The sequence below is a fragment of the Salvelinus alpinus genome, chromosome 8 (genome assembly GCF_045679555.1).
Source record: "Salvelinus alpinus chromosome 8, SLU_Salpinus.1, whole genome shotgun sequence".
NCBI lineage: Eukaryota > Metazoa > Chordata > Actinopteri > Salmoniformes > Salmonidae > Salvelinus > Salvelinus alpinus.
In genome coordinates, this window is record NC_092093.1 from 6642892 (window position 1) to 6714980 (window position 72089).

Consider the following 72089-nt stretch of genomic DNA (forward strand, 5'->3'; position numbering starts at 1 on the left):
CTACTACTACTACTACTACTACTACTACTACAACTACCATCATTACTACTACTACTACTACAACCACCATCATTACTAGTACTACTATTACAACCACCATCATTACTACTACTACTACTACAACTACCATCATTACTACAACTACCATCATTACTACTACTACTACCACAACCACCATCATTACTACTACTACTACTACTACTACTACTACTACAACCACCATCATTACTACTACTACTACTACAACCACCATCATTACTACTACTACTACTACTACAACCACCATCATTAATACTACTACTACAACCACCATCATTACTAATACTACTACTACAACCACCATCATTACTACTACTACTACTACTACCACTAACATCATTACTACTACTACTACTACAACTACCATCATTACTACTACTACAACTACCATCATTACTACTACTACAACTACTACTACTACTACACCTACCATCATTACTACAACTACCATCATTACTACTACTACAACTACCATCATCACTACTAGTACTACTACTGCCATCATTACTACTACTACTACAACTACCATCATTACTACTACTACTACTACAACTACCATCATTACTACTACTACAACTACCATCATTACTACTACTACTACTACAACCACCACCATCATTACTACTACTACTACTACAACCACCGTCATTACTACTACTACTACTACAACTACCACCATTACTACTACTACAATTACCATCATTACTACTACTACTACTACTACTACTACTACTACAACTACCATCCTTACTACTACTACTACTACAACCACCATCATTACTAGTACTACTATTACAACCACCATCATTACTACTACTACAACTACCATCATTACTACTACTACTACAACTACCATCATTAATACTACTACTACTACAACCACCATCATTACTACTACTACTACTACTACTACAACCACCATCATTAATACTACTACTACAACCACCATCATTACTAATACTTCTACTACAACCACCATCATTACTACTACTACTACTACTACCACTACTACTACTACTACTACTACTACTACTACTACTACTACTACTACTACTACTACTACTACTACTACTACTACTACTACTACTACCACCATCATTACTACCACTGCTACTACAACTACCGTCATTACTACTACTACTACAACTACCGTCATTACTACTACTACAACTACCATCATTACTACTACTACAACTACCGTCATTACTACTACTACAACTACCATCATTACTACTACTACAACTACCATCATTACTACTACTACAACTACCATCATTACTACTACTACAACTACTACTACAACCACCATCATTACTACTACTACTACAACCACCATCATTACTACTACTACTACTACTACAACCACCATCATTACTACTACTACTACTACAACTACCGTCATTACTACTACTACTACTACAACTACCGTCATTACTAATACTACTACAACTACCATCACTACTACTACTGCTACTACAACTACCATCATTACTACTACTACAACTACCACCATTACTACTACTACTACAACCCCCATCATTACTACTACTACTACAACCCCCATCATTACTACTACTACTACTACAACTACCATCATTACTACTACAACTACCATCATCATTACTACTACTAATACTACTACTACTACTACTACTACTACTACTACTACTACAACTACCATCATTACTACTACTACAACTCCACAATTACTACTACTACTACAACCACCATCATTACTACTACTACTACTACAACTACCATCATTACTACTACTACAACTACCATCATTACTACTACTACTACTACTACTACAACTACCATCATTACTACTACTACTACTGCAACCACCATCATTACTAGTACTACTATTACAACCACCATCATTACTACTACTACTACTACAACTACCATCATTACTACTACTACTACAACTACCATCATTACTACTACTACTACTACAACCACCATCATTACTAATACTACTACTACTACTACAACCACCATCATTACTACTACTACTACTACTACAACCACCATCATTACTACTACTACTACTACTACAACCACCATCATTAATACTACTACTACAACCACCATCATTACTAATACTACTACTACAACCGCCATCATTACTACTACTACTACTACTACCACTAACATCATTACTACTACTACTACTACAACTACCATCATTACTACTACTACAACTACCATAATTACTACTACTACAACTACTACTACTACTACACCTACCATCATTACTACAACTACCATCATTACTACTACTACAACTACCATCATCACTACTAGTACTACTACTGCCATCATTACTACTACTACTACAACTACCATCATTACTACTACTACTACTACAACTACCATCATTACTACTACTACAACTACCATCATTACTACTACTACTACTACAACCACCACCATCATTACTACTACTACTACTACAACCACCGTCATTACTACTACTACTACTACAACTACCACCATTACTACTACTACAATTACCATCATTACTACTACTACTACTACTACTACTACAACTACCATCCTTACTACTACTACTACTACAACCACCATCATTACTAGTACTACTATTACAACCACCATCATTACTACTACTACTACTACAACTACCATCATTACTACTACTACTACAACTACCATCATTAATACTACTACTACTACAACCACCATCATTACTACTACTACTACTACTACTACTACTACAACCACCATCATTACTACTACTACTACAACCACCATCATTACTACTACTACTACTACTACTACAACCACCATCATTAATACTACTACTACAACCACCATCATTACTAATACTACTACTACAACCACCATCATTACTACTACTACTACTACTACCACTACTACTACTACTACTACTACTACTACTACTACTACTACTACTACTACTACTACTACTACTACTACTACCACCATCATTACTACCACTGCTACTACAACTACCGTCATTACTACTACTACTACAACTACCGTCATTACTACTACTACAACTACCATCATTACTACTACTACAACTACCGTCATTACTACTACTACAACTACCATCATTACTACTACTACAACTACCATCATTACTACTACTACAACTACCATCATTACTACTACTACAACTACTACTACAACCACCATCATTACTACTACTACTACAACCACCATCATTACTACTACTACTACAACCACCATCATTACTACTACTACTACTACAACTACCGTCATTACTACTACTACTACTACAACTACCGTCATTACTAATACTACTACAACTACCATCACTACTACTACTGCTACTACAACTACCATCATTACTACTACTACTACAACCCCCATCATTACTACTACTACTACTACAACCACCATCATTACTACTACAACTACCATCATCATTACTACTACTAATACTACTACTACTACTACTACTACTACTACTACTACAACTACCATCATTACTACTACTACAACTCCACAATTACTACGACTACTACAACCACCATCATTACTACTACTACTACTACTACAACTATCTGTATCTCTCTCTGTATCTCTCTCTGTCTCTGTCTCTCTCTCTGTCTCTCTCTCTGTATATATCTCTCTATGTATGTTTCTCTCTCTGTATCTCTCTCTGTATCGCTCTCTGTCTGTATTGCTCTCTCTCTGTATCGCTCTCTCTCTATCTCTTTCTCTCCATATCGCTCTCTCTGTGTATCTCTCTCTGTATCTCTCTCTCTGTTTCTCATTTCAATTCAATTCAATTCAAGGGGCTTTATTGGCTTGTGAAACATGTGTTAACATTGCCAAAGCATCTGAGTTAATAGATAATATACAAAAGTGAAATAAACAATAAAAATTTGCAGTAAACATTACACATACAGAAGTTTCAAAAGAATAAAGACATTACAAATGTCATTTTATGTATATATACAGTGTTGTAACGATGTACAAATGGTTAAAGTACAAAAGGGAATATAAATAAGCATAAATATGGGTTTTATTTACAATGTATCTCTCTCTCTGTATCTCTCCCTCTCTCTCTCTCTCTCTCTCTCTCTCTCTCTCTCTCTCTCTCTCTCTCTCTCTCTCTCTCTCTCTCTCTCTCTCTCTCTCTCTCTCTCTCTCTCTCTCTCTCTCTCTCTCTCTCTCTCTCTCTCTGTATCTCTCAGCTGAACAGCTGATCCTACAGGGTATTGATATGAACTCTCTAAACTATGAGAGTAAACCGTTTCAAATGTGTATCTAGACACACACACACACACACACAAAAAGCGACTTCATTCCACTCTCCTCAAAGTAAACATTTACCCATATAAATGCTGCCCAGCCCGCCCAAGGAACTAACTGCCTAACTCGTAAAAATGGACTTATGTGGAATTAAAATTCAACCTGACATTTTTCCACTAGCTTTTCTATTGGTCATTAGAAGTTACACGACAACAACAAGACCCTTTGTTGTTTTACAAGTGTGATTACAGCCTAATCCTACCCAGAAAAGGCAGGAGAGGGAGCACTTGTTATTAGGATCTATGGTCTGTTGCCGGGTAATCATACGGACCAATCCCTATCCAGCGCCACAGTCTTTACATTGACCTAGGCTTAGGGGAGGACAGTTTGACGGCTGCGGTGGTGGTTGTGTGTGTGTGTGTGTGTGTGTGTGTGTGTGTGTGTGTGTGTGTGTGTGTGTGTGTGTGTGTGTGTGTGTGTGTGTGTGTGTGTGTGTGTGTGTGTGTGTGTGTGTGTGTGTGTGTGTGTGTGTGAAATAGGGCAGGGTAGAGTAGAGCTGGGCTGGGGAGAGCAGGATTGGATAGGGCAAGGTAGGTTATAGCAGGGTAGAACAGGGTAGGTTAGAGCATGGTAGAACAGGGTAGGGCCGGGTAGTATAGATCAGGGTAGGTGAGGTAGGGTAGATTAGAGCAGGGTAGAACAGGGTAGGTTGGAACATGGTAGGACAGTGTAGGGCAGGGTAGTATAGAGTAGGGTAGGGTAGAACAGGGTAGTTTAGAGCAGGGTAGGGATGGGTAGTTTAGAGCACGGTAGGGTAGGGCAGGGTAGTTTAGAGCTCGGTAGGACAAGGTAGGGGAGGGTAGTTTAGAGCACGGTAGGACAGGGTAGGGCAGGGTAGTTTAGAGTACGGTAGGACAGGGTAGGGTAGGGCAGGGTAGTTTATAGCATGGTAGACAAGGGTAGGTTAGAGTAGGGTAGGACAGAGTAAGGTGGGACAGGGTAGGTTAGAGCAGGATAGGACAGGGCAGATTTGGGGTAGAGTAGTTTCGTGTAGGGTATGGTAGCGTGGAGTAGGTTAGAGTAGAGTAGAGTATGGTAGGGTAGAGTACAGTATATTACGGTAGGGCAGGTTCGAGTAGGGTAGGGTGGAGCAGGGTAGGGTAGGGTGGGTGGATTATAATAGGATAGGGTAGAGTAGATTACAGTAGATTAGAGTAGGGTAGGGTAGGTTAGAGTAGAGTAGCGTAGGGTAGGTTAGGGTAGATTAGAGTGGGGTAGGGTTGGGTAGATTAGAGTAGAACAGGGTAGGGTGATGTAGAGCAGGGCAGGGTATATTAGAGCAGGTTAGGGTAGAGTGAATTAGATTAGAGTAGATTATAGTAGGGTAGGTTAGGGTAGTTTGGGGTAGGGTGGGTTAGGGTAGATTAGAGTATGATAGGGTGGTTTAGAGTAAATTAGAGTAAGGTAGGGTGGGTTAGAGTAGATTAGAGTAAAGTAGGGTGGGTTAGAGTAGATTAGAGTAAGGTAGGGTGGGTTAGAGTAGATTAGAGTAAAGTAGGGTGGGTTAGAGTAGATTAGAGTAAAATAGGGTGGGTTAGAGCAGATTAGAGTAGGGTAGGGTTATTGGAGTAGAGTAGAGCAGGGTAGAGTAGGGTCGAGTAGAGTAGGGTAGGCTGGGTAGTGTAGATTATAGTACTGTAGGGTAGACTATAGTAGAGCAGGGTAGAGTAGGGTTGATTAGAGTAGGGTAGCCTAGGGTAGGGTAGAAAATAGTAAGGGGGGGTGTAGGAGTAGAGTAGAGCAGGGTAGGGTTGGGTCGATTAGAGTAGGGTAGGGTATTTAGGGAATGGTAGATTATAGTAGGGTAGGGTAGATTAGAGTAGAACAGGGTAGAGTAGGGTCGAGTAGGGGAAGCTAGGGTAGGGTAGAGTAGAGTATAGCAGGGTAGGGTAGGGTCGATTAGAGTAGGTAGGCTACGGTAGAGTAGGGTAAGGTAGGGTCGATTAGAGTAGGGTAGAGTAGAGTAGATTAGAGTAGGGTAGGGTCGATTAGAGTAGGGTAGGCTAGGGTAGGGTCATATTAGAGTAGGGTAGACTAGGGTAGATTAGACTAGGGTAGATTAGAGTAGGGTATATTAGGGTAGGGTAGATTATAGTAGGGTAGGCTAGGGTAGGGTAGATTATAGTAGGGTAGGGTTGATTAGAGTAGGGTAGGCTAGGGTAGGGTAGATTAGAGTAGGGTAGGGCTAGGGTAAATTAGGGTAGGCTAGGGTAGGGTAGGGTAGATTAGAGTATGGTAGGCTAGGGTAGATTAGAGTAGGGTAGGCTAGATTAGAGTATGTTAGGGTAGGGTAGGGTAGAGTAGAGCAGGGTAGAGTGGGCTAGGGTAGGGTTGATTAGAGTAGGGTAGGCTAGGGTAGGGTAGATTATAGTAGGGTAGGCTAGATTATAGTAGGTTAGGGTAGGGTAGAGTAGAGCAGGGTAGAGTAGATTAGAGTAGGATAGGCTAGATTAGAGTAGGGTAGGCTAGGGTAGAGTAGGGTAGAGAAGGGTAGAGTAGGGTAGGCTAGATTAGAGTAGGGTAGAGCAGGGTAGGCTAGATTAGAGTAGGGTAGAGTAGAGTAGGGTAGAGCAGGGTAGGCTGGATTAGAGTAGGGTAGAGTAGAGTAGGGTAGGGTGGAGTAGGGTAGAGTAGGGTAGAGCAGGGTAGAGTAGGGTAGGCTAGATTAGAGTAGGGTAGAGTAGAGTAGAGTAGGGTAGGGTAGCCAGTGCTGTCAGTTGCAAGACTCAGTGGAAGGAAACAGATAAATGTATGAATGACTGAAGAGACAAACAGAGAATGGACACAATTTGACGAGAGAGAACAACCAATCAGAGGTTTTTTCTCTCCTCCCCCACCCCACCTGACTCCTCCTCAGCCAATCAGAGCATCCTCCTCTCCTCCCCCTACCCCTCCCTGCCTCCCCCATGCTAGTTGTTACCAGGTCAGTGTGCTGCCTCTAGCCTAGCAGTAATCTGTTTCATTGGGTCAGTGTGTCTCTCGCTCAGCGCGCCTGACTGGCTGCCTGGGCCAACGTGGTTGCTAGGGAGCTCGGCCAATCAGAGCGAAAAGGAAGCTGGTTGGTGGTTTCTAGGCAGGATTCAAGTGCTGAGGATATTTTGGCGGGAGAGCGAGGGAGGGAGGGAGGGAGGGAGGGAGGGAGGGGGGAGGAGGGGGGAGGAGGGGGGAGGAGGGGTGGCTTCGGGGTGAAGTGGAGCATGTGATCGTGTGTGTGTGTGTGTGTGTGTGTGTGTGTGTGCGTGCGTGCGTGCGTGCGTGCGTGCGTGCGTGCGTGTGTGTGCCTGTGTGTGTTGCGGCCTGCCTCTTGGCTCTCTCATCTTTCTGATGCAACTTCTGAATTGTGGCTACTAGGGGACTTTGTTATGTTTTTTTTTTTTCTATCCTCGGCAGGAAACGAGAACCAATTGCTGCGCTGTTGCCATCGGAGACGGGGAGGTTTGTTTTGCTTCCACTCTCATCCTGGATACCTCCCCATCCTCAGTTACCGTAGAAACAGAGCAATTCAGACTCTATTTCCATCCCTCTCTCGTTCTCTCATTTTCTTTCTTCAATGATTTATCCACACTTTTTTTTTCTTCTTTTTTTAATCCAGCAGCACTTAACACCAACATATCACAGCAGCCAATAGCAGCAGGTTTTCAGGAACTATATGACAACACTCAAAGGTGATGAGGATAGCTATATATAAGAAGCCTATAGCTGATTTCTCTACTGGCTAGTGAGGGAGGGATTTGAGTGCAGATTCAGAGTGGAGATGTAGTGTTATGGGTCAGTCTGGAGATGTAGTGTTATGGGTTAGTGAAGGAGACGTAGTGTTATGGGTTAGTGAAGGAGATGTAGTGTTATGGGTCAGTCTGGAGATGTAGTGTTATGGGTTAGTGAAGGAGATGTAGTGTTATGGGTCAGTCTGGAGACGTAGTGTTATGGGTTAGTGAAGGAGATGTAGTGTTATGGGTCAGTCTGGAGATGTAGTGTTATGGGTTAGTGAAGGAGATGTAGTGTTATGGGTCAGTGAGGAGATGTAGTGTTATGGGTTAGTGAGGGAGGGATTTGAGTGCAGATTCAGAGTGGAGATGTAGTGTTGTGGGTTAGAGAGGGAGGGATTTGAGTGCAGACTCAGAGTAGAGATGTAGTGTTATGGGCTAGTGAGGGAGGGATTTGAGTGCAGATTCAGAGTAGAGATGTAGTGTTATGGGTTAGTGAAGGAGATTTATTTTTTATTTTTTTTTATTTTTTATTTTTTTTTACCGTTATTTTACCAGGTAAGTTGACTGAGAACACGTTCTCATTTGCAGCAACGACCTGGGGAATAGTTACAGGGGCGAGGAGGGGGATGAATGAGCCAATTATAAACTGGGGATTATTAGGTGACCATGATGGTTTGAGGGCCAGATTGGGAATTTAGCCAGGACACCGGGGTTAACACCCCTACTCTTACGATAAGTGCCATGGGATCTTTAATGACCTCAGAGAGTCAGGACACCCGTTTAACGTCCCATCCGAAAGACGGCACCCTACACAGGGCAGTGTCCCCAATCACTGCCCTGGGGCATTGGGATATTTTTTAGACCAGAGGAAAGAGTGCCTCCTACTGGCCCTCCAACACCACTTCCAGCAGCATCTGGTCTCCCATCCAGGGACTGACCAGGACCGACCCTGCTTAGCTTCAGAAGCAAGCCAACAGTGGTATGCAGGGAAGATGTAGTGTTATGGGTCAGTCTGGAGACGTAGTGTTATGGGTCAGTCTGGAGATGTAGTGTTATGGGTTAGTGAAGGAGATGTAGTGTTATGGGTTAGTGAAGGAGATGTAGTGTTATGGGTCAGTGAAGGAGATGTAGTGTTATGGGTCAGTGAAGGAGACGTAGTGTTATGGGTTAGTGAAGGAGATGTAGTGTTATGGGTCAGTCTGGAGACATAGTGTTATGGGTCAGTCTGGAGATGTAGTGTTATGGGTCAGTCTGGAGATGTAGTGTTATGGGTCAGTCTGGAGACGTAGTGTTATGGGTCAGTCTGGAGATGTAGTGTTATGGGTCAGTCTGGAGATGTAGTGTTATGGGTCAGTCTGGAGATGTAGTGTTATGGGTTAGTGAGGAGATGTAGTGTTATGGGTCAATTTGGAGATGTAGTGTTATGGGTCAGTCTGGAGATGTAGTGTTATGGGTCAGTCTGGAGACGTAGTGTTATGGGTTAGTGAAGGAGATGTAGTGTTATGGGTCAGTTTGGAGATGTAGTGTTATGGGTCAGTCTGGAGATGTAGTGTTATGGGTCAATTTGGAGATGTAGTGTTATGGGTCAGTTTGGAGATGTAGTGTTATGGGTCAGTCTGGAGATGTAGTGTTATGGGTCAATTTGGAGATGTAGTGTTATGGGTTAGTGAAGGAGATGTAGTGTTATGGGTTAGTGAAGGAGATGTAGTGTTATGGGTTAGTGAAGGAGATGTAGTGTTATGGGTCAGTCTGGAGATGTAGTGTTATGGGTCAGTCTGGAGATGTAGTGTTATGGGTTAGTCTGGAGACGTAGTGTTATGGGTTAGTGAGGAGATGTAGTGTTATGGGTCAATTTGGAGATGTAGTGTTATGGGTTAGTGAAGGAGATGTAGTGTTATGGGTTAGTGAGGAGATGTAGTGTTATGGGTCAATTTGGAGATGTAGTGTTATGGGTTAGTGAAGGAGATGTAGTGTTATGGGTTAGTGAAGGAGATGTAGTGTTATGGGTTAGTGAAGGAGACGTAGTGTTATGGGTTAGTGAAGGAGATGTAGTGTTATAGGTCAGTTTGGAGATGTAGTGTTATGGGTTAGTTTGGAGACGTAGTGTTATGGGTCAGTTTGGAGATGTAGTGTTATGGGTTAGTGAAGGAGATGTAGTGTTATGGGTTAGTCTGGAGACGTAGTGTTATGGGTCAATTTGGAGATGTAGTGTTATGGGTCAATTTGGAGATGTAGTGTTATGGGTCAATTTGGAGATGTAGTGTTATGGGTCAGTCTGGAGATGTAGTGTTATGGGTTAGTGAAGGAGATGTAGTGTTATGGGTTAGTGAAGGAGATGTAGTGTTATGGGTCAGTTTGGAGATGTAGTGTTATGGGTTAGTCTGGAGATGTAGTGTTATGGGTTAGTGAGGAGATGTAGTGTTATGGGTCAGTTTGGAGATGTAGTGTTATGGGTTAGTGAGGAGATGTAGTGTTATGGGTCAGTGAAGGAGATGTAGTGTTATGGGTCAGTCTGGAGATGTAGTGTTATGGGTCAGTCTGGAGACGTAGTGTTATGGGTTAGTGAAGGAGATGTAGTGTTATGGGTTAGTGAAGGAGATGTAGTGTTATGGGTTAGTGAAGGAGATGTAGTGTTATGGGTTAGTGAAGGAGATGTAGTGTTATGGGTTAGTGAAGGAGATGTAGTGTTATGGGTCAGTCTGGAGATGTAGTGTTATGGGTTAGTTTGGAGATGTAGTGTTATGGGTCAGTCTGGAGATGTAGTGTTATGGGTTAGTGAAGGAGATGTAGTGTTATAGGTCAGTTTGGAGATGTAGTGTTATGGGTTAGTTTGGAGACGTAGTGTTATGGGTCAGTTTGGAGATGTAGTGTTATGGGTTAGTGAAAGAGATGTAGTGTTATGGGTTAGTCTGGAGACGTAGTGTTATGGGTCAATTTGGAGATGTAGTGTTATGGGTCAATTTGGAGATGTAGTGTTATGGGTCAATTTGGAGATGTAGTGTTATGGGTCAGTCTGGAGATGTAGTGTTATGGGTTAGTGAAGGAGATGTAGTGTTATGGGTTAGTGAAGGAGATGTAGTGTTATGGGTCAGTTTGGAGATGTAGTGTTATGGGTTAGTCTGGAGATGTAGTGTTATGGGTTAGTGAGGAGATGTAGTGTTATGGGTCAGTTTGGAGATGTAGTGTTATGGGTTAGTGAGGAGATGTAGTGTTATGGGTCAGTGAAGGAGATGTAGTGTTATGGGTCAGTCTGGAGATGTAGTGTTATGGGTCAGTCTGGAGACGTAGTGTTATGGGTTAGTGAAGGAGATGTAGTGTTATGGGTTAGTGAAGGAGATGTAGTGTTATGGGTTAGTGAAGGAGATGTAGTGTTATGGGTTAGTGAAGGAGATGTAGTGTTATGGGTTAGTGAAGGAGATGTAGTGTTATGGGTCAGTCTGGAGATGTAGTGTTATGGGTTAGTTTGGAGATGTAGTGTTATGGGTCAGTCTGGAGATGTAGTGTTATGGGTCAGTGAGGAGATGTAGTGTTATGGGTTAGTGAAGGAGATGTAGTGTTATGGGTCAGAGTGGAGATGTAGTGTTATGGGTTAGTGAAGGAGATGTAGTGTTATGGGTCAGTCTGGAGATGTAGTGTTATGGGTTAGTTTGGAGATGTAGTGTTATGGGTCAGTCTGGAGATGTAGTGTTATGGGTCAGTGAGGAGATGTAGTGTTATGGGTTAGTGAAGGAGACGTAGTGTTATGGGTCAGTCTGGAGACGTAGTGTTATGGGTCAGTCTGGAGATGTAGTGTTATGGGTCAGTGAGGAGATGTAGTGTTATGGGTTAGTGAAGGAGATGTAGTGTTATGGGTCAGTCTGGAGACGTAGTGTTATGGGTCAGTCTGGAGATGTAGTGTTATGGGTCAGTCTGGAGATGTAGTGTTATGGGTCAGTGAAGGAGATGAAGTGTTATGGGTCAGTCTGAAGACGTAGTGTTATGGGTTAGTGAAGGAGACGTAGTGTTATGGGTTAGTAAAGGAGATGTAGTGTTATGGGTCAGTCTGGAGACGTAGTGTTATGGGTCAGTCTGGAGATGTAGTGTTATGGGTCAGTCTGGAGACGTAGTGTTATGGGTCAGTCTGGAGACGTAGTGTTATGGGTCAGTCTGGAGACGTAGTGTTATGGGTCAGTCTGGAGACGTAGTGTTATGGGTTAGTGAAGGAGATGTAGTGTTATGGGTTAGTGAAGGAGACGTAGTGTTATGGGTTAGTGAAGGAGACGTAGTGTTATGGGTCAGTCTGGAGACGTAGTGTTATGGGTTAGTGAAGGAGATGTAGTGTTATGGGTTAGTGAAGGAGATGTAGTGTTATGAGTTAGTGAAGGAGATGTAGTGTTATGGGTCAGTGAAGGAGATGTATGGCTGATTGAAATCTTTATATTATGGAGCTTCAGATGCTTTCCACCCAGTCAGATCAGAGTATTTGAAGATTACCAGATAACAAGATGAACTCCCCCCCCCCCCCCCCCCCCGTATTTAAACAAATTCCCCCACTAGCAGACCTCCAACCCCAACGACCTTATACTTACCCCCCCAAAAAAACTGTTCCTCGAAAGTACCCCTTCCCCCTCTATCACCCCCACTCTGACATCATCAATCCACCCAGACACACCACCGCCCCCCCCCCCCCAACATCCACTCCTCCCCCCTTCACACCACCGTCCTCCCAACATCCACCCCCTCCCCACCGCCCCCCCCCCAACATCCACCCCTCCCCCCTTCACACCACCGTCCTCCCAACATCCACCCCCCCCCCCCCCAACATCCACCCCTCCCCCCTTCACACCACCGTCCTCCCAACATCCCCCCCCCCTCCCAACATCCACCCCCATCGCTCCCAGCTACCTCATACTTAACCAAATACACCAACACCCTCCCCCCCATCTAAAAAAAAAAATCTAAAATCCCACACTACCCTCTCCTTTAACCCCGTCCCCAAATGGACTACTCTCCAAGCCCCTCCCTCGCCAGCATCGCCCAAACCTCCCCCCCCCCCCCCCGAGCCCTAATAACCCCTCCCCCCTTCCAGCCGACTAGTCTTCTACCAGCAGTAGCTTCAGTAGAGTATGTATCACCTCTTTAACAATCTTCTTTTGACACGTCAGAATACAATTACACAAGACTAAGGGTGGAACTGACACCACGGACCTTATTAAAGAGCCTTTTGGGGAAAAACAAGTGTAACTTACGTTTCAAAAATAAATCAAGGTTTAAATTAAGGTAAGAGTTAACGAGGGTTAGGATAAGCTTGAAGGTTGAAGACACACACAGACACACACAGACACAGACACACACACACACACACACACACACACACACACACACACACACACACACACACACACACACACACACACACACACACACACACACACACACACACACACACACACACACACACACACACACACACACACAGACATACACACAGTACTGCTGCCGCAGCTTGAGGTCATTTTGCTGAGGGAGCATCTAGATGCCTTCACAGCTGGAGACCCATAGAGACCATACTGTGTGTGTGTGTGTGTGTGTGTGTGTGTGTGTGTGTGTGTGTGTGTGTGTGTGTGTGTGTGTGTGTGTGTGTGTGTGTGTGTGTGTGTGTGTGTGTGTGTGTGTGTGTGTGTGTGTGTGTGTGTGTGTGTGTGTGTGTGTCAAATCAAATCAACAACAACTAAATCAATCTCGTTAAACAACAGATGTAGACTAACAGCGAAATGCTTACTTACTTACCCTTCCCAAACAATGCAGACAGAACGAACATTGAGAAATAATATAAAAGTAAAACAAGTAATAATAAATAAACAATGAGTAATGATAACCAGGCTATATACACAGGCTACCAGTACTGAGTCAATGATAACCAGGCTATATACACAGGGTACCAGTACTGAGTCAATGATAACCAGGCTATATACACAGGGTACCAGTACTGAGTCAATGATAACCAGGCTATATACACAGGCTAACAGTACTGAGTCAATGATAACCAGGCTATATACACAGGCTACCAGTACTGAGTCAATGATAACCAGGCTATATACACAGGCTACCAGTACTGAGTCAATGAGTAATGATAACTAGATTATATACACAGGGTACCAGTACTGAGTCAATGAGTAATGATAACTAGGTTATATACACAGGGTACCAGTACTGAGTCAATGATAACCAGGCTATATACACAGGCTACCAGTACTGAGTCAATGAGTAATGATAACTAGGTTATATACACAGGGTACCAGTACTGAGTCAATGAGTAATGATAACTAGGTTATATACACAGGCTACCAGTACTGAGTAATGATAAGTACCATGTAATAACTAGGCTATATACACAGGGTACCAGTACTGAGTGGATGTGCTGGGGTACGAGGTAGTTGAGGTAGATATGTACATATAATAACTAGGCTATATACACAGGGTACCAGTACTGAGTGGATGTGCTGGGGTATGAGGTGGTTGAGGTAGATATGTACATATAATAACTAGGCTATATACACAGGGTACCAGTACTGAGTGGATGTGCAGGGGTACGAGGTGGTTGAGGTAGATATGTACATATAACTAGGAATAAAGTGGCAGATAATAAACAGTAGCAGCAGCGTATGTGATGAGTCATGAAAGGCTAGTTCAAAAACGGTCAATGCAGGTATTCCAGGTTGCTATTCAACCCCTCTTTGTATGTCAAATAAAAACTAAAGTGACAAAACAAACAAACATTTCAACAGCGTACATTTCACGTGTACTTTGAATTAAAAAAAGGGAGTTGACTGGGGGGTGAGGGAGTTGACTGAGGGGTGAGGGAGTTGACTGAGGGGTGAGGCAGTTGACTGAGGGGTGAGGCAGATGACTGAGGGTGAGGCTGATGACTGAGGGGTGAGGGAGTTGACTCCGGGGTGAGGGAGTTGACTGAGGGGTGAGGGAGTTGACTGAGGGGTGAGGAAGTTGACTGAGGGTGAGGGAGTTGACTGAGGGAGTTGACTGGAGGGTGAGGGAGTTGACTGAGGGGTGAGGGAGTTGACTGAGGGGTGAGGGAGTTGACTGAGGGGTGAGGGAGTTGACTGAGGGGTGAGGGAGTTGACTGAGGGGTGAGGGAGTTGACTGAGGGAGTTGACTGGGGGGTGAGGGAGTTGACTGAGGGGTGAGGGAGTTGACTGAGGGGTGAGGGAGTTGACTGAGGGGTGAGGGAGTTGACTGAGGGGTGAGGCAGTTGACTGAGGGGTGAGGCAGTTGACTGAGGGGTGAGGGAGTTGACTGGGGGGTGAGGGAGTTGACTGAGGGGTGAGGGAGTTGACTGAGGGGTGAGGCAGTTGACTGAGGGGTGAGGCAGATGACTGAGGGTGAGGCTGATGACTGAGGGGTGAGGGAGTTGACTCCGGGGTGAGGGAGTTGACTGAGGGGTGAGGGAGTTGACTGAGGGGTGAGGAAGTTGACTGAGGGTGAGGGAGTTGACTGAGGGAGTTGACTGGGAGGTGAGGGAGTTGACTGAGGGGTGAGGGAGTTGACTGAGGGGTGAGGGAGTTGACTGAGGGGTGAGGGAGTTGACTGAGGGGTGAGGGAGTTGACTGAGGGGTGAGGAAGTTGACTGAGGGGTGAGGGAGTTGACTGAGGGAGTTGACTGGGGGGTGAGGGAGTTGACTGAGGGGTGAGGGAGTTGACTGAGGGGTGAGGGAGTTGACTGAGGGGTGAGGGAGTTGACTGAGGGGTGAGGCAGTTGACTGAGGGGTGAGGCAGTTGACTGAGGGGTGAGGGAGTTGACTGAGGGGTGAGGGAGTTGACTGAGGGGTGAAGCAGTTGACTGAGGGGTGAGGGAGTTGACTGAGGGGTGAGGGAGTTGACTGAGGGGTGAGGGAGTTGACTGAGGGGTGAGGGAGATGACTGAGGGAGTTGACTGAGCAGTGAGGGAGATGGCTGAGGGGTGAGGGAGTTGACTGAGGGGTGAGGGAGTTGACTGAGGGAGTTGACTGAGGGGAGTTGACTACTACTGTGGAATAGGGATACTTGTCCAATGAATTATTTTATTGTACTTTTGACTTGCTGTCTGTTGAGCCTGTATCTGTCTGTTGTGCCTGTATCTGTCTGTTGAGCCTGTATCTGTCTGTTGAGCCTGTATCTGTCTGTTGAGCCTGTATCTGTCTGTTGAGCCTGTATCTGTCTGTTGAGCCTGTATCTGTCTGTTGAGCCTGTATCTGTTTGTTTTGTCTGTATCTCTCTGTTGAGCCTGTATCTGTCTGTTGAGCCTGTATCTGTCTGTTGAGCCTGTATCTGTCTGTTGAGCCTGTACATTGTCACTTGTGTCCACCCACACTGCAGATCAGTCAGTGATACAATGGTAGTATTAGACTTGTCCCATTTGGAATGATGCCATGGCATCTACACTACGATGCACACACACACAAACACACACACACACACACACACACTCACCCCCACACACACACACACACACACACACACACACACACACACACACACACACACACACACACACACACACACACACACACACACACACACACACACACACACACACACACACACACACACACACACACACACACACTGCGACCCTCCACCCTGCAGCTAGCCAGGGTCACCAGGCAGGGTTGTTGTTTGTGCCTCTGTCATTGCAGATCCATCAGAGGAGGACACACACACACAGGGAACAGGGCTCAGGGCAGGGACTGTAAAATGGTACAGAGTTTGTTTTTGCCACAGCAGGCGGACTCAAAATATACTGCTTATATCTGGCAGGATAACCCCACAGGCAGGGCAGCATCTGATGGAGAATGACTCATGTTGTTGGTACCAGGAGGAGAAGATACTGTGTTCAGGTCTCTGTGTTGTTTACTACTGTAGTATGAGGCTGGTGCACACATACACACACACACACACACACACAAGTAATGATTTCACTGTACTTGTGCATGTGACAATAAAACTTGAAACACACACACACAAAACACATGTTGGTATATAGGCTGCTACATTATCACATGTTGGTATATAGGCTGCTACATTATCACATGTTGGTATATAGGCTGCTACATTATCACATGTTGGTATATAGGCTGCTACATTATCACATGTTGGTATATAGACAGCTACATTATCACATGTTGGTATATAGGCTGCTACATTATCACATGTTGGTATATAGACAGCTACATTATCACATGTTGGTATATAGACAGCTACATTATCACATGTTGGTATATAGACAGCTACATTATCACATGTTGGTATATAGGCTGCTACATTATCACATGTTGGTATATAGACAGCTACATTATCACATGTTGGTATATAGGCTGCTACATGATCACATGTTGGTATATAGACTAACACATTATTAATTCTTTACACCTCCTGTATCTAATTTGTGCATAACATCACATAACATCATTGGGTTTTGACAAGTAGAGGTGATATCAGCTGAAACAACAGTCACATGTCAATTACAGAAAATATGGGGGATGTATTTTTTCCCTTCTCCACATGTAAAGATATGCGAAGCAGGAGGCGGGACCATAACATAGCATCTGATTGGCCTGTTATGAGTCACCAGTTCAACTCTGTAAGAAGGTGAATGATCTCTTAAAGGGGACATGCAGTATAAAATATGGATTCACCAACACTAACATTGAAAATTATTTTATTTGACAGGGTTAACAGTGAATGACTCATAGTGAATCAACAACAGGGTTCGTAGTGAATGACTCATAGTGAATCAACAACAGGGTTTGTAGTGAATGACTCATAGTGGATCAACAACAGGGTTACTAGTGAATGACTCATAGTGAATCAACAACAGGGTTACTGGTGATCGACTCATAGTGAATCAACAACAAGGTTGCTAGTGAATGACTCATAGTGGATCAACAACAGGGTTACTAGTGAATGACTCATGGTGAATCAACAACAGGGTTACCAGTGAATGACTCATAATGGATCAACAACAGGGTTACTAGTGAATGACTCATAGTGGGTCAACAACAGGGTTACCAGTGAATGACTCATAGTGAATCAACAACAGGGTTACTAGTGAATGACTCATAGTGAATCAACAACAGGGTTACTAGGATATGACTCATAGTGAATCAACACAGGGTTACTAGTGAATGACTCATAGTGAATCAACAACAGGGTTACTAGTAAATGACTCATAGTGAATCAACACAGGGTTACTAGTGAATGACTCATAGTGAATCAACAACAGGGTTACTAGTGAATGACTCATAGTGAATCAACAACAGGGTTACTAGTGAATGACTCATAGTGAATCAACAACAGGGTTACTAGTGAATGACTCATAGTGGGTCAACAACAGGGTTACTGGTGAATGACTCATAGTGAATCAAGAACATAAACATTTGTAAAATAATACAACTTTAATTATTGTACCAACACCCATTTTAATTAGTTTTAAAATAACAATGATAGCATGTAGCATAAAATTGTTATTCTGGTGGCATACAGGGCTTAGTGTAATTACATCAATGCCTTCAAGAGATAATTTTTTACAACAGTAATATCAAGTGAAATAAATCACGAAATAGCATTTTTATTGGCATGGGATTTGCACGATGGCAAGGCAGAAGAAACAAATGATATACTGTCACTTTAAGAGAATGTCTTAACGTGTACCTCATGAATATCTGGTAAAGGGGTGGGGGCAGAGCCTTGTCTGGGCGGACCAAGTTGTCACTGGCGTTTCAGAGAGAGAAAAAACACTCGTCCAGAAACAGCAAACATTCATCTGAGAGTCTGTAATGCAAAAGGTTGAAGGATACACAGCTCTGTTCAATTCTGGAGAATCAGTAACAGCAAGTTGACAAGATACCACCTATCACAACGGAAGTAATTTACTTAACTGGCGGTGAGTCCTATGCTTGTGATTCAGTTTGTATGGTAATAAAACAGAGCAATGAATGACATTTGTAGATTTGGGCTGAAGTTGTCAGTGTGCCGCCCGGGTTGCCCAGTTTGTAAACAAATGTGGTGAACATGCCCGGGCATCGGGTTGTGTGTGATGGATTGTCTGTCAACCACTTTCCGTTTGCAGTTTGGCTACAGTGAGCCCCCCCCCCCCCCCCCCGGACTTTAAACTTAGTGAATTGTCTTTTTGAATCCATGAACATTAGCCTATTTAGTGGGGAATTAATTGCGCTGAGTGACTTTTTAAAGAGAATGTAAGTGTGGATCGGTTGTTTTGGGAGTAGTTAGCCTCGAATTTAGAGCGTTGGGCCAGTAACTGCTGGTTCGAATCCCCCGAGCCGAAAACGTGAACAATCTGTCGCTGTGCCCATGAGCAAAAACACTTAGCCCGAACTGCAACAGGGGCACTGGACAATGGTGACCCTGGCCGTGACCCCAGTCCCTGCGGGTGTCTCAGGGGGAGTTGGGATATGCAAGAAAAGCTTTTCGATTACACACTTCTACAAGTGTGTAACGGGACACATATATCATGTATATTCTTGCTTTGTTTCCTCACACCACATTGGTGAAGAAAACTGAGCTTTCCACTAGCACGACTGATATGACACCTCTTTCCTAATGTTCTTCAAGCATGGTTTTTGTTAGGCACAGGCCTACTTTTTATATCGTCTACTTTATGAAAGTTTGAAATAGCCTACTGTTAGCATTTTTTGTGTAATTTCATCCACTTTGCAGTGAGATTGGGTCGAATCGAGCGCAGCTATGTGGCCAGCCAGCCAGCCAGCGCCACACACAGGTAGCAGGTGGAATAATTTCGCCGCACCGGACGAGTCCACTTGGCACGCGCTGCTGTTTTTATTGCAACAGTTGCAACGTTCGGATTGCGGTTACCTATTGTGATTTTCTTCAAGAATCTACATTTTTCATTTCATTTCTACCTGGGGGGGTAATCAATGGAAGGACACTTTCCTCATCATTTATCATTACTCTGCGATTTCAAGAGTCATCTGGCACTGACATGTATTGTTTTCGCTCCAACGCTCTCAAAGATAAATCAGTAGATAATATATATGCTTATCGCAAGTCCGTGTCGTGTTATGACAGATTTTGCCGTTTGCTCCACACACTACCATAAACGACTTTTCTTGTTTACGTAGCGAGTTATGCCCCACGGCGCTCCGCTCTCGAGCTGCCTGTCACACGCACCTCACCAGATAAATGTGGGCTAATTGCGTTCCTCGAGACCCACCCTGCACAGCGTGCTCCCGAAATCACCCCGATTTTTTTTTTTGAGGTTACATTAGAATTATGAAAAAACACATTTTGTTTCCATTGTATTTCATATGCAATTATTAGACATTATAGCCGACTTTATAACAAGCCAGTTTATGGTAATTATAAATAAATATACACATTTTAGACTTGGGCTATGCCAATCATGCCTCCTACTGAATTCTCCGGTAGCCTGTCACACTAGCAGGTGCCTGGATATAGAGCTCACCTTGTGCTCGTACCTTCTGGCATGAGAGAGAACTAGAGGGAGAGGGTGGAAGACGGAGCGAGCGAGAGAGAGAGATGGAAGAGAGCCCAGTACACAGATGGAGTCGCAGAGGGAGCTTCCCTGCGCTGCAGCCTCAGCCCCTGTGACCACAGAGCAGAGTTTGGCAGGCCTGCCTCATGCCCCAGGCAGGGTGTGTGTGCAGCCTGCCAGCCTTCTGCTCACTGCCAGCATAATTTCAAGGCACTGCTTACTTGTTTGTATTATTTAGGCCGTGCTGTTTAATACTTACTAGTAACTATTTTATCATGTAGTCTATAGTATTTAGTACTTACTAGTAACTATTATATAATGTACTCTATGCTGTTTAATACTTACTAGTTACTATTTTATCATGTACTCTATGTTGTTTAATACTTACTAGTAACTATTATATCATGTACTCTATGCTGTTTAATACTTACTAGTAACTATTATATCATGTACTCTATGCTGTTTAATACTTACTAGTAACTATTTTATCATGTACTCTATGCTGTTTAATACTTACTAGTAACTATTTTATCATGTACTCTATAGTGTTTAATACTTACTAGTAACTATTTTATCATGTACTCTATGCTGTTTAATACTTACTAGTAACTATTATATCATGTACTCTATGCTGTTTAATACTTACTAGTAACTTTTTTATCATGTACTCTATGCTGTTTAATACTTACTAGTAACTATTTTATCATGCACTCTATAGTGTTTAATACTTACTAGTAACTGTTATATCATGTACTCTATGCTGTTTAATACTTACTAGTAACTATTTTATCATGTACTCTATAGTGTTTAATACTTACTAGTAACTGTAGCATATAGTCTATGGTCTTGGTATCTGAACTACACTTCCTGTAGCATATAGTTTATGGTCTTGGTATCGGAACTACACTTCCTGTAGCATATAGTCTATGGTCTTGGTATCTGAACTACACTTCCTGTAGCATATAGTCTATGGTCTTGGTATCTGAACTACACTTCCTGTAGCATATAGTCTATGGTCTTGGTATCTGAACTACACTTCCTGTAGCATATAGTCTATGGTCTTGGTATCTGAACTACACTTCCTGTAGCATATAGTCTATGGTCTTGGTATCTGAACTACACTTCCTGTAGCATATAGTCTATGGTCTTGGTATCTGAACTACACTTCCTGTAGCATATAGTCTATGGTCTTGGTATCTGAACTACACTTCCTGTAACATACCATAGGAAACTGGCTAGTAGTCCTGCAACAGTAAGTGTTGTGGTAACTTTGCGCCTCCACCCTGGAAAATTATGCAGGTGAAATACTGCACTTTCATCATCATCATCATCATCGTTCAATGTTTCTCCACAAGTTTCATTCAAATGTCGTCCCTCTTCCGATACAATGCATTATGACCTCATTCAACACGATGTTATCTGTCACCGCACTGTGCTCAAACACAATAACCACAGATCCAGTTTCAGCTCTGGGATTTGCATGTCAATCCCTCTCGTTTTGTCACCCAACAACAGGAAAAGAGACAGTCAATATGTAACTTTTTTTTTGGGGGGGTGGGGGGGTGACCCTGAACTAAATCACATAGACATATTAGTTATAGATCTGTCATTGTCTTTGAAAGCAAGTCTAAGAAGCGGTAGATCTGTTCCACGTGCTCTATTTCTATTCTTCCCGTTCTTAAATTTAGTCTTCGTCTTTTACTTTCGGTTTTGTACACAAGCTTCAAACGGCTGAACATACAATAGTTTTGGTTACGGAAAATATATTTCACAGTGGTTTAGATGGTACAGTGATTCTCTGCACACTGTACTTGCTTATTTTGTCACAAACTGTAATTAGGCAACAAAAAAAATGCAACCAGGAAATGACAGAGCCTTTTCTGCATAGTGTATCTTTAAATTAACATGGCAGTTCATAACCTGACACGATGCCCAGACAGAGCCAGACAGACTGTGTGTGTGAGAGTGAGTGTGCAGTAAAACTTGTTTGTTTTCCTTCCTGCTCCATGAACTCAGCTAGTAGCTTACGTGAGGCAGGCGCGTGGAGTTTCAGCAGGAACTGTGGTTTCTCCCTGGGAAGGTAGCGTTAGTTAACATGCTGCTTTATACCTGAGGTTGAGGGACAGAGGTTGAGGGACAGAGGTTGAGGGACAGAGGTTGAGGGACAGCGGTTGAGGGACAGCGGTTGAGGGACAGCGGTTGAGGGACAGCGGTTGAGGGACAGCGGTTGAGGGACAGCGGTTGAGGGACAGCGGTTGAGGGACAGCGGTTGAGGGACAGCGAGAGAGTCTGAAAGCTAAAGTGTGCAGACGGGGGAATCTAGTCCTCTGAGTTGTCTGTGCACTTGGCGTGTGTGTGTGTGTTCTGTGCTGCGCTCGGTGTATGTGTGTGTTCGCACTCAGTGTGTGTCGGTGCTGTGCTCTGGTTGACACAGTGAGGCAGATGAAGGTGGTTCTGGTGAGAAGAGGCTTTTATCCCATGCTGACTCTCCCCATGCTGGCTCTCCCCATGCTGACTCTCCCCATGCTGACTCCTGACTCTCCCCATGCTGGCTCTCCCCATGCTGACTCCTGACTCTCCCCATGCTGACTCCTGACTCTCCCCATGCTGGCTCTCCCCATGCTGGCTCTCCCCATGCTGACTCTCCCCATGCTGACTCCTGACTCTCCCCATGCTGGCTCTCCCCATGCTGACTCTCCCCATGCTGACTCCTGACTCTCCCCATGCTGACTCTCCCCATGCTGACTCTCCCCATGCTGGCTCTCCCCATGCTGACTCTCCCCATGCTGACTCTCCCCATGCTGACTCTCCCCATGCTGGCTCTCCCCATGCTGGCTCTCCCCATGCTGGCTCTCCCCATGCTGGCTCTCCCCATGCTGACTCTCCCCATGCTGACTCCTGACTCTCCCCATGCTGACTCTCCCCATGCTGACTCTCCCCATGCTGTCTCCTGACTCTCCCCATGCTGGCTCTCCCCATGCTGGCTCTCCCCATGCTGGCTCTCCCCATGCTGACTCTCCCCATGCTGACTCTCCCCAAGCTGGCTCTCCCCATGCTGGCTCTCCCCATGCTGACTCTCCCCATGCTGACTCTCCCCATGCTGACTCCTGACTCTCCCCATGCTGGCTCTCCCCATGCTGGCTCTCCCCATGCTGACTCTCCCCATGCTGACTCCTGACTCTCCCCATGCTGGCTCTCCCCATGCTGACTCCTGACTCTCCCCATGCTGACTCTCCCCATGCTGACTCTCCCCATGCTGACTCTCCCCATGCTGACTCCTGACTCTCCCCATGCTGACTCCTGACTCTCCTCATGCTGGCTCTCCCCATGCTGGCTCTCCCCATGCTGACTCTCCCCATGCTGACTCCTGACTCTCCCCATGCTGACTCCTGACTCTCCCCATGCTGACTCTCCCCATGCTGGCTCTCCCCATGCTGACTCCTGACTCTCCCCATGCTGGCTCTCCCCATGCTGGCTCTCCCCATGCTGACTCCTGACTCTCCCCATGCTGACTCTCCCCATGCTGACTCCTAACTCTCCTCATGCTGGCTCTCCCCATGCTGGCTCTCCCCATGCTGACTCTCCCCATGCTGACTCCTGACTCTCCCCATGCTGACTCCTGACTCTCCCCATGCTGACTCTCCCCATGCTGGCTCTCCCCATATTGACTCCTGACTCTCCCCATGCTGACTCTCCCCATGCTGGCTCTCCCCATGCTGGCTCTCCCCATGCTGGCTCTCCCCATGCTGGCTCTCCCCATGCTGACTCTCCCCATGCTGACTCTCCCCATGCTGGCTCTCCCCATGCTGACTCCTGACTCTCCCCATGCTGGCTCTCCCCATGCTGGCTCTCCCCATGCTGGCTCTCCCCATGCTGACTCTCCCCATGCTGACTCCTGACTCTCCCCATGATGGCTCTCCCCATGCTGACTCCTGACTCTCCCCATGCTGGCTCTCCCCATGCTGACTCCTGACTCTCCCCATGCTGACTCCTAACTCTCCTCATGCTGGCTCTCCCCATGCTGGCTCTCCCCATGCTGGCTCTCCCCATGCTGACTCTCCCCATGCTGACTCCTGACTCTCCCCATGCTGACTCCTGACTCTCCCCATGCTGACTCTCCCCATGCTGACTCTCCCCATGCTGGCTCTCCCCATATAGACTCCTGACTCTCCCCATGCTGACTCTCCCCATGCTGACTCTCCCCATGCTGGCTCTCCCCATGCTGGCTCTCCCCATGCTGGCTCTCCCCATGCTGGCTCTCCCCATGCTGGCTCTCCCCATGCTGACTCTCCCCATGCTGGCTCTCCCCATGCTGACTCCTGACTCTCCCCATGCTGACTCTCCCCATGCTGACTCTCCCCATGCTGACTCTCCCCATGCTGACTCTCCCCATGTTGGCTCTCCCCATGCTGACTCCTGACTCTCCCCATGCTGACTCCTGACTCTCCCCATGCTGACTCCTGGCTCTCCCCATGCTGGCTCTCCCCATGCTGGCTCTCCCCATGCTGGCTCTCCCCATGCTGACTCTCCCCATGCTGGCTCTCCCCATGCTGACTCCTGACTCTCCCCATGCTGACTCCTGGCTCTCCCCATGCTGGCTCTCCCCATGCTGGCTCTCCCCATGCTGACTCTCCCCATGCTGGCTCTCCCCATGCTGACTCCTGACTCTCCCCATGCTGGCTCTCCCCATGCTGACTCTCCCCATGCTGGCTCTCCCCATGCTGACTCCTGACTCTCCCCATGCTGACTCTCCCCATGCTGACTCTCCCCATGCTGACTCTCCCCATGCTGACTCCTGACTCTCCCCATGCTGACTCCTGACTCTCCTCATGCTGGCTCTCCCCATGCTGACTCTCCCCATGCTGACTCCTGACTCTCCCCATGCTGACTCTCCCCATGCTGGCTCTCCCCATGCTGACTCCTGACTCTCCCCATGCTGACTCTCCCCATGCTGGCTCTCCCCATGCTGACTCCTGACTCTCCCCATGCTGACTCTCCCCATGCTGACTCCTGACTCTCCCCATGCTGGCTCTCCCCATGCTGACTCCTGACTCTCCCCATGCTGACTCCTAACTCTCCTCATGCTGGCTCTCCCCATGCTGGCTCTCCCCATGCTGACTCTCCCCATGCTGACTCCTGACTCTCCCCATGCTGACTCCTGACTCTCCCCATGCTGACTCTCCCCATGCTGGCTCTCCCCATATTGACTCCTGACTCTCCCCATGCTGACTCTCCCCATGCTGACTCTCCCCATGCTGGCTCTCCCCATGCTGGCTCTCCCCATGCTGGCTCTCCCCATGCTGACTCTCCCCATGCTGACTCTCCCCATGCTGGCTCTCCCCATGCTGACTCCTGACTCTCCCCATGCTGGCTCTCCCCATGCTGGCTCTCCCCATGCTGGCTCTCCCCATGCTGACTCTCCCCATGCTGACTCCTGACTCTCCCCATGATGGCTCTCCCCATGCTGACTCCTGACTCTCCCCATGCTGGCTCTCCCCATGCTGACTCCTGACTCTCCCCATGCTGACTCCTAACTCTCCTCATGCTGGCTCTCCCCATGCTGGCTCTCCCCATGCTGACTCTCCCCATGCTGACTCCTGACTCTCCCCATGCTGACTCCTGACTCTCCCCATGCTGACTCTCCCCATGCTGACTCTCCCCATGCTGGCTCTCCCCATATTGACTCCTGACTCTCCCCATGCTGACTCTCCCCATGCTGACTCTCCCCATGCTGGCTCTCCCCATGCTGGCTCTCCCCATGCTGGCTCTCCCCATGCTGACTCTCCCCATGCTGACTCCTGACTCTCCCCATGCTGACTCTCCCCATGCTGACTCTCCCCATGCTGACTCTCCCCATGCTGACTCTCCCCATGCTGACTCCTGACTCTCCCCATGCTGACTCCTGACTCTCCCCATGCTGACTCCTGGCTCTCCCCATGCTGGCTCTCCCCATACTGACTCTCCCCATGCTGGCTCTCCCCATGCTGACTCCTGACTCTCCCCATGCTGACTCCTGGCTCTCCCCATGCTGGCTCTCCCCATGCTGACTCTCCCCATGCTGGCTCTCCCCATGCTGACTCCTGACTCTCCCCATGCTGGCTCTCCCCATGCTGACTCTCCCCATGCTGACTCTCCCCATGCTGACTCCTGACTCTCCCCATGCTGGCTCTCCCCATGCTGACTCCTGACTCTCCCCATGCTGACTCCTGACTCTCCCCATGCTGACTCCTGACTCTCCCCATGCTGACTCCTGGCTCTCCCCATGCTGGCTCTCCCCATGCTGGCTCTCCCCATGCTGACTCCTGACTCTCCCCATGCTGGCTCTCCCAATGCTGGCTCTCCCCATGCTGACTTTCCACATGCTGACTCCTGACTCTCCCCATGCTGACTCCTGACTCTCCCCATGCTGGCTCTCCCCATGCTGACTCTCCCCATGCTGGCTCCTGACTCTCCCCATGCTGGCTCCCCATGCTGACTCTCCCCATGCTGACTCTCCCCATGCTGACTCTCCCCATGCTGACTCTCCCCATGCTGGCTCCTGACTCTCCCCATGCTGGCTCTCCCCATGCTGGCTCTCCCCATGCTGGCTCTCCCCATGCTGACTCCTGACTCTCCCCATGCTGACTCTCCCCATGCTGACTCTCCCAAAGCTGACTCTCCCCAAGCTGACTCTCCCCATGCTGGCTCTCCCCATGCTGACTCTCCCCATGCTGACTCCTGACTCTCCCCATGCTGACTCCTGACTCTCCCCATGCTGACTCTCCCCATGCTGACTCTCCCCATGCTGGCTCTCCCCATGCTGGCTCTCCCCATGCTGACTCCTGACTCTCCCCATGCTGACTCCTGACTCTCCCCATGCTGACTCCTGACTCTCCGCATGCTGACTCTCCCCATGCTGACTCTCCCCATGCTGACTCCTGACTCTCCCCATGCTGACTCCTGACTCTCCCCATGCTGACTCCTGACTCTCCCCATGCTGGCTCTCCCCATGCTGGCTCTCCCCATGCTGACTCCTGACTCTCCCCATGCTGACTCTCCCCATGCGCTGGTATGTTGCCTCCTGTCTAATGTCTAATAATGAGTCATTCCATCAAGTCCACTCCTTCCAGGTCAGGAGTTCACACATAAAACTACTCCTACTTCTCCTCTAATGCTTTGAGTGCTGCTGTTGCTGGTCGCCAAAGATGTATATTCCACCTGCTTTACAGTAACTCCCTCACACCTGCTTTACAGTAAGTCCCTCACATCTGCTTTACAGTAACTCCCTCCCTGTCTCTCTCTCACAGAAATGAAAGTCCCTCCCTGTCGTCTCCTGTAGGTAGACTACCTCCTGAGGCTCCTGATTTGATGAGGAGGACATGTCTCTCTCTCAAACAGACTCTCACACAGACTCAAAGCCTCACACACACACACACACACACTTCTGTCTCACACCGTTTCTCCTGTCTCTCTCCTGTAGGGAGACTACCTCTGAGGCTCCCAATGGATGATGAAGAGGAGGACATGTCATTTCAGCGTCCTGTCTCCCAGTGCTGGGGCACCCCCTTCAGGGACATCAAGTTCCACAGCAGGGACAGAGAAGACACCCAGGACAGGTCTACACAGACGTCGACCGGACCCAACGCCATTGTCCCACTGTCAGAGGAACACAACATCATGGTACCACAACGCCACAACAACAACAACTTTCCCTGTGGGTTGCAGGACAATCTCCAGGGCAGAATACTGTTCCACGGTAAGAAAAAGAACGAAGAAGAAACCCGTTTTCAAAATGCTATTGGTTGATTCAGCTTTTGCAATTTCGTGGACTATTCCATTGGTTCCATTTTGACTAGACAAACTAAATCCGACACAGCTGAACTATGTGAACGGGTTGGCCATGTGTAGCTATTTGACTCTCAGGTCTGATCAGATCAGTTTAAGTGTAGTGTGACTCAGGGGGGGGGGAGTTTCCACTAGACCGAGGCACAGGGACTGTTTTGCAATTCAAAGTGGAGATATAGTGTGACATTCAGGTATTCTACCTCACTGTCGCTAATCGTCCTACCACTTTTTACATATTCATATCCAAACACTGTCGTACAGGAGAAAACGCAGACAAAAGGCAGGGAAACACACATTCTCATTCCAGTATAATGGATTAGTAAATAGTTTATTCATTTTTTAATCATGAATCCATTCATAAGATGTTTAATATAGGACATTATAAACCATTTAGTTAAGTATTTTTTTGTTTGGCCTCATCTAAAGTTGTGGGCGGTTTTTATACTTTATAATTAATTTTATAAATGTTTTGAGTGACCAGTGTAATTTCTCACCAAAAAGAAGGACATGTCATTGGTAGACATTCCAGTAATACCCGATGCTCCTTAAGGTCTCAAAATGTCCCCTCGAACATATCAACGGTTAAACAATAAGCCCACAATGTTAAAGGAAATATATCTTATGAATGAAGTAATGATGAATAAATAATTTACTAATCCATTCTAAAATGCTTTATGTAGAGAGTTATTATTAAGTGCTACCCAAATTCAAAATGTCCCCTGTCGAAACGCACCGAAGAGAATTGTAATTAGAATGTCAGTTTACTACCTGAATTAAAAGGAATTGACACCCAAACCCCACCTCTCTCCATGACTTGATACTCTGTAGCTTGTAGAGCTCCTAGTTGTTTCTTGCACAGATTTCTATCTTTGTCTGTCTGTCTGTCTGCCCCTCCCACCTATCTGTGGACAGAGAAACAGACAGACAGATCTCTGAAGTGTTATGTAAAGATGTTTGTTTTCCTAACGGCATGGCATGTCATTGCGTGCTAGGGGCAGTGACTAACTAAACACTCTGCCGTGCCACAGCCCAACACCGCTAGGGTCATCAAGGTTGTTGTTGAGTTCACTTAGGGTGAGTCCCAAATGGTCTCCTTTTTTAATAGTGTTATACTGTTTACCAGGGCCCTTGGGGTGAAATTTGTGACGCACATATTATTTTCAACTGGCTACCTGCACGCGCATATAGAGGAAGTTTGTGGTTTATTTTATAGTGGAGATTTTGACCGTAATAAAGCCATTTCTCTGAAAGCCCTATCTGATAGAACCAGTTTAGTGTTACTGCCAACGATACAGGTGTAGGTACAGCGGCGGCACGCTAGAGTAAACACTGTGAGTCAGCTAGCCAGACGGCCGGTCTTTGTGACAGACAAAAGGAGTGTTGTGTCTCTGTGACTGAGACACAAACACAGCCACCGGTAAATCTAGAAAGTTTAGCTGCTTGTGTCATTAGACCAGAGTATATTTTGTTGTTGTCAATTCTAATCTGTCCACTTCACAGGAACAGGTAAAGGGAATGAGGTCTCTCTTAACACCTTTCTTTCTTTCTTTCTTTCTTTCTTTTCTTTTTTATTTTTTTTACAGCGAAAGAGTATGGATTTCTGTGCTTGGGTCAGTCTCACGTATTGATGGTGAATCAGAGGCTAAATCCATGACACTGAACAATATTAATTTTCTTCCCACAGGCAACGCTGGATTCCGCTTGCACTTCCCAGCTCGGTTCGAGCCCATGGACGATCGGGGAGAGAGGCAGAACGAGGAGGGAAGGAGGGAGGACGAGGAGAGGAGGAGAATGGAGGAGAGACCAGAGGAAGAGCGGGTGGAGGATAGCGCCGAGGCGAGGATCGGACGTAAGCTCCGGGAGATCGGAGACCAGCTCCACCAGGAACATGTTCAACTGGTACGGGTCAAAGATGAACTAACTGTAGTGTGTGTGTGGCTCTGAGCTTGGGCCACCCAAGCTACAACATTTTGCCAGCTGGGGTGGCCACAAATAAGCCTGCTTAAAATAGAGCTCTGTCACTGATTCATCCACGTTCTGGGTTAGAACCATTCAATAGAACCATTTCCCCCCCCAACCACAAATTACCAAGCACATATGCTAGAGGATGGTGCCAGGTCACCGAGGCCATAAAGTATTATTTACAGTGAAAAAGAGGTTGGCTCTTAGTTGCGCCTCTGATGTATAATCCTACCATATTGTCAGCTAAATGACTCAAATGTAAATCTGTCTGTAGTGGTATGAACTGGGATGCTAATACTGTCACAAAACCCTCAGACACACTGAAGCCAGCCTGATTATTAGAACTGAGAGACAGACGGACGGACGGACGGACGGTAACATAGACAGACGGACGGACGGTAACATAGACAGACGGACGGACGGTAACATAGACGGACGGACGGTAACATAGACGGACGGACGGTAACATAGACGGACGGACGGTAACATAGACAGACGGACGGACGGTAACATAGACAGACGGACGGACGGTAACATAGACAGACGGACGGACGGTAACATAGACAGACGGACGGACGGTAACATAGACAGACGGACGGACGGTAACATACGGACGGACGGACGGACGGTAACATAGACAGACGGACGGACGGTAACATAGACAGACGGACGGACGGTAACATAGACAGACGGACGGACGGTAACATAGACAGACGGACGGACGGTAACATAGACAGACGGACGGACGGTAACAGACGGACGGACGGACGGACGGTAACATAGACGGACGGACGGAACGGTAACATAGACAGACGGACGGACGGACGGACGGTAACATAGACAGACGGACGGACGGACGGTAACATACGCAGACGGACGGACGGACGGTAACATAGACGGACGGACGGACGGTAACATGGACGGACGGACGGACGGTAACACTGACTGTGACTGACGGACGGACGGTAACACTGACTGTGACTGACTGACTGACGGTAACACTGACTGACTGACGGTAACACTGACTGACTAACTGACTGACTGACGGTAACACTGACTGACTGACTGACGGTAACACTGACTGACTGACTGACGGTAACACTGACTGACTGACTGACTGACTGACTGATGGTAACACTGACTGACTGACGGTAACACTGACTGACTGACTGACTGACTGACGGTAACACTGACTGACTGACTGACGGTAACACTGACTGACTGACTGGAACAAAGAGAGAGAGATGAGGTCAGAGATACCACTGTGTGTGGGTAGGCTGGCCAGCTGTTTATATGGCTGTCTAAAAATAGAACCGTGACTAACTCAACACAGACGCAACCGGTAACGCAACAACTACCCACAATACTTCACTCACTCGCTCACCCCACTGACTGGCTCGGTGTGTGTGTGTGTGTGTGTGAGTGAGACACAGAGAGAGTGCTATTGTGTTTTTATCTAAAAGAGACAGAGACAAAGTTTGTTTTTATCCTGAATGATCTGATTGTATTCTCAACAAAGTCTGTCATAGTTCAAACAATATCTACCTATCAGATCTTGTTGTTGTATTTGGTTACTAAATTTGACCCCACACACACACACACACACACACACACACACATACACATACACACACGTGACCGATGAAGCACTTTAGTATTGTTCCTGCCAGGAAATGTCTGTCCAAAATCCCTGTCATACAGCTTAGGGCCCAACATGTCCAGTGTCTGCTCTGGGATTCATCTCCTTTCTTGGATTCTGGACACTTTAAGTCCATATTAAAAGACTCAAAACAAAAGACTCAGCTATATATATATATATATATCTATCATAATATATATATATCTACATAATATATATCATTATGTCATATATTATGTATATATTATATCAATATATCATAATATATATCATATTGATCAAAAATATAAACGTACCATGTAAAGTGTTGGTTTCATGAGCTGAAATGTTCCATACGCACAACCTGTATTTCCTTCAAAATGTTGTTGAATTTATTTCAATGTTTCAAAATCTTTGAAGTTGTTGCGTTTTTTTAAAATATTGTTATTCAGTTGCTAAGTTAAAATGTCAATGATATCAAAAAGTCATTGGAATGAAGGTGCCTAAAGAAAATGAGAACATGAACATGTTGTAGTTAGGGTTGCCAGGGTAGCTAGAGTTCAGTCTGCTCTGCCAGGGCTGCGTCAGATAAGTCTGGGAGAGGGAGAGACTGCATTGCTCTGGCTGGGAGAGGGAGAGGAGGCAAAGAGAGAGGGGGAGGAATAGGGAATATAGAGATATAGTTCAGGATGGGGGTTTGGGATAAAGAGAACAAGAGCGATTGAAACAGGCAGATGCTTACCCAACACCGTTGCAATACCCAGACCTAGGAGGAAGGCATCAGATGGTTTCCTGTCTGGAGCAGCCTTGCCTTGTTATGATCATTAGTCAGTTAACGTGTATATTACTGGTTACACTGTCTGGGTGGGGGAAGCAGGGCGTCAATATGGGATGTGATGAAATACGAGCTTTCTCTCAAAGTCTCTTTCTCTGTCTCAGCCTCAGAGAGGTTGTTTACCGACTGGCCACCCCTCATAGCCTGGTTCCTCTCTAGGTTTTGGCCTTTTCAAGGGAGTTTTTCCCCAGCCACCGTGCTTCTACACCTGCATTGCTTGCTGTTTGGGGTTTTAGGCTGGGTTTCTGTACAGCACTTTGATATATCAGCTGATGTAAGAAGGGCTATATAAATACATTTGATTTGACTCTGCATAAACTAAACCCTTCCAAATGGAACTGGATGTCCTGTTTCTTAACCTAGAGCAGTGGCCCTATGGCTCTTAGCCAGACCACTTTTTAAACGTTTTTTATTTAACTAGGCAAGTCGGTTAAGAACAAATTTTTATTTTACAATGACGGCCTACCCCGGGCCAAACCCGGATGACGCTGGGCCAATTGTGCGCCTCCCTATGGGACTCCAAGTCACGGCCGTATGTGATACAGCCTGGATTCGAACCAAGGACTGTAGTGACGCCTCTTGCACTGAGACGCAGTGCCTTATACCGCTGTGCCACTCGGGAGCCCAAATGCCCTCCCACCCCTCTTAGCCAGACCCGACAGTCTGGATCTAACCCTGTTACTGGGCCTTCTCTGACCCCACAGTCTGGGTCTAACCCTGTAACTGGGCCTTCTCTGACCCCACAGTCTGGGTCTAACCCTGTTACTGGGCCTTCTCTGACCCCACAGTCTGGGTCTAACCCTGTAACTGGGCCTTCTCTGACCCCACAGTCTGGGTCTAACCCTGTTACTGGGCCTTCTCTGACCCCACAGTCTGGATCTAACCCTGTTACTGGGCCTTCTCTGACCCCACAGTCTGGGTCTAACCCTGTTACTGGGCCTTCTCTGACCCCACAGTCTGGATCTAACCCTGTTACTGGGCCTTCTCTGACCCCACAGTCTGGATCTAACCCTGTTACTGGGCCTTCTCTGACCCCACAGTCTGGATCTAACCCTGTTACTGGGCCTTCTCTGACCCCACAGTCTGGATCTAACCCTGTTACTGGGCCTTCTCTGACCCCACAGTCTGGGTCTAACCCTGTTACTGGGCCTTCTCTGACCCCACAGTCTGGGTCTAACCCTGTAACTGGGCCTTCTCTGACCCCACAGTCTGGATCTAACCCGGTTACTGGGCCTTCTCTGACCCCACAGTCTGGGTCTAACCCTGTTACTGGGCCTTCTCTGACCCCACAGTCTGGATCTAACCCTGTTACTGGGCCTTTTCTGACCCCACAGTCTGGGTCTAACCCTGTTACTGGGCCTTCTCTGACCCCACAGTCTGGGTCTAACCCTGTTACTGGGCCTTCTCTGACCCCACAGTCTGGATCTAACCCTGTTACTGGGCCTTCTCTGACCCCACAGTCTGGGTCTAACCCTGTTACTGGGCCTTCTCTGACCCCACAGTCTGGATCTAACCCTGTTACTGGGCCTTTTCTGACCCCACAGTCTGGGTCTAACCCTGTTACTGGGCCTTCTCTGACCCCACAGTCTGGGTCTAACCCTGTTACTGGGCCTTCTCTGACCCCACAGTCTGGATCTAACCCTGTTACTGGGCCTTCTCTGACCCCACAGTCTGGGTCTAACCCTGTTACTGGGCCTTCTCTGACCCCACAGTCTGGGTCTAACCCTGTTACTGGGCCTTCTCTGACCCCACAGTCTGGGTCTAACCCTGTTACTGGGCCTTCTCTGACCCCACAGTCTGGGTCTAACCCTGTTACTGGGCCTTCTCTGACCCCACAGTCTGGGTCTAACCCTGTTACTGGGCCTTCTCTGACCCCACAGTCTGGATCTAACCCTGTGTACTGTGTCTATGTGGGACAGACAACCCTTAGTGACAGAAACACACAAACTGCTGTTGTGGAAATATCAGATCTGTTCCAGTGTTTTGTCTAGACAGCTGGTTACCATCGGCGACGGTGTTGTTTCACTTCAGAACCGTGATGTCATAATGAACTCAGGAAGCACCACAAACACAGAGGGTGTTTCTCAAAAATGCATACTACCGTGCACTGGAGGGTCGGAGTATGACTCGGTGGGCTCTTCTCGAATACGTACTTCCTGTTTTGTACATATTTTGAAGCATTCATCGAACGTGCGCTTCAATGGAAAGTATGCATTGAAAAAATTGTAAAATACAATTTAAATCAATGGTGGACATTATTTGAGCTGAAGCGAGATAAAATAAACTCCGACGACGGAATGAAATGTTGCCTTTTCACATCTCATATGTTGCCTGACTACAATATTTTATTTTCATACTTTAATAAATACATGCGGTGTTAATTTTGGCACGTTTACCTGCCTACATACCGTATATATAGCAAGCCCATAATAAGGCAATAGGGCTAACTGGCTAGCTACTAGTACTGTTAGCTAGCCAGATAGCAACAAAGAATTGACATCTATCTTGTATGATATTAGTTTTAGGTCATTTTGCCTGTTTAACTAGCTGGCTAGCTAGATTATTACGATTCACATATCTAGCTGATAATTATGAAGTAAAATGTTTGCTTTGTGTATATCTTGTTTTGTCTCTATTGTTGTCATTGTCCTGTCTGGAAGAAGGTTCAGTGAATGGGGAGGTGCAGCGTGAGGTAATACAGTAGGGGGAGTGCTGCTCAGCGTGAGGTAATACAGTAGGGGGAGTGCTGCTCAGCGTGAGGTAATACAGTAGGGGGAGTGCTGCTCAGCGTGAGGTAATACAGTAGGGGGAGTGCTGCTCAGCGTGAGGTAATACAGTAGGGGGAGTGCTGCTCGGCGTGAGGTAATACAGTAGGGGGAGTGCTGCTCAGCGTGAGGTAATACAGTAGGGGGGAGTGCTGCTCAGCGTGATGTAATACAGTAGGGGGAGTGCTGAGGTAATACAGTAGGGGCAGTGCTGAGGTAATACAGTAGAGGGAGTGTTGCTCAGCGTGAGGTAATACAGTAGGGGGAGTGCTGAGGTAATACAGTAGGGGGAGTGTTGCTCAGCGTGAGGTAATACAGTAGGGGGAGTGCTGCTCAGCGTGAGGTAATACAGTAGGGGGAGTGCTGCTCAGCGTGAGGTAATACAGTAGGGGGAGTGCTGCTCGGCGTGAGGTAATACAGTAGGGGGAGTGCTGCTCGGCGTGAGGTAATACAGTAGGGAGAGTGCTGCTCGGCGTGAGGTAATACAGTAGGGGGAGTGCTGCTCAGCGTGAGGTAATACAGTAGGGGGAGTGCTGCTCAGCGTGATGTAATACAGTAGGGGAAGTGCTGCTCAGCGTGAGGTAATACAGTAGAGGGAGTGCTGCTCAGCGTGAGGTAATACAGTAGGGGGAGTGCTGCTCGGCGTGAGGTAATACAGTAGGGGAAGTGCTGCTCAGCGTGAGGTAATATAGTAGGGGGAGTGCTGCTCAGCGTGAGGTAATACAGTAGGGGGAGTGCTGCTCGGCGTGAGGTAATACAGTAGGGGGAGTGCTGCTCGGCGTGAGGTAATACAGTAGGGAGAGTGCTGCTCGGCGTGAGGTAATACAGTAGGGGGAGTGCTGCTCAGCGTGAGGTAATACAGTAGGGGGAGTGCTGCTCAGCGTGATGTAATACAGTAGGGGAAGTGCTGCTCAGCGTGAGGTAATATAGTAGAGGGAGTGCTGCTCAGCGTGAGGTAATACAGTAGGGGGAGTGCTGCTCGGCGTGAGGTAATACAGTAGGGAGAGTGCTGCTCAGCGTGAGGTAATACAGTAGAGGGAGTGCTGCTCAGCGTGAGGTAATACAGTAGGGGGAGTGCTGCTCGGCGTGAGGTAATACAGTAGGGAGAGTGCTGCTCAGCGTGAGGTAATACAGTAGGGGGAGTGCTGCTCGGCGTGAGGTAATACAGTAGGGGAAGTGCTGCTCAGCGTGAGGTAATATAGTAGAGGGAGTGCTGCTCAGCGTGAGGTAATACAGTAGGTGGAGGTGCAGCGTGAGGTAATACAGTAGGGAGAGTGCTGCTCAGCGTGAGGTAATACAGTAGGGGGAGTGCTGAGGTAATACAGTAGAGGGAGTGCTGCTCGGCGTGAGGTAATACAGTAGGGGAAGTGCTGCTCAGCGTGAGGTAATATAGTAGAGGGAGTGCTGCTCAGCGTGAGGTAATACAGTAGGTGGAGGTGCAGCGTGAGGTAATACAGTAGGGAGAGTGCTGCTCAGCGTGAGGTAATACAGTAGGGGGAGTGCTGAGGTAATACAGTAGAGGGAGTGCTGCTCAGCGTGAGGTAATACAGTAGGGGGAGTGCTGAGGTAATACAGTAGAGGGAGTGCTGCTCAGCGTGAGGTAATACAGTAGGGAGAGTGCTGCTCAGCGTGAGGTAATACAGTAGGGGGAGTGCTGAGGTAATACAGTAGAGGGAGTGCTGCTCAGCGTGAGGTAATACAGTAGGGGGAGTGCTGAGGTAATACAGTAGAGGGAGTGCTGCTCAGCGTGAGGTAATACAGTAGGTATAGTATGTGTTCTCTACACTCTCGTTCCTCACAAGAACGTAGTCAAGAGAACGTGGTGGGAGAGCATGAGAGTCAGGGGAGCACGATAGTATAGCATATTGAGAAACACCCAGAGAGTCAGGGGAGCACGATAGTATAGCATATTGAGAAACACCCAGAGAGTCAGGGGAGCACGGTTGTAGCATATTGAGAAACACCCAGAGAGTCAGGGGAGCACGGTTGTAGCATATTGAGAAACACCCAGAGAGTCAGGGGAGCACGATAGTATAGCATATTGAGAAACACCCAGAGAGTCAGGGGAGCACGGTTGTAGCATATTGAGAAACACCCAGAGAGTCAGGGGAGCACGGTTGTAGCATATTGAGAAACACCCAGAGTGTCAGGGGAGCACGGTTGTAGCATATTGAGAAACACCCAGAGTGTCAGGGGAGCACGGTTGTAGCATATTGAGAAACACCCAGAGAGTCAGGGGAGCACGGTTGTAGCATATTGAGAAACACCCAGAGTGTAACTTGTTGTTTCCAGTAGCTTTTTGCTGATGGTAACCACAGTGACCGTGATGGTGGTGGACAGTTACTGTAAGCCAATTTTTACTGATTGATTGATTTAATACTATTCTCCATCCCTCTCTCTTCTCTTCCTCACAGTTCCTGCGGCATCAGAGGGATGTCCTACCAGTCTGGATTCGTCTGACCATGGCCCTCTACGGCTTCCTGTTTAACAGAGAAGCCCCTGCTGTACCCCACCTGAGAGGACAGGAGAGATGAGGGGGGGGGGGGGGAGGTACCCCCTCCCAAAACCCTCCACCCACCTCGGGTGTCTCCTCTCGCCTCCTCCCGTCCCCGAAAACGAGGGACCAGACTTGTAGATGGCACTGTATGATGGAACACGGGTTTGGATTCCTTTTTCTTTTTTTTTTTAATCAAAGATGACGAAGAAGAGAACGATAGTCACTGCTGGACGGAGATTAGAATCACGTTCCTTCTCTCTCTCTTTATCTCTCTCTTCTCCTCTTTCTTCATGATGATGATTATGATGAAGAAGCCATGCTGTTTGAAGATATAAATATTTTCTAAAATATATATAACTATTTAGTACAGTAGATAGCATCTTTTTTGGTTTGGTTTGAAAACACGCCAAAAGGAAATGGACAAGAAGCACGGGATGAAATGTAAAGAGAAATCCCTTAAAGAAAACACCATTGTGGACATGGAAGGTCTTGTGGACATGGAAGGTCTTGTGGACATGGAAGGTCTTGAAGGTCTTGTGGAAACATGGAAGATCTTATGAAGTTCTCACCCACCCACCACGATCTTACCAACAGGCACATTTTTCCAATGTATTTTCTGAAGAATACAAAACTCCCTGTAACTAAATATTTTTCACTGTTCCACACTGATATACAGTGGGGAGAACAAGTATTTGATACACTGCCGATTTTGCAGGTTTTCCTACTTACAAAGCATGTAGAGGTCTGTAATTTTTATCATAGGTACACTTCAACTCTGACGAGACAGGCACATTTAATCCAATGTATATCCAGAAGAATCACATTGTATGACTCTTTGTAAGTAATTAATTTGCATTTTATTGCACGACATAAGTATTTGATACATCAGAAAAGCAGAACTTAATATTTGGTACAGAAACCTTTGTTTGCAATTACAGAGATCATACGTTTCCTGTAGTTCTTGACCAGGTTTGCACACACTGCAGCAGGGATTTTGGCCCACTCCTCCATACAGACCTTCTCCAGATCCTTCAGGTTTCGGGGCTGTCGCTGGGCAATACGGACTTTCGGCTCCCTCCAAAGATTTTCTATTGGGTTCAGGTCTGGAGACTGGCTAGGCCACTCCAGGACCTTGAGATGCTTCTTACGGAGCCACTCCTTAGTTGCCCTGGCTGTGTGTTTCGGGTCGTTGTCATGTTGGAAGACCCAGCCACGACCCATCTTCAATGCTCTTACTGAGGGAAGGAGGTTGTTGGTCAAGATCTCGCGATACATGGCCCCATCCATCCTCCCCTCAATACGGTGCAGTCGTCCTGTCCCCTTTGCAGAAAAGCATCCCCAAAGAATGATGTTTCCACCTCCATGCTTCACGGTTGGGATGGTGTTCTTGGGGTTGTACTCATCCTTCTTCTTCCTCCAAACACGGCGAGTGGAGTTTAGACCAAAAAGCTCTATTTTTGTCTCATCAGACCACATGACCTTCTCCCATTCCTCCTCTGGATCATCCAGATGGTCATTGGCAAACTTCAGACGGGCCTGGACATGCGCTGGCTTGAGCAGGGGGACCTTGCGTGCGCTGCAGGATTTTAATCCATGACGGCGTAGTGTGTTACTAATGGTTTTCTTTGAGACTGTGGTCCCAGCTCTCTTCAGGTCATTGACCAGGTCCTGCCGTGTAGTTCTGGGCTGATCCCTCACATTCCTCATGATCATTGATGCCCCACGAGGTGAGATCTTGCATGGAGCCCCAGACCGAGGGTGATTGACCGTCATCTTGAACTTCTTCCATTTTCTAATAATTGTGCCAACAGTTGTTGCATTCTCACCAAGCTGCTTGCCTATTGTCCTGTAGCCCATCCCAGCCTTGTACAGGTCTACAATTTATCCCTGATGTCCTTACACAGCTCTCTGGTCTTGGCCATTGTGGAGAGGTTGGAGTCTGTTTGATTGAGTGTGTGGACAGGTGTCTTTTATACAGGTAACGAGTTCAAACAGTTGCAGTTAATACAGGTAATGAGTGGAGAACAGGAGGGCTTCTTAAAGAAAAACTAACAGGTCTGTGAGAGCCGGAATTCTTACTGGTTGGTAGGTGATCAAATACTTATGTCATGCAATAAAATGCAAATTAATTACTTAAAAATCATACAATGTAATTTTCTGGATTTTTGTTTTAGATTCCGTCTCTCACAGTTGAAGTGTACCTATGATAAAAATGACAGACCTCTACATGCTTTGTAAGTAGGAAAACCTGCAAAATCGGCAGTGTATCAAATACTTGTTCTCCCCACTGTATATGAAAAATATAATGTCATAAAGATTCTGTGGTGGTTTTGCCAAGACAAGTGTGGTCTTAAGACATGTCTTGTTGATCTCCGGTGTAGACTGAGAGAGAGAGTGTCTTTATCCTGTGTCTTTTGGTAATACCAGCCAACAGCAGTTGGTTTTAACATTTAGTCTGAATGAGATGAATGCCAGGTTCATTTTTTGATTGACAGTATGAATGTATGTGTACTTAAAGATTCTAAGACTTAGGTCTGCAATGTATTCATTCAATCAAGCAACCTGACTTTGATTGAAAGTGTTTAGTGTGAGTAGGCATTTGTCGTCCGTGAAACCAAAAAATCCCCCCCCCCAAAAAAATCGCAAGCGTAAAATTTGTTTTGTCGGAGTTGAGGACTTTACTTCTGTGGAAAAGCTTTTTTTGGGGTGAACCTATCGTTATGAAGATGTATTTATCTGTCTGGATTGACAATCACAACCAACAGACCGACCAACAGACCCGGTGATTTTGATACAGTTCAATCTGTTGTTGCGTTATGAGTCTGCTGTGAAAAGGGCAAATAAAAGTTGTTGTACAATCAATGGATTTGGAGCAATACTGTATCGACTAACCAGTGGAAGGCACTAAAACCTTAGGGATCTATTGCAGTTACAATCAAATTGTCATTCATGGAAGAACCGCTCGTTTTTTGTTTTAAACAAATCAATCAATCAATCAATCAATGAAGTTCATCTTCACACGTGACAACGTCACTCAGTTCAATGAAATACATTTCACATTTTACTCGCTCTCTCATCACAATCTTAGCGTGAATCACTTTGGCTTCAACTCCCATACACAGATACAATTGCCATGTATACAAACATGAGTAAATCCACAATAGATCGTTTTCTTTTTTCTTCTTACTGAGGGCTCAACAGCGACAGTTCTAGTGAGTCTTTACCGACGCTGTTACCTTCTCCATCTGCACCCATGGCCTAGAATCTGTGTATGTAACGGTGGCCGCATTTAGATCATGCTGTGTTTCTAGAAAATAAACCAACGACCACTGCTTTTCAAACTTGAGTTTTATTAGAGTTCTTTACTACAAGTTCTTATTCGAGTACAATTTTAAAAGTGGTTTTAATTTTTTTTTTTTTAAGTGGTTTTAAAGATTATGATATTAACAGAAGACAGGATTTTTTTCATTTTTTTTAAACTAATGTGAAGAAAAAAATCATTGTGATTTGAATATATTTGATGACACTGATGGGGTTTCTCTCTTTTTTTAGTTTTTATTTATTTTAATTTTGTTATATATTCTTCAGGGAGTAGTTGTTCAGTCACATGCCCACCACACTGAGGGTTTTTATTCTACCTTAACAAAATGAAAATATGCAAATTCCTATTAATAACAAACTTTGCATGTGTTGCTCTACCCAATATAGAACCACATGACGCCATCTGATCGACAGGCTTGTTTCACAAATGGCACCCTATTCTCTAATATAGCGCACTACTTTTGACCAGCTTTGATCAGAACTAGTGCACTATATAAGGCATAGGATGCCATTTGGGTTTCACAAGCCATGTTCTTTGATGGTTATCGGTGACATCATTGACCACAGACACTGTTCTGTTTTGACAGAAAGTTGCCTGCAAACCACTGAATGCTGAGCCAGTTGAAGTAGCTCTCTCTTTCTCCTCTTCCTCTCCTCTTCCTCTTCAATCACCAGCTACTCCCTGGACCTTCTAGAATTTCTTTTTTTTTTTTTTTACATTTTTATTTCTTTTTTTTTTAAGTAATTTATTCTAATTTGATTTTTTTTTTTCACTCAGTGCTACTGTATAGCTATCGGGATGTACACCGTTTCTTCTCCTAGTTGATGGAACAGTCAGTCAGTAACAGTACTATGTGTTAGTGTCCTAAATGGAACCCTATTCCCTATGTAAGTGTGTTACTTTTGACCCGAAAATAGTGTACCGTTGGGGACTCGGCCTGTGTGTTAGCTGGGCCTGTGGGTTGGGAGGACAGACGGACTAATGTGTCTTTATACTAAGCTGTGTATGGGTCTTTTAGGAGACACACCAACCAGCAGACAATCAAATGTACTAAATGTGCCTTGTGAGTATGAGACCAGCCACACCAACAATCATCCATCACAGCCATCTGGTCATGGTTACCCAGTGGTCACAGCTCTCCTAGTTCAGTCTGGTTATCTATAGAATGGTGGTCACAGCTCTCCTAGTTCAGTCTGGTTATCTGTAGAATGGTGGTCACAGCTCTCCTAGTTCAGTCTGGTTATCTATAGAATGGTGGTCACAGCTCCTAGTTCAGTCTGGTTATCTATAGAATGGTGGTCACAGCTCTCCTAGTTCAGTCTGGTTATCTGTAGAATGGTGGTCACAGCTCTCCTAGTTCAGTCTGGTTATCTGTAGAATGGTGGTCACAGCTCTCCTAGTTCAGTCTGGTTATCTATAGAATGGTGGTCACAGCTCTCCTAGTTCAGTCTGGTTATCTATAGAATGGTGGTCACAGCTCTCCTAGTTCAGTCTGGTTATCTATAGAATGGTGGTCACAGCTCCTAGTTCAGTCTGGTTATCTATAGAATGGTGGTCACAGCTCTCCTAGTTCAGTCTGGTTATCTGTAGAATGGTGGTCACAGCTCTCCTAGTTCAGTCTGGTTATCTGTAGAATGGTGGTCACAGCTCTCCTAGTTCAGTCTGGTTATCTATAGAATGGTGGTCACAGCTCTCCTAGTTCAGTCTGGTTATCTATAGAATGGTGGTCACAGCTCTCCTAGTTCAGTCTGGTTATCTGTAGAATGGTGGTCACAGCTCTCCTAGTTCAGTCTGGTTATCTATAGAATGGTGGTCACAGCTCTCCTAGTTCAGTCTGGTTATCTATAGAATGGTGGTCACAGCTCTCCTAGTTCAGTCTGGTTATCTGTAGAATGGTGGTCACAGCTCTCCTAGTTCAGTCTGGTTATCTGTAGAATGGTGGTCACAGCTCTCCTAGTTCAGTCTGGTTATCTATAGAATGGTGGTCACAGCTCTCCTAGTTCAGTCTGGTTATCTATAGAATGGTGGTCACAGCTCTCCTAGTTCAGTCTGGTTATCTATAGAATGGTGGTCACAGCTCTCCTAGTTCAGTCTGGTTATCTATAGAATGGTGGTCACAGCTCTCCTAGTTCAGTCTGGTTATCTATAGAATGGTGGTCACAGCTCTCCTAGTTCAGTCTGGTTATCTATAGAATGGTGGTCACAGCTCTCCTAGTTCAGTCTGGTCATCAGTCTAAAGGCTCAGCTGTGACACATCTATAGCACAGTAGCTGCCTGGTTGATCATAAGTGTGTCCCAAAACGTCACTATGTAGTAAAGAGATGTGTCCCAAATGGCACCCTATTCTCTATTTAGGGTACTACATTTGACCAGGGCCCATAGGGAATAGGGTGCCATTTGACCAGGGCCCATAGGGAATAGGGTGCCATTTGACCAGGGCCCATAGGGAATAGGGTGCCATTTGACCAGGGCCCATAGGGAATAGGGTGCCATTTGACCAGGGCTCATAGGGAATAGGGTGCCATTTGACCAGGGCCCATAGAGAATAGGGTGCCATTTGACCAGGGCCCATAGGGAATAGGGTGCCATTTGACCAGGGCCCATAGGGAATAGGGTGCCATTTGACCAGGGCCCATAGGGAATAGGGTGCCATTTGACCAGGGCCCATAGGGAATAGGGTGCCATTTGACCAGGACCCATAGGGAATAGGGTGCCATTTGACCAGGGCCCATAGGGAATAGGGTGCCATTTGACCAGGGCCCATAGGGAATAGGGTGCCATTTGACCAGGACCCAATGGGAATAGGGTGCCATTTTGGACACAACCATATCCACCCTCTAGGGCACATGCCTAATCTGTGACCTTTAACCCTGACCCCTCTCAACACACACACTCCCGGCTCATCACCCTAAAACTCAAATATCCAAACGACTGTTGACAATCAACGTGCACTGGAAAGTAATGTTGTTATATGCACCCACTCTTCAGACTCCTGTACTGAACCTCTCGAGATCCATTTGTCTTTAAGATCTGTTGTATGCTGGCTCGGCCTAGCTCGACAAGACTAGCTTTCTGTGTCCCAAATGGCACCTACTCAACATTTATAGTGCACTACTTTTGACCGGGTCCCAAATGGCTCCCATAGGGCTCTGGTCAAAAGTAGTGTACTATATAGAAAATAAGGTGCCGTTTGTGACCACGACCTAGTAGCGATGTAGGATGAGGGTACATGGAGGAGTGAGCCACCACGGCGTCCAGTATTATTTTGTAAGTAGGATGGGTTGTGTGGGTCATCCTATGGGTTGGTGTTGACATCAAATCCATAAGAACCAACCGTTGTCTCAACCCTCCTTCGAGGTTAAAACTTATATGATACCTTCAGTATCTTGAATATCAAGTTTTTTTTTAAATTCATTCGGTTTTTTGAATTTCCCAAGAAAGAGTGAATCTTAACTGTTAAGTGCTGTGATTATTTGTGTTTTATATCAACAAACAAAACAGTTCGCTGCAGCTAATTCTTAACTTGTTAACTTTCTAAGCGGAAAAAAAACTTTTGTATACTTTTGTAAAAAACAAAAACAAATGTAACAATGAAGTCCGAAAACATGATTTTTTTTTTTTTAAAGATCGCTTTTTAAATGTTGTGACATGCTTTTTGGTTTTTACCAAAATAAATCCGCTGTGTCGTTCTCAGTTCAAGGGCTGTTTTTGATATTTGATCATTCTGTATATGGAGTAAAAATGCATGTCCCAGCATTCCTGAAATCTGTGTTTGAATGTAAATGAATTGAGAGGAAAAAACATGTCTCTTTTTAAATACTATATGAACTGAAACAGTGTGAACTTCCATCTAACTCCTGCTCTGTTGAATTGGGACTCTCTTTAGCATTGCCTTCATATCACATCCTTCTAGAACACATCATTAGAGCTCTCAGAACCATCTTCAAATATCACATCACATCCTTCTAGAACACGTCATTAGAGCTCTCAGAACCATCTTCAAATATCACATCATTCTAGAACACGTCATTAGAGCTCTCAGAACTGTCTCAAGGTTTCCACATCGGTCGGGGCGGTGTGTTTTATGAAGGAAGGACCAGTCTAAATGTAGCAGAACGGTCTGTCCAAAATGGCACCCTATACCCTATGTAGTCCACTACTTTTGACCAGAGCTCTATGGGCCCTGGTCAAAAGTAGTACATAACATAGGGAGCCATTTGCGATGCAGGCGGTGTTATGAGACGCTTCTGAGAGCCCTGCACGGTTTTCAAACCGCGTGAAACATAAGGGGAAAGAGAGGGGGAACGAGGGAGATACATGTTTGTCTAGTGCAATATGCTGTACATTAAGAGCTTGGCTCTACAAAATCCACAAATCTTACATTTTTCTCTAATGAAATGTAATTTTCTTGTTCAATGGGTACATTGCTGTCTTTTTCATTAAAATGTTCTGAAAGTTTCAAAATGTATTGTTTTCCCTTTTGTTTCTGTCTCTTCTTACTACAAGTGCTATGTATTTATTTAACATTTATTTAACTAGGAACGTCAGTTAAGAACAAATTCTTATTTATGTAAAGCTTTGTTCATGTACACTAGGCAGACACACGATAATGAAGATGTTCTACACACTATACGTACTGAAGCTCGACCCTAGGCAACAGCAGTGACTAGGGTTTTGTTCCCTAGGCAACAGCAGTGACTAGGGTTTTGTTCCCTAGGCAACAACAGTGACCAGGGTCTGGTTTCAATGACGGACTCTTTTGAGAACTTCTTTAACTTCTTTAATTATTATCTGGGGTGGGGTCCTCTTCAAACGGACAAGTCTCCCAACAAATCACGGGGCAGACATACCAAAACATCGCGATTCGAAACCAACGTTTTAAAGCAAAACCTTTTTGCAGTGGTTTTAGTGAAGATAGTTGATGAAAACTAGCCACTTGCGAAATGCACCCATAAAAAAAAAAACGAACTCCGCGGGCTCCATCTTGCTAGCTACTATTTTGTATTTTATTCAGTCGGATAAGGCAGTGACGTAGTTCCTCCATGCCAAACTGATGATCTGTTGCGTACAGACGTGTTAAGACAGAACGTTTAGAAAATTGTGGAGAGGCAATCCGGATGTCTGCAGAGACCACTATACACAGCCTGTGCCCAAACGGACCCTGGTCAAATGTGAAGCGCTAAAGAGGGATTTGGTTGCCATTTTGGATGCACAACACACAGTCCATTTCTGCTCAAGAATTAATAATTTATCTTAAAACTCCATTACTACAGCACTCAAACACTCATCGGGGAGAGTGGGATAAATTGAGCCATATTTTACATTCTGCATCACTCCGTCAAGGAAAATATAGTATTATTTCTAACAAATAAAATCTACGTATATTTCAGAATGTTGTGTATCCATGGATATAGTCAGAATTAATGTAAACCTAACAGTTTTGAAAACATAGCTTGTCCAAAAAAAAGTGGTCACTTGGCACAACTTACGTATGGGGTAAGTTGAGCATAGGGACAGGGTAGGTTGAGCCGTCTTGAGGTAAGTGGTTGATGGTGTCCTGTGGGGTGATGGTGCTGGTAGGTCAAAGTGTAATTACTGGAATGGGGGTGTGGTATATTGTATGCCTACTTTCAGATATAGAGCTCTCTGTTGAATATCGTTTACCCTTCCATTTCTTGACCTGTTGTGTAGGACAGGGATGTTGTTTCGATGTGCCAGTTCGTAGGCAAGTTCTCTGCATTTGAGGCTATTAAGCCCATGAAACTGGTCTGCGAGATCCATGATATGTTCAATTAATAGAGGTGTGGTGTGGTATATTCAACAAGCACAGCACTTACACAAATGACTGATGATTGGCTGAGAGAAATTGATGACAAAAAAAGATTGTGGGGGCTGTTTTGTTAGACTTCAGTGGTGCCTTTGACATTATCGATCATAGTCTGCTGCTGGAAAAATGTATGTGTTATGGCTTTACACCCCCTGCTATATTGTGGATAAAGAGTTACCTGTCTAACAGAACACAGAGGGTGTTCTTTAATGGAAGCCTCTCCAACATAATCCAGGTAGAATCAGGAATTCCCCAGGGCAGCTGTCTAGGCCCCTTACTTTTTAAATCTTTACTAATGACATGCCACTGGCTTTCAGTAAAGCCAAAGTGTCTATGTATGCGGATGACTCAACACTATACATATCAGCTACTACAGCGACTGAAATGACTGAAACACTTAACAAAGAGCTGCAGTAAGTTTCAGAGTGGGTGGCAAGGAATAATTTAGTCCTACATTTTTCCAAAACTAAAGCCTTGTATTTGGGACAAATCATTCACTAAACCCTAAACCTCAACTAAATCTTGTAATAAATCATGTGGAAATTGAGCAAGTTGAGGTGACTAAACTGCTTGGAGTAACCCTGGATTGTAAACTGTCATGGTCAAAACATATTGATACAACAGTAGCTAAGATGGGGAGAAGTATGTTCACAATAAAGCACTGCTCTACCTTCTTAACAGCGCTATCAACAAGGCAGGTCCTTCAGGCCCTAGTTTTGTTCCACCTGGACTACTGTCCAGGTGCCACAAAAAAGGCCTTAGGAAAATTGCAATTGTCTCAGAACAGGGCAGCACGGCTGGCCCTTAAATGTACACAGAGAGCTAATATTAATAATATTAATAATTAATATAATATCTCTCCTGGCTCAAAGTGGAGGAGAAATTGACTTCATCACTACTTGTATTTATGAGAGGTATTGACATGTTGAATACACTGAGCTGTCTGTTTGAACTACTGGCGCACAGCTCGGACAACCATGCATACCCCACAAGACATGCCACAAGAGGTCTCTTCACTGTCCCTAAGTCCAGAACAGACTATGGTAGGCGCACAGTACTACCTAGAGCCATGACTACATGGAACTCTATACCGCATCAAGTAACTGATGCAAGCAGTCAAATTAGGTTTAAAAAACAGATTTGAAAAACATATTATGGAACAGAGGGGACTGTGAAGAGACACACACATAGATTTAGTACTGTAGATATGTGGTAGTGGTGGAGTAAGGGCCTGAGGGCACACAGTGTGTTGGGAAATCTGTGAATGTATTGTAATATGTTTTAAATGCTATAAACTGCCTTAATTTTGCTGGACCCCAGGCAGAGTAGCTGCTGCCTTGGCTAATGGGGATCCATAATAAACCCCAGGAAGAGTAGCTGCTGCCTTGGCTAATGGGGATCCATAATAAACCCCAGGAAGAGTAGCTGCTGCCTTGGCTAATGGGGATCCATAATAAACCCCAGGAAGAGTAGCTGCTGCCTTGGCTAATGGGGATCCATAATAAACCCCAGGAAGAGTAGCTGCTGCCTTGGCTAATGGGGATCCATAATAAACCCCAGGAAGAGTAGCTGCTGCCTTGGCTAATGGGGATCCATAATAAACCCCAGGAAGAGTAGCTGCTGCCTTGGCTAATGGGGATCCATAATAAACCCCAGGAAGAGTAGCTGCTGCCTTGGCTAATGGGGATCCATAATAAACCCCAGGAAGAGTAGCTGCTGCCTTGGCTAATGGGGATCCATAATAAACCCCAGGAAGAGTAGCTGCTGCCTTGGCTAATGGGGATCCATAATAAACCCCAGGAAGAGTAGCTGCTGCCTTGGCTAATGGGGATCCATAATAAACCCCAGGAAGAGTAGCTGCTGCCTTGGCTAATGGGGATCCATAATAAACCCCAGGAAGAGTAGCTGCTGCCTTGGCTAATGGGGATCCATAATAAACCCCAGGAAGAGTAGCTGCTGCCTTGGCTAATGGGGATCCATAATAAACCCCAGGAAGAGTAGCTGCTGCCTTGGCTAATGGGGATCCATAATAAACCCCAGGAAGAGTAGCTGCTGCCTTGGCTAATGGGGATCCATAATAAACCCCAGGAAGAGTAGCTGCTGCCTTGGCTAATGGGGATCCATAATAAACCCCAGGAAGAGTAGCTGCTGCCTTGGCTAATGGGGATCCATAATAAACCCCAGGAAGAGTAGCTGCTGCCTTGGCTAATGGGGATCCATAATAAACCCCAGGAAGAGTAGCTGCTGCCTTGGCTAATGGGGATCCATAATAAACCCCAGGAAGAGTAGCTGCTGCCTTGGCTAATGGGGATCCATAATAAACCCCAGGAAGAGTAGCTGCTGCCTTGGCTAATGGGGATCCATAATAAACCCCAGGAAGAGTAGCTGCTGCCTTGGCTAATGGGGATCCATAATAAACCCCAGGAAGAGTAGCTGCTGCCTTGGCTAATGGGGATCCATAATAAACCCCAGGAAGAGTAGCTGCTGCCTTGGCTAATGGGGATCCATAATAAACCCCAGGAAGAGTAGCTGCTGCCTTGGCTAATGGGGATCCATAATAAATCCCAGGAAGAGTAGCTGCTGCCTTGGCTAATGGGGATCCATAATAAATACAAATACAAATATGTTCAGCAATCTCAGACTCCATGTCATCAGATACGACCTTGTGTTCATCTGCTACTCTATCATAGCTTCCTTCTCTTCATTTTCCTATTTGTCAATGTACCTCTTTCATTGTCATTCAGCCTATTGTTTTCATCTCTTGCTGCTGTTCTCTTGGACTTCTTCTCTCACTTCCTTGGCTGTTCTCTTGGACTTCTTCTCTCACTTCCTTGGCTGTTCTCTTGGACTTCTTCTCTCACTTCCTTTGCTGTTCTCTTGGACTTCTTCTCTCCTTTCTTGGCTGTTCTCTTGGACTTCTTCTCTCACTTCCTTGGCTGTTCTCTTGGACTTCTTCTCTCACTCCCTTGGCTGTTCTCTCCAGAACCTCAACAGGGGCTAGATCCCTGCTCGTTTTACGTTTGTATATACAGGGGGCATGATTATGTCTGCTCTGGAACAATACAAACGACTTGAGTTCATACGTATAACACACTGCAACAATATCATACATAAAATGGACTAAATGTAATAATCATTTGTATGGGGTGTGGTGGCCATTGGCTCAAACATTATGACTATATTAGCCCACACAGCTACAAGGATGCACTTTCATGCTAGGTTCAGGACCTCATATTTTAGCTTATAGAGACCCCCAACTGATGTATAAAACTATCTTAAAACTATCTACCTTGGTGTAGATACAAGCATCATGAATCCTAAAAAAAAACAATACATTCATTTGACTTTGTAAAAATCTGTTTTTTTGGACCTAACTTGCTTACCTCTTTTTCCATGTGGTTTCTTCCTTCACAGACTCCATGAAATTATGACCTCTTCCTAAATATTTGGTCACATTATTCATTTTGTGTATGGTTTTCCAGAAACAAGGGGTGGTTCAACTAACCCTTTGGCTCAACTAACGCTGATGTTCAACTAAGCCCTTTGGTTCAACAAACCCCTTGGTTCAACTAACCCCTTTGGGTCAACTTACCCATTTGGTTCAATTAACCCCTTTGTTCAACAAACCCCTTTGTTCAACAAACCCCTTGGTTCAACTAACCCCTTTGGTTCAACTAACCCCTTTGGGTCAACTAATCCGTTGGTTCAACTAACCCCTTTCAGTCAACTAACCCCTTTGGTTCAACTAACCCCTTGTTTCAACTAACCCCTTTGGTTCAACTAACCCCTTTGGGTCAACTAACCCCTTTGGGTCAACTAAGCCCTTTGGTTCAACTAACCCCTTTGGTTCAACTAACCCCTTGTTTCAACTAACCCCTTTGGGTCAACTAACCCCTTTGGCTCAACTAACCCCTTTGGTTCAACTAACCCCTTTGGTTCAACTAAGCCCTTTGGTTCAACTAACCCCTTTGGGTCAACTAACCCTTTGATTCAATTAACCCTTTGGTTCAACTAAGCCCTTTGGTTCAACTAAGCCCTTTGGTTCAACTAAGCCCTTTGATTCAACTAACCCCTTTGGGTCAACTAACACTTTGATTCATCTAACCCTTTGGTTCAACTAAGCCCTTTGGTTAGTTGAACACACACACACACACACACACACACACACACACACACACACACACACACACACACACACACACACACACACACACACACACACACACACACACACACACGTTAAAGCTATTTGTTATTGCTTATGCAACCAACTGAGAATCAGATTTCCAAGAACTACACAAGTTGAAATATAGTGCAGAACAAGATGAGATATAGGCCAACTCAGCCCTCAGCCCTCAGCCCTCAGCCCTCAGCCCTCAGCCCTCAGCCCCCAGCCCTCAGCCCTCAGCCCTCAGCCCTCAGCCCTCAGCCCTCAGCCCTCAGCCCTCAGCCCTCAGCCCTCAGCCCTCAGCCCTCAGCCCTGTAGAGATAGTTCATGTTGTGGCAGAGAGAGCATACAGTAACAGGTTTAGTGCTAGTCAACATCCCTGAAGAGTAATATTATTCATAAGTTTGTTGGACAATGAGTGATTTCAACGCTTTCCTTCTCTCCCTTTTGGCTTTAAGGGAGAGGTAAAACCGAAGAGGGGCTCTGCTATAGCCTGGTCCCAGACTGGTTTGTGTTGTTTTTCCAACTCCAACACATGGCAATGACCATAGGAGTTGTCAAGACAAGCACAAATAGACCAGTGACCAGTCTAGAGTTGTCAAGACAGCACAGATAGACCAGGGACCAGGCTAGAGTTGTCAAGACAGCACAAATAGACCAGTGACCAGGCTAGAGTTGTCATCTTATAAATAAAATACACAGACAGACAGACAGACAGACAGACAGACAGACAGACAGACAGACAGACAGACAGACAGACAGACAGACAGACAGACAGACAGACAGACAGACAGACAGACAGACAGACAGACAGACAGACAGACAGACAGACAGACAGACAGACAGACAGACAGACAGACAGACAGACACACACACACACACATTCTCTCCCAGAGGCTCCTACTCCTGTTCTGAACACATTGGTGATGTGTTGTGGTGCGTAAAGCAGGTTGGGTGTTATACATACAAGTGGTGTAGACAGACAGACAGACAGACAGACAGACAGACAGACTCAAGAAAGGTACAGTATAGTACTGCTAGTACAGTGGTCGTCTACACACTGAAAAACGCACACACACACACACACACACACACACACACACACACACACACACACACACACACACACACACACACACACACACACACACACACACACACACACACACACACACACACACACACACACACACACACACACACACACACACACACACACACACACACACACACACACACACACACACACACACACACAGAGAGAGAGAGAGCTGGCCTCAACTCAACAGACCTGTTATTCTCTCAGCTTTTCAGCAACAGATTTTGTGTTGTCTTGGAGATTGTGTTAGAGTTTGTTGTCCGAGTGATTGACTGCATGAGCATCAAATCAAATCACTGGTAGACTGAAGAAAGAGTCCAGGACTATATTTGCACTTAACAAACAAGGTTTGGATTTGCACTTAACAATTTTATGTCAGTACTTAAAAGGTAATGTATAACATTTGGTGTACGGTTTGCCTCGTGTACATCGTCTACTGGTATCTCTGTCCAGGGACAATGTAAACGACTGAAACTGTAGGAGTTACTGTATTGTGAAGTTACTTTCAGTGTTATGTTATTGACACTTCTTGCTAAGTGTCCACTAAGGTTGACAATTAGACACAGAGTAGGCAGGCAGGGAGACACCTACACCACCCGATGTCACAGGAAGGCCAAAAAAAGATCATCAAGGACATCAACCACCCGAGTCGCTGCCTGTTCACCCCGCTGCCACCCAGGAGACGAGGTCAGTACAGGTGCATCAAAGCTGTGACCAAGAGACTGAAAAATTGCTTCTATCTCAAGGTCATCAGACCGTTAAACAGCCATCACTAACATTGAGTGGCTGCTGCCATTGAGTGGCTGCTGCCGAGTCAAATCATTAGCCACTTTAATAAATGGACTTCACTAGTCACTTTAAATAATGCCGCTTTAATAATGTTTACATTTCTGACATTACTCATCTCATATGTATATATCAACATTTTGATTTGATTTGATTTGAGATGTTACACAAAGTAGAGGAGCCCAGAGAGAAAGAGGAGAGGGGAAATCCCCTACGGCTGTGTCCTAAATGGTACCTCATTCCCTACGTAGGCCAGGGCCCATAAAGCTCTGGTCAAAAGTATTGCACGACACAGGTGAAAAGGGTGCTATGTTTGGGACAACAGGCTGAGTGTCTCCCTCGGAGAGCAGAGCGGCAGGCAGGCAGGCAGGAGGAACAGAACAGAGAGGTCTTTTGTCTTTCTGTCTGTGCTCAGAGATCAGGGCGGGCTAGCTGGGCTGTCTGAGGAAAGTGCTGAGCCAAGCAGGCCCCCAAGCGGTGGGGGTTAGGGTGATGAAGGGGGTGGGAGTTAGGGTAGCCTCGTCACGAACCAGGCTTCCCTACAACAGGAAGTCTGGGGAAGTTCCATGGCAGAAATCAACTAAAGACATTTACATTTACATTTAAGTCATTTAGCAGACGCTCTTATCCAGAGCGACTTACAAATTGGAAAGTTCATACATATTCATCCTGGTCCCCCCGTGGGGAATGAACCCACAACCCTGGCGTTGCAAGCGCCATGCTCTACCAACTGAGCCACACGGGACCAAAGACGTGTTGGAACCCAGTGTAAAATCAGTGATGCCTCGCAACACGTCAAACCAATCAAATGCCTTGCTTGGCCGGAGCTCCAAAAGGTGCCCACCAGATTAGTGTCGTAGGAGCAACAGTGTGTGACGACTAAAACATGTCAACAAATAAACACTGCTGACAAAAAAAAACATTTTAGAACGTTTGCTGGTTTTCACAGCGGATCTCTGTTATTTCCAGATGAGCTAAAGCTGCAGTAGGAGGGGAGAAGGAGGAGCCATGTAGCCTAGTGGTTAGAGCATTGGACTGGCAGGTTGCCAGATCAAATCCCCAAGCTAACAAGTAAAAAAAAAAATCTGTCCTTCTGTGCCTTGAACAAGGCAGTTAACCTACTGTTCCTAGACTGTCATTGAAAATAAGAATTTGTTCTTAACTGACTTGCCTAGTTAAATAGAAATGGTCTACAACGCTGGTCATATCAATTTGGACATTTCTGAAGTTATATTTGGCTGTAAAGGCTAGCATGGGGGGGACAAGAAGTAGCTAGCCACAATGAGGTTTGTTTTGAGAAAAGTCAGCTAACCTTGTAAGCTACCTAGGTATAACTAGCTAGCTACTAATTAGTTACATTTCTGTCATGATTATAAAGTCAACCATAAAAAAAAATGTAAACAGTGTAGCCTAACTGTCATATCCTGTAGCCTAACTGTCATATCCTGTAGCCTAACTGTCATATCCTGTAGCCTAACTGTCATATCCTGTAGCCTAACTGTTATCTCCTGTAGCCTTAACTGTCATATCCTGTAGCCTAACTGTCATATCCTGTAGCCTAACTGTTATCTCCTGTAGCCTTAACTGTCATATCCTGTAGCCTAACTGTCATATCCTGTAGCCTAACTGTCATATCCTGTAGCCTAACTGTCATATCCTATAGCCTAACTGTTATCTCCTGTAGCCTTAACTGTCATATCCTGTAGCCTAACTGTCATATCCTGTAGCCTAACTGTTATCTCCTGTAGCCTTAACTGTCATATCCTGTAGCCTAACTGTCATATCCTGTAGCCTAACTGTCATATCCTGTAGCCTAACTGTCATATCCTGTAGCCTAACTGTCATATCCTGTAGCCTAACTGTCATATCCTGTAGCCTAACTGTCATATCCTATAGCCTAACTGTTATCTCCTGTAGCCTTAACTGTCATATCCTGTAGCCTAACTGTTATCTCCTGTAGCCTTAACTGTCATATCCTGTAGCCTAACTGTCATATCCTGTAGCCTAACTGTCATATCCTGTAGCCTAACTGTCATATCCTGTAGCCTAACTGTCATCTCCTGTAGCCTAACTGTCATATCCTGTAGCCTAACTGTCATCTCCTGTAGCCTAACTGTCATCTCCTGTAGCCTAACTGTCATCTCCTGTAGCCTAACTGTCATCTCCTGTAGCCTAACTGTCATATCCTGTAGCCTAACTGTCATATCCTGTAGCCTAACTGTTATCTCCTGTAGCCTTAACTGTCATATCCTGTAGCCTAACTGTCATATCCTGTAGCCTAACTGTCATATCCTGTAGCCTAACTGTCATATCCTATAGCCTAACTGTTATCTCCTGTAGCCTTAACTGTCATATCCTGTAGCCTAACTGTCATATCCTGTAGCCTAACTGTTATCTCCTGTAGCCTTAACTGTCATATCCTGTAGCCTAACTGTCATATCCTGTAGCCTAACTGTCATATCCTGTAGCCTAACTGTCATATCCTGTAGCCTAACTGTCATATCCTGTAGCCTAACTGTCATATCCTGTAGCCTAACTGTCATATCCTATAGCCTAACTGTTATCTCCTGTAGCCTTAACTGTCATATCCTGTAGCCTAACTGTCATATCCTGTAGCCTAACTGTTATCTCCTGTAGCCTTAACTGTCATATCCTGTAGCCTAACTGTCATATCCTGTAGCCTAACTGTCATATCCTGTAGCCTAACTGTCATATCCTGTAGCCTAACTGTCATCTCCTGTAGCCTAACTGTCATATCCTGTAGCCTAACTGTCATCTCCTGTAGCCTAACTGTCATCTCCTGTAGCCTAACTGTCATCTCCTGTAGCCTAACTGTCATCTCCTGTAGCCTAACTGTCATATCCTGTAGCCTAACTGTCATCTCCTGTAGCCTAACTGTCATCTCCTGTAGCCTAACTGTTTAGCTTTGGATTTGCACTAAACAATTTTATGTCAGCACTTAGAAGATATGTACAACATTTGATGTACGGTTTGCCTCGTGTACATTGTCTACTGGTATCATTTTAAACTGAGAACATACAGCTCAACAATATGTGAGTTTAGATATTCTCTGCCTCAGATGGCAGATCCCTGTAAAGCCAGTAATGCCATCAGGCCTCAGGCTGCGTTGGTGATGTGTGCTGTATGAAAAGCTGCTAAATGGATTCACATGGCTGACATACTGAGAGAGACAATCAAATAAAACACATTGGAGATCTTACAACCGGACAACAAGGAAATGTTCATTTGAGAATAAAACACAGAAACACAGAAACACAGACACGTTACAGACACGTTACAGACACGTTACAGACACGTTACCGACACGTTACCGACACGTTACCGGCACGTTACCGACGTTACGACGCGTTACAGACGCGTTACAGACGCGTTACCGACACGTTACAGACACGTTACCGACACGTTACCGACACGTTACAGACACGTTACAGACACGTTACCGACACGTTACGGACACGTTACGGACACGTTACAGACACGTTACAGACACGTTACAGACACGTTACCGACACGTTACAGACACGTTACAGACACGTTACCGACACGTTACAGACACGTTACCGACGCGTTACAGACACGTTACCGACACGTTACAGACACATTACCGGCACGTTACAGACACGTTACAGACACGTTACAGACACATTACCGGCACGTTACAGACACGTTACAGACACGTTACAGACACGTTACCAACACGTTACAGACACGTTACATTAACGTTACCGACACGTTACCGGCACGTTACCGACACGTTACAGACACGTTACAGACGCGTTACCGACGCGTTACCGACACGTTACAGACACGTTACCGACGCGTTACAGACACGTTACAGACACGTTACCGACGCGTTACAGACACGTTACAGACACGTTACCGACACGTTACAGACACGTTACAGACACGTTACCGACACGTTACCGACACGTTACAGACACGTTACAGACACGTTACAGACACGTTACCGACACGTTACAGACACGTTACAGACACGTTACAGACACGTTACAGACACGTTACCGACACGTTACAGACACGTTACAGACACGTTACCGACACGTTACAGACACGTTACAGACACGTTACAGACACGTTACAGACACGTTACCGACACGTTACAGACACGTTACAGACACGTTACAGACACGTTACAGACACGTTACCGACACGTTACAGACACGTTACAGACACGTTACCGACACGTTACCGACACGTTACAGACACGTTACAGACACGTTACCGACACGTTACAGACACGTTACAGACGCGTTACAGACGCGTTACAGACGCGTTACCGACGCGTTACAGACGCGTTACAGACACGTTACAGACACGTTACAGACACGTTACCGACACGTTACAGACACGTTACAGACGCGTTACCGACACGTTACAGACACGTTACCGACGCGTTACAGACGCGTTACAGACACGTTACAGACACGTTACAGACACGTTACAGACACGTTACCGACACGTTACAGACACGTTACAGACACGTTACAGACACGTTACCGACACGTTACCGACACGTTACAGACACGTTACAGACACGTTACAGACACGTTACAGACACGCTACAGACACGTTCCACCCTTTATTACAGGATTGTGATATGAGATTAATCAACATTGACACTAGTTTCTTTTTGAATAATAGTTTAAACACTTCACTTCAAAGAATGAACACTTTATCACTTCAAAAATGTACAAATAAGTCTACTGGTATGTAAAGATTAGACATCGTAGTGTAAACAACACTAGATAGTGGAGTAGGAACAAGTAGCCTGTTATTACTACATCATCATTTCAGGTGAACAATAAACAACTACAAAACATCTACCTCGCTCTACTGATCACTGATCTACTGGCTGAGCAGACCTTTATTCCAGCTCAGCAATAGATCTACTGGCTGAGCAGACTTTTATTCCAGTTCAGTAATAGATCTACTGGCTGAGCAGACCTTTATTCCAGCTCAGCAATAGCACACTTGATTATCAACTAGATTTGATAAGTTAAATCAGATGTGTTATTGCTGGGCTGGAACACAACCCTGCACACCCAGCAGACCTCCAGCAGGGTTGGCCTGCTCCAATTCAGCAGGGTTGGCCTGCTCCAATTCAGCAGGGTTGGCCTGCTCCAATTCAGCAGGGTTGGCCTGCTCCAATTCAGCAGGATTGGCCTGCTCCAATTCAGCAGGGTTGGCCTGCTCCAATCCAGCAGGGTTGGCCACCTCCAATTCTAATAGGTTTATATATTGTGTGTGAAGATTAAGTGTGGTTTTAGTACACAACATTTGCTACCATAGGTAGGCCTACACATTTAACCCATGGCATACAGGATATACCCTTAGTCTCTTAGGACATTCATTAGGACCTCTCTCTTCATCTGCTAACAGGCTTTCAAAGCGTTCCATATCTGAGGGACAGAAAACATCACAAAGACACAGGCTTCATTATACTCAAATTAGAATATCATGTTGCTATTATCTCTCTGTCTTCAAAGGGTTTCCCCTCTAGGGACCTGAACTGGAGAATCTTTTGATAATGTCCGCCCACAAAATGACCTGCCCTGTCCAGTAGCCTACACTCTCCTGTCCTGTCCAGTAGCCTACATTCTCCTGTCCAGTAGCCTACACTCTCCTCTCCTGTCCAGTAGCCTACACTCTCCTGTCCTGTCCAGTAGCCTACACTCTCCTGTCCAGTAGCCTACACTCTCCTCTCCTGTTCAGTAGCCTACACTCTCCTGTCCAGTAGCCTACACTCTCCTCTCCTGTTCAGTAGCCTACACCCTCCTGTCCAGTAGCCTACACTCTCCTATCCTGTCCAGTAGCCTACACTCTCCTGTCCAGTAGCCTACACTCTCCTCTCCTGTTCAGTAGCCTACACTCTCCTGTCCAGTAGCCTACACTCTCCTGTCCAGTAGCCTACACTCTCCTGTCCAGTAACCTACACTCTCCTGTCCAGTAGCCTACACTCTCCTGTCCTGTCCAGTAACCTACACTCTCCTGTCCAGTAGCCAACACTCTCCTGTCCAGTAGCCTACACTCTCCTGTCCAGTAACCTACACTCTCCTGTCCAGTAGCCTACACTCTCCTGTCCTGTCCAGTAGCCTACACTCTCCTGTCCAGTAGCCTACACTCCCCTGTCCAGTAGCCTACACTCTCCTGTCCAGTAGCCTACACTCTCCTGTCCTGTAGCCTACACTCTCCTGTCCAGTAGCCTACACTCTCCTGTCCTGTAGCCTACACTCTCCTGTCCTGTAGCCTACACTCTCCTGTCCAGTAGCCTACACTCTCCTGTCCAATAGCCTACACTCTCCTGTCCAGTAGCCTACACTCTCCTGTCAGGTAGCCTACACTCTCCTGTCCAGTAACCTACACTCTCCTGTCCTGTCCAGTAGCCTACACCCTCCTGTCCAGTAGCCTACACTCTCCTGTCCAGTAGCCTACACTCTCCTGTCCAGTAGCCTACACTCTCCTGTCCAGTAGCCTACACTCTCCTGTCCTGTAGCCTACACTCTCCTGTCCAGTAGCCTACACTCTCCTGTCCAGTAACCTACACTCTCCTGTCCAGTAGCCTACACTCTCCTGTCCAGTAGCCTACACTCTCCTGTCCAGTAGCCTACACTCTCCTGTCCTGTAGCCTACACTCTCCTGTCCAGTAGCCTACACTCTCCTGTCCAGTAGCCTACACTCTCCTGTCCAGTAGCAGTAGCCTACACTCTCCTGTCCAGTAGCCTACACTCTCCTGTCCAGTAGTCTACAGTCTCCTGTCCTGTCCAGTAGCCTACACTCTCCTGTCCAGTTGGCTACACTCTCCTGTCCTGTCCAGTAGCCTACACCCTCCTGTCCAGTAGCCTACACTCTCCTGTCCTGTCCAGTAGCCTACACTCTCCTGTCCAGTAGCCTACACTCTCCTGTCCAGTAGCCTACACTCTCCTGTCCTGTAGCCTACACTCTCCTGTCCAGTAGCCTACACTCTCCTGTCCAGTAGCCTACACTCTCCTGTCCAGTAGCCTACACTCTCCTGTCCAGTAACCTACACTCTCATGTCCAGTAGCCTACACTCTCCTGTCCAGTAGTCTACACTCTCCTGTCCAGTAGCCTACACTCTCCTGTCCAGTAGCCTACACTCTCCTGTCCAGTAGCCTACACTCTCCTGTCCTGTCCAGTAGCCTACACTCTCCTGTCCTGTCCAGTAGCCTACACTCTCCTGTCCAGTAGCCTACACTCTCCTGTCCTGTCCAGTAGTCTACACTCTCCTGTCCAGTAGCCTACACTCTCCTGTCCAGTAGCCTACACTCCCCTGTCCAGTAACCTACACTCTCCTGTCCAGTAGCCTACACTCTCCTGTCCAGTAGCCTACACTCTCCTGTCCAGTAGCCTACACTCTCCTGTCCAGTAGCCTACACTCTCCTGTCCAGTAGCCTACACTCTCCTGTCCAGTAGCCTACACTCTCCTGTCCAGTAGCCTAAACTCTCCTGTCCTGTCCAGTAGCCTACACTCTCCTGTCCTGTCCAGTAGCCTACACTCTCCTGTCCAGTAGCCTACACTCTCCTGTCCTGTCCAGTAGTCTACACTCTCTTGTCCAGTAGCCTACACTCTCCTGTCCAGTAGCCTACACTCCCCTGTCCAGAAACCTACACTCTACTGTCCAGTAGCCTACACTCTCCTGTCCAGTAGCCTACACTCCCCTGTCCAGTAACCTACACTCTCCTGTCCTGTAGCCTACACTCTCCTGTCCAGTAGCCTACACTCTCCTGTCCAGTAGCCTACACTCTCCTGTCCAGTAGCCTACACTCTCCTGTCCAGTAGCCTACACTCTCCTGTCCAGTAGCCTACACTCTCCTGTCTAGTAGCCTACACTCTCCTGTTCAGTAGCCTACACTCTCCTGTCCAGTAACCTACACTCTCCTGTCCAGTAGCCTACACTCTCCTGTCCTGTCCAGTAACCTACACTCTCCTGTCCAGTAGCCTACACTCTCCTCTCCAGTAGCCTACACTCTCCTGTCCTGTCCAGTAACCTACACTCTCCTGTCCAGTAGCCTACACTCTCCTGTCCTGTCCAGTAACCTACACTCTCCTGTCCAGTAGCCTACACTCTCCTGTCCTGTCCAGTAGCCTACACTCTCCTGTCCAGTAGCCTACACTCTCCTGTCCTGTCCAGTAGCCTACACTCTTCTGTTCAGTAGCCTACACTCTCCTGTCCTGTCCAGTAGTCTACACTCTCCTGTCCAGTAGCCTAAACTGTGCTGTCCAGTAGCCTAAACTCTCCTGTCCAGTAGCCTACACTCTCCTGTCCAGTAGCCTACACTCTCCTGTCCAGTAGCCTACACTCTCCTGTCCTGTCCAGTAGCCTACACTCTCCTGTCCAGTAGTCTAAACTCTCCTGTCCTGTAGCCTACACTCTCCTGTCCAGTAACCTACACTCTCCTGTCCAGTAGCCTACACTCTCCTGTCCTGTCCAGTAACCTACACTCTCCTGTCCTGTCCAGTAACCTACACTCTCCTGTCCTGTCCAGTAACCTACACTCTCCTCTCCTGTCCAGTAGCCTACACCCTCCTGTCCTGTAGCCTACACTCTCCTGTCTTGTCCAGTAGCCTACACTCTCCTGTCCAGTAGCCTAAACTCTCCTGTCCAGTAGCCTACACTCTCCTGTCCTGTCCAGTAGCCTACACTCTCCTGTTCAGTAGCCTACACTGTCCTGTCCAGTAGCCTACACTCTCCTGTCCAGTAGCCTACACTCTCCTGTCCTGTCCATTAACCTACACTCTCCTGTCCAGTAACCTACACTCTCCTGTCCAGTAGCCTACACTCTCCTCTCCTGTCCAGTAGCCTACACTCTCCTGTCCAGTAGCCTACACTCTCCTGTCCAGTAGCCTACACTCTCCTGTCCAGTAGCCTACACTCTCCTGTCCAGTAGCCTACACTCTCCTGTCCAGTAACCTACACTCTCCTGTCCAGTAGCCTACACTCTCCTGTCCAGTAGCCTACACTCTCCTGTCCAGTAACCTACACTCTCCTGTCCAGTAACCTACACTCTCCTGTCCAGTAGCCTAAACTCTCCTGTCCAGTAGCCTACACTCTCCTGTCCAGTAGCCTACACTCTCCTGTCCAGTAACCTACACTCTCCTGTCCAGTAACCTACACTCTCCTGTCCAGTAGCCTACACTCTCCTGTCCAGTAGCCTACACTCTCCTGTCCAGTAGCCTACACTCTCCTGTCCTGTCCAGTAACCTACACTCTCCTCTCCTGTCCAGTAGCCTACACTCTCCTCTCCTGTCCAGTAGCCTACACTCTCCTGTCCAGTAGCCTACACTCTCCTGTCCAGTAGTCTACACTCTCCTGTCCAGTAGCCTACACTCTCCTGTCCAGTAACCTACACTCTCCTGTCCAGTAACCTACACTCTCCTGTCCAGTAGCCTACACTCTCCTGTCCAGTAGCCTACACTCTCCTGTCCAGTAGCCTACACTCTCCTGTCCAGTAGCCTACACTCTCCTGTCCAGTAGCCTACACTCTCCTGTCCAGTAGCCTACACTCCACTGTCCAGTAGCCTACACTCTCCTGTCCAGTAACCTACACTCTCCTGTCCAGTAACCTACACTCTCCTGTCCAGTAACCTACACTCTCCTGTCCAGTAGCCTACACTCTCCTGTCCTGTCCAGTAACCTACACTCTCCTGTCCAGTAGCCTACACTCTCCTGTCTAGTAGCCTACACTCTCCTGTCCAGTAGCCTACACTCTCCTGTCCAGTAGCCTACACTCTCCTGTCCAGTAGCCTACACTCTCCTGTCCAGTAGCCTACACTCTCCTGTCCAGTAACCTACACTCTCATGTCCTGTCCAGTAGCCTACACTCTCCTGTCCAGTAGCCTACACTCTCCTGTCCTGTCCAGTAGCCTACACTCTTCTGTCCAGTAGTCTACACTCTCCTGTCCTGTCCAGTAGTCTACACTCTCCTGTCCAGTAGCCTAAACTGTCCTGTCCAGTAGCCTAAACTCTCCTGTCCAGTAGCCTACACTCTCCTGTCCAGTAGCCTACACTCTCCTGTCCAGTAGTCTACACTCTCCTGTCCTGTCCAGTAGCCTACACTCTCCTGTCCAGTAGTCTAAACTCTCCTGTCCTGTAGCCTACACTCTCCTGTCCAGTAACCTACACTCTCCTGTCCAGTAGCCTACACTCTCCTGTCCTGTCCAGTAACCTACACTCTCCTGTCCTGTCCAGTAACCTACACTCTCCTGTCCTGTCCAGTAACCTACACTCTCCTCTCCTGTCCAGTAACCTACACTCTCCTGTCCTGTAGCCTACACTCTCAAGTCCTGTCCAGTAGCCTACACTCTCCTGTCCAGTAGCCTAAACTCTCCTGTCCAGTAGCCTACACTCTCCTGTCCTGTCCAGTAGCCTACACTCTCCTGTTCAGTAGCCTACACTGTCCTGTCCAGTAGCCTACACTCTCCTGTCCAGTAGCCTACACTCTCCTGTCCAGTAACCTACACTCTCCTGTCCAGTAGCCTACACTCTCCTCTCCTGTCCAGTAGCCTACACTCTCCTGTCCAGTAGCCTACACTCTCCTGTCCAGTAGCCTACACTCTCCTGTCCAGTAGCCTACACTCTCCTGTCCAGTAGCCTACACTCTCCTGTCCAGTAGCCTACACTCTCCTGTCCAGTAACCTACACTCTCCTGTCCAGTAGCCTACACTCTCCTGTCCAGTAGCCTACACTCTCCTGTCCAGTAGCCTACACTCTCCTGTCCAGTAACCTACACTCTCCTGTCCAGTAACCTACACTCTCCTGTCCAGTAGCCTACACTCTCCTGTCCAGTAGCCTACACTCTCCTCTCCTGTCCAGTAACCTACACTCTCCTGTCCTGTCCAGTAGCCTACACTCTCCTCTCCTGTCCAGTAACCTACACTCTCCTGTCCAGTAGCCTACACTCTCCTCTCCTGTCCAGTAGCCTACACTCTCCTGTCCAGTAGCCTACACTCTCCTCTCCTGTCCAGTAACCTACACTCTCCTCTCCTGTCCAGTAACCTACACTCTCCTCCTCTCCTGTCCAGTAGCCTACACTCTCCTGTCCAGTAGCCTACACTGTCCTGTCCAGTAGCCTACACTCTCCTGTCCAGTAGCCTACACTCTCCTGTCCTGTCCAGTAACCTACACTCTCCTGTCCAGTAACCTACACTCTCCTGTCCAGTAGCCTACACTCTCCTCTACTGTCCAGTAGCCTACACTCTCCTGTCCAGTAGCCTACACTCTCCTGTCCAGTAGCCTACACTCTCCTGTCCAGTAGCCTACACTCTCCTGTCCAGTAGCCTACACTCTCCTGTCCAGTAGCCTACACTCTCCTGTCCAGTAACCTACACTCTCCTGTCCAGTAGCCTACACTCTCCTGTCCAGTAGCCTACACTCTCCTGTCCAGTAGCCTACACTCTCCTGTCCAGTAACCTACACTCTCCTGTCCAGTAACCTACACTCTCCTGTCCAGTAGCCTACACTCTCCTGTCCAGTAGCCTACACTCTCCTGTCCAGTAGCCTACACTCTCCTGTCCAGTAACCTACACTCTTCTGTCCAGTAACCTACACTCTCCTGTCCAGTAGCCTACACTCTCCTGTCCAGTAGCCTACACTCCCCTGTCCAGTAGCCTACACTCTCCTGTCCTGTCCAGTAACCTACACTCTCCTCTCCTGTCCAGTAGCCTACACTCTCCTGTCCAGTAGCCTACACTCTCCTGTCCAGTAGCCTACACTCTCCTGTCCAGTAGCCTACACTCTCCTGTCCAGTAACCTACACTCTCCTGTCCAGTAACCTACACTCTCCTGTCCAGTAGCCTACACTCTCCTGTCCAGTAGCCTACACTCTCCTGTCCAGTAGCCTACACTCTCCTGTCCAGTAGCCTACACTCTCCTGTCCAGTAGCCTACACTCTCCTGTCCAATAGCCTACACTCCACTGTCCAGTAGCCTACACTCTCCTGTCCAGTAACCTACACTCTCCTGTCCAGTAACCTACACTCTCCTGTCCAGTAGCCTACACTCTCCTGTCCAGTAGCCTACACTCTCCTGTCCTGTCCAGTAACCTACACTCTCCTGTCCAGTAGCCTACACTCTCCTGTCTAGTAGCCTACACTCTCCTGTCCAGTAGCCTACACTCTCCTGTCCATTAGCCTACACTCTCCTGTCCAGTAGCCTACACTATCCTGTCCAGTAGCCTACACTCTCCTGTCCAGTAACCTACACCCTCCTGTCCAGTAACCTAAACTCTCCTGTCCAGTAGCCTACACTCTCCTGTCCAGTAGCCTACACTCTCCTGTCCAGTAACCTACACTCTCCTGTCCAGTAGCCTACACTCTCCTGTCCTGTCCAGTATCCTACACTCTCCTGTCCAGTAGCCTACACTCTCCTGTCCTGTCCAGTAACCTACACTTTCCTGTCCAGTAACCTACAATCTCCTGTCCAGTAGCCTACACTCTCCTGTCCAGTAGCCTACACTCTCCTGTCCTGTCCAGTAGCCTACACTCTCCTGTCCTGTCCAGTAGCCTACACTCTCCTGTCCTGTCCAGTAGCCTACACTCTCCTGTCCAGTAGCCTACACTCTCCTCTCCTGTCCAGTAACCTACACTCTCCTGTCCAGTAGCCAACACTCTCCTCTCCTGTCCAGTAACCTACACTCTCCTCTCCTGTCCAGTAACCTACACTCTCCTGTCCTGTCCAGTAGCCTACACTCTCCTGTCCTGTCCAGTAGCCTACACTCTCCTCTCCTGTCCAGTAACCTACACTCTCCTGTCCTGTCCAGTAGCCTACACTCTCCTCTCCTGTCCAGTATCCTACACTCTCCTGTCCAGTAGCCTACACTCCCCTCTCCTGTCCAGTAGCCTACACTCTCCTGTCCAGTAACCTACACTCTCCTGTCCAGTAGCCTACACTCTCCTGTCCTGTCCAGTAACCTACACTTTCCTGTCCAGTAACCTACACTCTCCTGTCCAGTAGCCTACACTCTCCTGTCCAGTAGCCTACACTCTCCTGTCCTGTCCAGTAGCCTACACTCTCCTGTCCTGTCCAGTAGCCTACACTCTCCTGTCCTGTCCAGTAGCCTACACTCTCCTGTCCAGTAGCCTACACTCTCCTCTCCTGTCCAGTAACCTACACTCTCCTGTCCAGTAGCCAACACTCTCCTCTCCTGTCCAGTAACCTACACTCTCCTCTCCTGTCCAGTAACCTACACTCTCCTGTCCTGTCCAGTAGCCTACACTCTCCTGTCCTGTCCAGTAGCCTACACTCTCCTCTCCTGTCCAGTAACCTACACTCTCCTGTCCTGTCCAGTAGCCTACACTCTCCTCTCCTGTCCAGTAACCTACACTCTCCTGTCCAGTAGCCTACACTCTCCTCTCCTGTCCAGTAGCCTACACTCTCCTGTCCAGTAACCTACACTCTCCTGTCCAGTAGCCTACACTCTCCTGTCCTGTCCAGTAACCTACACTCTCCTGTCCAGTAACCTACACTCTCCTGTCCAGTAGCCTACACTCTCCTGTCCAGTAGCCTACACTATCCTGTCCTGTCCAGTAGCCTACACTCTCCTGTCCTGTCCAGTAGCCTACACTCTCCTGTCCTGTCCAGTAGCCTACACTCTCCTGTCCAGTAGCCTACACTCTCCTCTCCTGTCCAGTAACCTACACTCTCCTGTCCAGTAGCCTACACTCTCCTCTCCTGTCCAGTAACCTACACTCTCCTCTCCTGTCCAGTAACCTACACTCTCCTGTCCTGTCCAGTAGCCTACACTCTCCTGTCCTGTCCAGTAGCCTACACTCTCCTCTCCTGTCCAGTAACCTACACTCTCCTGTCCTGTCCAGTAGCCTACACTCTCCTCTCCTGTCCAGTAACCTACACTCTCCTGTCCAGTAGCCTACACTCTCCTGTCCAGTAGCCTACACTCTCCTGTCCAGTAGCCTACACTCTCCTGTCCAGTAACCTACACTCTCCTGTCCAGTAGCCTACACTCTCCTGTCCAGTAGCCTACACTCTCCTGTCCAGTAACCTACACTCTCCTGTCCAGTAACCTACACTCTCCTGTCCAGTAGCCTACACTCTCCTGTCCAGTAGCCTACATTCTCCTGTCCAGTAGCCTACACTCTCCTGTCCAGTAACCTACACTCTTCTGTCCAGTAACCTACACTCTCCTGTCCAGTAGCCTACACTCTCCTGTCCAGTAGCCTACACTCTCCTGTCCAGTAGCCTACACTCTCCTGTCCTGTCCAGTAACCTACACTCTCCTCTCCTGTCCAGTAGCCTACACTCTCCTGTCCAGTAGCCTACACTCTCCTGTCCAGTAGCCTACACTCTCCTGTCCAGTAGCCTACACTCTCCTGTCCAGTAACCTACACTCTCCTGTCCAGTAACCTACACTCTCCTGTCCAGTAGCCTACACTCTCCTGTCCAGTAGCCTACACTCTCCTGTCCAGTAGCCTACACTCTCCTGTCCAGTAGCCTACACTCTCCTGTCCAGTAGCCTACACTCTCCTGTCCAATAGCCTACACTCCACTGTCCAGTAGCCTACACTCTCCTGTCCAGTAACCTACACTCTCCTGTCCAGTAACCTACACTCTCCTGTCCAGTAGCCTACACTCTCCTGTCCAGTAGCCTACACTCTCCTGTCCTGTCCAGTAACCTACACTCTCCTGTCCAGTAGTCTACACTCTCCTGTCTAGTAGCCTACACTCTCCTGTCCAGTAGCCTACACTCTCCTGTCCATTAGCCTACACTCTCCTGTCCAGTAGCCTACACTATCCTGTCCAGTAGCCTACACTCTCCTGTCCAGTAACCTACACTCTCCTGTCCAGTAACCTAAACTCTCCTGTCCAGTAGCCTACACTCTCCTGTCCAGTAGCCTACACTCTCCTGTCCAGTAACCTACACTCTCCTGTCCAGTAGCCTACACTCTCCTGTCCTGTCCAGTAACCTACACTCTCCTGTCCAGTAGCCTACACTCTCCTGTCCTGTCCAGTAACCTACACTTTCCTGTCCAGTAACCTACACTCTCCTGTCCAGTAGCCTACACTCTCCTGTCCAGTAGCCTACACTCTCCTGTCCTGTCCAGTAGCCTACACTCTCCTGTCCTGTCCAGTAGCCTACACTCTCCTGTCCTGTCCAGTAGCCTACACTCTCCTGTCCAGTAGCCTACACTCTCCTCTCCTGTCCAGTAACCTACACTCTCCTGTCCAGTAGCCAACACTCTCCTCTCCTGTCCAGTAACCTACACTCTCCTCTCCTGTCCAGTAACCTACACTCTCCTGTCCTGTCCAGTAGCCTACACTCTCCTGTCCTGTCCAGTAGCCTACACTCTCCTCTCCTGTCCAGTAACCTACACTCTCCTGTCCTGTCCAGTAGCCTACACTCTCCTCTCCTGTCCAGTATCCTACACTCTCCTGTCCAGTAGCCTACACTCCCCTCTCCTGTCCAGTAGCCTACACTCTCCTGTCCAGTAACCTACACTCTCCTGTCCAGTAGCCTACACTCTCCTGTCCTGTCCAGTAACCTACACTTTCCTGTCCAGTAACCTACACTCTCCTGTCCAGTAGCCTACACTCTCCTGTCCAGTAGCCTACACTCTCCTGTCCTGTCCAGTAGCCTACACTCTCCTGTCCTGTCCAGTAGCCTACACTCTCCTGTCCTGTCCAGTAGCCTACACTCTCCTGTCCAGTAGCCTACACTCTCCTCTCCTGTCCAGTAACCTACACTCTCCTGTCCAGTAGCCAACACTCTCCTCTCCTGTCCAGTAACCTACACTCTCCTCTCCTGTCCAGTAACCTACACTCTCCTGTCCTGTCCAGTAGCCTACACTCTCCTGTCCTGTCCAGTAGCCTACACTCTCCTCTCCTGTCCAGTAACCTACACTCTCCTGTCCTGTCCAGTAGCCTACACTCTCCACTCCTGTCCAGTAACCTACACTCTCCTGTCCAGTAGCCTACACTCTCCTCTCCTGTCCAGTAGCCTACACTCTCCTGTCCAGTAACCTACACTCTCCTGTCCAGTAGCCTACACTCTCCTGTCCTGTCCAGTAACCTACACTCTCCTGTCCAGTAACCTACACTCTCCTGTCCAGTAGCCGACACTCTCCTGTCCAGTAGCCTACACTATCCTGTCCTGTCCAGTAGCCTACACTCTCCTGTCCTGTCCAGTAGCCTACACTCTCCTGTCCTGTCCAGTAGCCTACACTCTCCTGTCCAGTAGCCTACACTCTCCTCTCCTGTCCAGTAACCTACACTCTCCTGTCCAGTAGCCTACACTCTCCTCTCCTGTCCAGTAACCTACACTCTCCTCTCCTGTCCAGTAACCTACACTCTCCTGTCCTGTCCAGTAGCCTACACTCTCCTGTCCTGTCCAGTAGCCTACACTCTCCTCTCCTGTCCAGTAACCTACACTCTCCTGTCCTGTCCAGTAGCCTACACTCTCCTCTCCTGTCCAGTAACCTACACTCTCCTGTCCAGTAGCCTACACTCTCCTCTCCTGTCCAGTAGCCTACACTCTCCTGTCCAGTAGCCTACACTCTCCTCTCCTGTCCAGTAACCTACACTCTCCTCTCCTGTCCAGTAACCTACACTCTCCTGTCCTGTCCAGTAACCTACACTCTCCTCTCCTGTCCAGTAACCTACACTCTCCTCTCCTGTCCAGTAACCTACACGCTCCTCTCCTGTCCAGTAACCTACACTCTCCTGTCCAGTAGCCTACACTCTCCTCTCCTGTCCAGTAACCTACACTCTCCTGTCCAGTAGCCTACACTCTCCTGTCCAGTAGCCTACACTCTCCTGTCCTGTCCAGTAACCTACACTCTCCTCTCCTGTCCAGTAGCCTACACTCTCCTGTCCAGTAGCCTACACTCTCCTGTCCAGTAGCCTACACTCTCCTGTCCAGTAGCCTACACTCTCCTGTCCAGTAACCTACACTCTCCTGTCCAGTAACCTAAACTCTCCTGTCCAGTAGCCTACACTCTCCTGTCCAGTAGCCTACACTCTCCTGTCCAGTAGCCTACACTCTCCTGTCCAGTAGCCTACACTCTCCTGTCCAGTAGCCTACACTCTCCTGTCCAATAGCCTACACTCCACTGTCCAGTAGCCTACACTCTCCTGTCCAGGAACCTACACTCTCCTGTCCAGTAACCTACACTCTCCTGTCCAGTAGGCTACACTCTCCTGTCCAGTAGCCTACACTCTCCTGTCCTGTCCAGTAACCTACACTCTCCTGTCCAGTAGCCTACACTCTCCTGTCTAGTAGCCTACACTCTCCTGTCCAGTAGCCTACACTCTCCTGTCCATTAGCCTACACTCTCCTGTCCAGTAGCCTACACTATCCTGTCCAGTAGCCTACACTCTCCTGTCCAGTAACCTACACTCTCCTGTCCAGTAACCTAAACTCTCCTGTCCAGTAGCCTACACTCTCCTGTCCAGTAGCCTACACTCTCCTGTCCAGTAACCTACACTCTCCTGTCCAGTAGCCTACACTCTCCTGTCCTGTCCAGTAACCTACACTCTCCTGTCCAGTAGCCTACACTCTCCTGTCCTGTCCAGTAACCTACACTTTCCTGTCCAGTAACCTACACTCTCCTGTCCAGTAGCCTACACTCTCCTGTCCAGTAGCCTACACTCTCCTGTCCTGTCCAGTAGCCTACACTCTCCTGTCCTGTCCAGTAGCCTACACTCTCCTGTCCTGTCCAGTAGCCTACACTCTCCTGTCCAGTAGCCTACACTCTCCTCTCCTGTCCAGTAACCTACACTCTCCTGTCCAGTAGCCAACACTCTCCTCTCCTGTCCAGTAACCTACACTCTCCTCTCCTGTCCAGTAACCTACACTCTCCTGTCCTGTCCAGTAGCCTACACTCTCCTGTCCTGTCCAGTAGCCTACACTCTCCTCTCCTGTCCAGTAACCTACACTCTCCTGTCCTGTCCAGTAGCCTACACTCTCCTCTCCTGTCCAGTAACCTACACTCTCCTGTCCAGTAGCCTACACTCTCCTCTCCTGTCCAGTAGCCTACACTCTCCTGTCCAGTAACCTACACTCTCCTGTCCAGTAGCCTACACTCTCCTGTCCTGTCCAGTAACCTACACTCTCCTGTCCAGTAACCTACACTCTCCTGTCCAGTAGCCTACACTCTCCTGTCCAGTAGCCTACACTATCCTGTCCTGTCCAGTAGCCTACACTCTCCTGTCCTGTCCAGTAGCCTACACTCTCCTGTCCTGTCCAGTAGCCTACACTCTCCTGTCCAGTATCCTACACTCTCCTCTCCTGTCCAGTAACCTACACTCTCCTGTCCAGTAGCCTACACTCTCCTCTCCTGTCCAGTAACCTACACTCTCCTCTCCTGTCCAGTAACCTACACTCTCCTGTCCTGTCCAGTAGCCTACACTCTCCTGTCCTGTCCAGTAGCCTACACTCTCCTCTCCTGTCCAGTAACCTACACTCTCCTGTCCTGTCCAGTATCCTACACTCTCCTCTCCTGTCCAGTAACCTACACTCTCCTGTCCAGTAGCCTACACTCTCCTCTCCTGTCCAGTAGCCTACACTCTCCTGTCCAGTAGCCTACACTCTCCTCTCCTGTCCAGTAACCTACACTCTCCTCTCCTGTCCAGGAACCGACACTCTCCTGTCCTGTCCAGGAACCGACACTCTCCTCTCCTGTCCAGTAACCTACACTCTCCTCTCCTGTCCAGTAACCTACACGCTCCTCTCCTGTCCAGTAACCTACACTCTCCTGTCCAGTAGCCTACACTCTCCTCTCCTGTCCAG

The 72089-nt window shown here is 47.1% G+C and overlaps 1 protein-coding gene across 1 annotated transcript; it reads left to right on the forward strand.

Moving 5' to 3' along the window:
- The first annotated feature begins 18832 nt into the window (after nt 1-18832).
- On the forward strand, nt 18833-38492 carry LOC139582472 (bcl-2-modifying factor-like). The gene is made up of 4 exons (XM_071412508.1): nt 18833-18996; nt 28046-28321; nt 30095-30309; nt 38005-38492. The coding sequence occupies exons 2-4, from the start codon at nt 28069-28071 to the stop codon at nt 38122-38124; spliced, it is 588 nt and encodes a 195-aa protein (XP_071268609.1). The 5' UTR covers nt 18833-18996; nt 28046-28068; the 3' UTR covers nt 38125-38492.
- The last annotated feature ends 33597 nt before the right edge of the window (nt 38493-72089 follow it).

Coding starts and splice junctions, on each gene's coding strand:
- LOC139582472 (XM_071412508.1), top strand. CDS start 28,069: ATGGATGATGAAGAGGAGGACATGTCATTTCAGCGTCCTGTCTCCCAG. Junction 28,322..30,094: donor GGGCAGAATACTGTTCCACG/GTAAGAAAAAGA, acceptor TTCTTCCCACAG/GCAACGCTGGATTCCGCTTG. Junction 30,310..38,004: donor ACCAGGAACATGTTCAACTG/GTACGGGTCAAA, acceptor TCTTCCTCACAG/TTCCTGCGGCATCAGAGGGA.